Source organism: Prionailurus viverrinus, chromosome A1 (assembly GCF_022837055.1).
Source record: "Prionailurus viverrinus isolate Anna chromosome A1, UM_Priviv_1.0, whole genome shotgun sequence".
In the NCBI taxonomy this organism is placed as follows: Eukaryota; Metazoa; Chordata; class Mammalia; order Carnivora; family Felidae; genus Prionailurus; species Prionailurus viverrinus.
In genome coordinates this window covers 150,161,491-150,233,579 of record NC_062561.1, presented here as the reverse complement: position 1 = coordinate 150,233,579, position 72,089 = coordinate 150,161,491, and the positions used below count along the sequence as shown (strand labels likewise).

Here is a 72,089-nt window from a genome sequence, read left to right as displayed (position 1 = left end):
TGTAGAAAATAAATGGGACCAAAAGAGTGACTAGGAGGAAGGAAGGTAACATTTAAGCTGAACTGAGGCATATGAAAATGTGGGGGGAAATGTAGGGAAAACAGGGAGTGCAAAGCCCCAAGGCAGGAAAAAGGCCACAATAAAACCTGGGGTAGTAATAGGAAATGACATTGGGGAGGAGCGTTTATGGTAAAAATTTTGAATTTGAGTTTAATACTACTGATAAAGGAAGCCATGGAAGAATTAGATGCTAGAACGTGACCTAATCAAAGCTTTAAAACCTGAGAAGCTATGTGGGGAATAGACTGTAGGGAAGCAAGAGTGGAAATAGGCAAGGCAGAAGGATTAGGAAGGTGCTATAGACCAGGGCTTCCACAGTGAGCCAATGGTGAGAAAAAATTAGAGCTAAAACTATGTTTATGGGAAAGCAAACAAAAGAGTTGTTAATAGATTGGATGTGGGGTATGAGGAAAAAAGATGAGCAAGGATGCCTAGTTATCGATGTGGCCAAATACATGGTTTTATCCACAGTGATAAATTAATATATAGCCATGTTGGTAATTTGCAACACTTCCGCTGCATTTGTGGTTGGATTTCAGTGGAGATGTCAAGGTTGAAAATGGAGATTTGGGACACCTCAGCTTATAGATGACACTTAAAACCATGGGACTGGATAAAATCTTAAATGCTCCCACATTCACCTTTTTATTATCTAGCTGCAGAAGAATTGGATCAGGTACATTGAGTAATTCTTATTAAATTACTTGCTATGGTATTTTGAAGTTCTTTGTGCTGATTTAATGAACTGATACAGATGATGAGAGAAGCTATGAAGTGTGCTTCTGAAAATACATGGTTTTAGTTGTAGCTTAATTTAAGACTTCACTGTTGATATTTTATAACCATGCAGTATTTCCCAGGCATATCTTCAACTAATGTTTTCTTTCTCAGACTGAAAGGGAAGACACAAGTTTTATCATCTAAATTTATTTTGATTGTATCCCATTACCGTTTAGTTTCTGATCTATCCTAAGCCAATTGATTCCAATTAAGAACAAAGTTTTCTTTAATTTTAAATCCATTTAATTAATTGTTTTAATTCCAAACCTAACAGAATTGCAGGAAAACTCTTGGTTTAAAGTTTATCTTTAATGAAGAAAACAGAAGATTGTAGGAACTGGAAACATAAGCTTCTATTGTTAGCAGTAAGTTCTTTCTCTGTTATAATAGAATTTTCAAGTTGCACCCTTATTTCCCCCTTTTTGCTAGGATTCTAAGATAAACATTTAACTATGTTTTACATAAATGGAACAAAAGACAGAGGCTTAATTCCCTAATATATAAAAGGTCTTTATATATCAATAAGTAAATAAATAATGATGCATATCCCAACGACAACAAAAACTATGCATAGAATTAAGGCGCCTGGTTGGCTCAGTCGGTAAGTGTCCAACTTTGGCTCAGGTCATGATCTCACGGTTCGTGGGTTTGTGGGTTCAAGCCCCGCATCGGGCTCTGTGCTGACAGCTCAGAGCGTGGAGCCTGCTTTGGATTCTATGTCTCCTTCTCTCTCTGCTCCTCCCATGATCATGCTCTGTCTCATTCTCTCTCAAAAATAAATACTAAAAAAATTAAAAAAAAAAAGAATTAGGAAGGTCACAGAAAAAAGATGCTTAACCTCAATTTAGGCCCACTGTACTAGAATTTTTTCCCCAAATGTTTCTTATTTTAGAATAATAAATTCTAATTTTGAGAAATCTGCCACATAATTCTGTAACCACTGATCATACATTTCACTTTCCTGGGCTCCCTAAACTATTTCTCTGAGTCTATGTTGTCCTCCTAATTCACCTCTGGATTTAATCCTAATCAGCAGAATCACTTTAGACCTAAACTGAAGGAAAGTAAGGCAGTGGAAGCAGGAAGTATTGCTAGTCTTAATTATCAGTCACCAGTTCTGAATTTTGGCTTTTGTTGATACATCTGCTAAATCTTCTTTTTGATAACTAATATTTTTCTACTTTCTAATTAATCTACTTTTTGAAATTTGTTTTCTATAGCTATTCTTAGAGTCCCCTTTGTATCTCTCTATATATTGAAATGCCTAAACTTTTCTTGAAGTTTCCTAAAGGGAAAACCAATTTTAAGATTACCACTGAACATTAATTAATACGTAAAATTTTCCTTGAAAGGTGGAATAGAAATATTTTTGAAAATTCATACCAAGGAAAAAATTCCTGAAATGACATTTTAGAGTTGAAAATTGGCAGTTACATTTAATACAGATATTGCTTCTAATGGGTAACAGGAAAATCTTCCTTAGGTCCTAAAACATTTCTTCAAAGAATTTCTTAAATTGCCCTTAAATATCCAGAAGCTAGGCATCAGAAGCTCAAAACTAAAAACTAATTAATTTTTTCTTCAAAAGGGAAAGAAAAGATGGATCATAGTGAGCCTGGCAGTCAGGCCAAGTCCAGTTGGAAGAAGGAAGTGAGGCAGTATCTTGGTAGAAGGCAAGGAGTTAAATGAAGCAATTCCTTCTCTCTCCTCTTAACAAAGACACTTACTTAATTTTTTTTTTTTTTTTTTTTAGTTAAATTCTCCTTTGGTACCATTCAACTCTATCATAGTATCAGATCCAGTTTTGGTTATTTGTAACTTTTAAAAAATATATATTTATTTAAATTCAAGTTAGTTAACGTACAGGGTAATATTGGTTTCAGGAGTAGAACCCAGTGATTCATCACTTACATGTAATACCCAGTGCTCATCCCAACAAGTGCCCTCCTTAATGCCCATCACCCATTTTCCCCACCCACCCCCACCGTCCCTCCAGCAACCCTCAGTTTGTTCTCTCCATTTAAGAGTCTCTTATGGTTTGCCTCCCTCTCTGCTTGTATTTTATTTTTCCTTCCCTTCTCCTATGTTCATCTGTGTTGTTTCTTAAATTTCACATATGAGTGAAATCATATGATATTTGTCTTTCTCTGACTGACTTATTATCCAAAGGATACAAAAATGCTTATTTGAAGGGGCACATACACCCCAATGTTTATAGCAGCACTACCAACAATAGCCAAATTATGGCAAAGCCAAAATATCCATCGACTGATGAATGAAAAAAGATGTGCTATATATACATACAATGGAATACGACTTGGTGATCAAAAAGAATGAAATCTTTCCATTTGCAACAACGTGGATAGAACCAGAGTGCGATTACGCTAAGCTATTTCTAACTTTTTACTTATGTGGTGACTCACATATATCATTATTGGCTTACTATCAGGATTTAACACTCTAGAATAGACAGAGCAACCAATGGGCAAAAACATGTGGTAATAACAAAAGGTTTTAACAACAGCTGCTGCAATGTTAGGTCCAAGGATGGTTCTCATGTGAACAACAACAGTAAAATCTGTCAGACCACATACTGCTCTTCTTTTACACCAGAGTCACCAACCTCTAACACAGCTGCTCAACCATTACCTCAGACCTACTTACTGATGGTGACGTAGCCCGGACTGGCATCAGGATTCTGAACTGGCCACCTCACATGCAGTAGAGGCAGCTGGATTCCACAGTCCTTAGGTGGGTGCTACACCTTTAAAGCAGAAGCCACCTTTCCATCAAGCCAACATTTACCTAACTGAGAAATCCAGACACTGGCAGCTAGTCTGCAACTCTTGGAGATGTTGTTTTCCTAAAAGGAGATGGAGACAGTTTGGCTTTCAAAGACCTACCCTATGTCTCTTCCCCTGAAACCCAGAGCCCAGACTAAGTGCCAAATTGGGTTCCCTGCTGGGCAGCAAACATTTTCGCCATTAAGCTCTCAATCTCAAATTTCAATCTGTCCCTTAGTCTTTATGTTTCATGTTTGTTTGTTTGTTTGTTTTTCCTTTCAGGGTCATAAATTAGTGACAAAATTAGTTTGGTTGATAATTATAGTTTAAAAAATAGACTTTGCAAACTAGGGGTTGAAAAAGCATATCTTGACATAACAAACTTAAAAGCAACAAAAGCAGTTCTTTTAGTTTGAAAAGAAATTATTTTTGGAGTTAAGAAACTGTATTAAATTGAATCTTTCCCAACCCACTCTCAGATAATAACCCATCAGAAACAGCATTAGAAAAAAAATATAAAAGAATGTTGATGGAGTATGTGGGCTAAGAAGACTTGGGTAAAATGTATCCATTTGATGCAAAACAGAAATAACTGTTAATTTGAACTATTTTTTTTTAATCAAAAGCCAACTCTTCCATCAAAGTGCACTCTACAGCAAGGATGCAGAAATGGACTTCTTTGAAATACTTGAGAAATTAAAGAGACAACTCTGATTTTAATCAAAGCATGAAACTTTTTCTTATAACTTATAGATATCATGCACTTCTGTACCCCAAATTTATATTCTTAGAAAGATACTCATTGAGGAAGGTGGTCTAAGATAGTGACATTGGAAGACCCTGAACTCACCTCCTCCCACAGACACACTGAATCTATACCTACGTGTAGGAGTTTCTCCTGCAGAAGAACTGAAGGTTGACTGAACATTTCCTGTACAACAAATGATAGAGGGAGCACACAGAGAAGGGACATAATGGAGATAGAGACATAATAATGGAAATCCCCTCCCAGACATACAACCTGACACCTTTCAGTAAGAAGGGATATCACTGAGGGGCTTGCATAAGACTCATACACTCTGGGGAACAAGGAAAAAACAGCACTATAAAGGACAACTAAAATATAAGTGAAGGAAATGCATTTACTAACCATAGATCATCTGCTGAATGGGTGGGGAACTGCTGGAACTCTTTCCAGGGTTGGAGGCACTGGAGAGTGCCATTTTTTAAATTTCCCCTTCCACCTTGGTGGGATACATAGGAACAGGGTCCAGGGGCTCTAGCCACCCTTTTAAGACTGTTATCAGCGCACGCTAGGCCTCTGACTGACACCAGCTCCAGCCATCCCACCAAGGTGGTCCTGGCTTGGCTAGCTCCAGTCCCCCACTGCCCATACACAAGGCAGCACTGGCATGGTATGCCCCATGAGAACCACCCCCCCAGCCTATGCCCACTCCAGCTCCAGCCATGCTACCAGGGTGACCCTGACACAGAACACCCTGGAATCCCCCAGATCAAGCCCGTGTGAGCTCCAGCCATCTGCTAGGGAGATCCTGGTGTGGAGTACCACAGGAACCCTTGGCCCACACCCACTCCAGTTCCAACAATCCTGCCAAGATGGTCCTGGCACAGCACATCTTAGGACCCCCAGATCATGCCTGCACTGGATCCAACTGATCAGCCAAGGCAACCATAGTGAATGGTACCGGGGGACCCTCTAGCCCATGCACACTTTAGCTCCAGCCATCCCTCCAGGGCAGGCCCAGTGTGGAACACACTGGGACTCTCCCAGCCTGCACTTGCTCCAGCTCCAGCCGGTCCTTCAGGGCAGTTCTAAAGAGGAAAAAAAAAGTTTTTACACCATGGCAACAATACAAAAAAGAAATTTAGCTCATTTCCTCAAGGAAACTTCTTAGAAAGAACATATTAATTTGATTATGTGAATTTAAACATAGTCTAAGTGTTTTAGTGTATAACCTGTAGGGATAGTGTGTGTGTGTGTGTGTGTGTGTGTAAGCATCCCACTAATCCTAGGACATGTTTTTTGAAGATCAAAACAATGTCTAACACATGGCCAGAAGAAGGTATTTATTGCATGAAAAAAAGTTATAATTATATGACAACTTAAATATTTGGCTAATTGTTAAAAATATATTTTTTAAATCTAAGGTCATGGGCATCTTTTCACATTCTGTAGTATAATCTATACAAAACAAGTCTTAAAAATCTCAGTGTTTATAGACACTTAAAAAACCATGCAGTCCCCAAACTCCCATATTTTGATCCATTCCACAAAATGTCTCACTAAGGTTGTCCAGATTCCGCTTCAACAAGTCCAGTGAAAATTCAAAATATGGATGCCTATATCCAGCAATACGGTGCTTACTTCACTTTCAGTCTCTGAAAATATAGTCAATTCTCATTATTTGTGGATTCAGTACTTTGAAATTTGACTATGCACAAAAATTTATTTGTAACCTCAAAATCAATACTCATAGCTTTTTCACAGCCATGCATGCCACAAAGTGGCAAACATTTCTTAATTATAGGACATGCTCCTTCCCAGCTGAGGAGCAAAATGACACTCTGCCTTGTTTGAAATTTCATTCTGTAAACAAATGTTCTTTTGGGGATCTATTTAGTGCCATGTTTGAGGTTTTTTTTTCTGCATTTTTGTGGGGTTTTTTGTTAGTGATTTTGTTTAAAATAGCCTCCAAACGTAATGCCATGTGTGTGTGTGGGGGGGGGGGGTGAGTTTCTGTATTTCTGTGTGTTTTTTTTTTGTTGTTGTTGATGATTTGCTTAAAATAGCCCCCTAGCTTAATGAAGTGCTGTCTGGTATTCATAAGCACAGGAAGACTGTATTGTTCCTTACAGGAGAAAATACAACTGTTAGGTAAGCTTTGTTTAGGCAAGAGTTAGAGTGCTGCTGGCTATGAGTTCAATGTTAATGACTTAACAATATATATTAAATAAGGTAGCTTTAAACAGAAACACACATAAAACAAAGTTATGTATTGATTATTTGGCTAAAAGTTGTAAGCAAGGGCTTATAGGAACCTAATCCTGTATTTCTCACGGTAGCAAAGATTCAATATTCAATATTCAGATTTTGTGGCAACGTTATAGAACATAACTATTGTGAATCATGAGAATTGGCTGCACAAACAAGCCCAATACAGGAATGAGTACTGAACTTTCCTTTCCTTTATGTATCTTAGTAGTCTCAAATGACAATTTTGAACTTCACATCTTTCTCACTGTAGAAGGAATGTATTTTATGGTATCATTTTTAATTTCTAATGACAAAAAGGTAAATAATTACAAATCATATTAACTATGATTATTATGCCTATCAACAAGACTTCCATTGTGGTTTTTTTCTGTCAAGAATTCTCTTTTGCAAAAATAGCCATAAATTATAGTCCAATGAAGTGAATTTCAAATCATCCCCCCATAGAAGTGACCAAGAAATAGCAAAACCATATTAACCCTGGGTAGAAAATGAATAGTGACATGATAAAGAATTGTGATAGGAAGAAAACTTAAATCTTCCAGGAAATTCATAATTCCTAATGTTTTTCTAGCATTAGAATTCCATGGCAGTTCTTCAGAAATAACCTTGGCAACTTTCAGTATTTCAAATGTGTGAGCAGGTCTTGATGGAGAATGAAAAGGTAAGTTAAGGTGTTGGTGGTATAGAAGTCAGAGTTGCATCAAGGAGGAAAATTAAAACTTTTGGATTAGCCTTCACTTAGACTAATAGTCTATTTTCTTCTTTGCCATGAGCCTATGGAATAGTCAGAAGAGAAGCAAAGATACAGCAGAGATATTTACCATGCATTAAATTTTCACACTTCCTAACATCTCCCAGCCTCCTTGTAGTGAAGCAAGGTTATGTAACTAGTTCTGGCCAATGATATTTGAACAGAAGTGACATTCTCTTCTGGTAGAAGCCTAGAAGTAGGTCTGCTCCCCTCCACTTCCTTCATACTCTTTTCCCCTGCTACAGCAGACCCGAGAGGGCAGCATCTCTGTTATTCTGGGTCACTGAAGAAGAAGCAGACCTCTCCCACCCAACTTGATGAGTAATCATCATGAGGAATAAATGTTTTGTTAAACAGTTTTGACTTTGGGATTACTTTATTACATTATTGTTGTTTTCAAAGTTCCTCTTTATTTATTTTATCCTAAATGTACAAGTGAAGTATTCTGGGTAAGAACAATTTTTTTTGTAAATTCCTCACATTAAATGCTAATTCACTGGGCCATACTTGCCCTACTCCTTACCTTTAGAGTAGTACAATGAAAGGCATGCCAGTTGTCTTACGTGAGGGGACAAACATCCATAGGAGAGATGAGAAAAATTTATTTTTCTCTGCTTATAAAAAGGAAGAAGGCAACTATCTTCCTCCCCTTTTGTAAATAAATCTCTCCAGGAGCCAGATAGCCCTTGTATGTCTCAACTTGTAAGAACATCTACCTAGAGCAGTCTTTAAGGTTTGGAGCTTCATCCCTTTCTGACATGTGAATCCCTACTGAGAGAGCCCTCCAGTTTACTAGACACTGGGTTTTAAAGTAGGGACCTAGTCAGTGCTCTAATCAGTTGGTCTTCTTGGAAGATAGGAGAAGTTTTATTATCCTTTCAAATTAGAAAAATTAACTAGACAAATGACTACAGAACTAATTTTCATGGTATGTGAAGATGGTTTCTACATTCTAAAAGAAGTGAAAACAAACATTCTCTGATTTTATCATTTTTAAATTTCTGTGGTCCAAGAGCTAAAGGAGGCAGCACATTGAGAACTCCAGGGAAGTTTTATGTCCCCACACTTATCATGGTCTAGCCTCACCTGAATAATAAAAGAGTTAAAAGTTAGACAAATTTAGGGGTACCTGGGTGGCTCAGTCAGTTAAGCATCCAACTCTTGATTTCAGCTTTGGTCATGATCCTGGGGTCATGGGATGGAGTGCCAAGTCAAGCTCCACACTGAGCATGGAGCCTGCTTGAGATTCTCAGTCTCTCTCTCTCTCTCTCTCTCTCTCTCTCTCTTTTTTCTCTTTCTCTCTCTCCTCCTCCACCACCTCCTCCTCCTCTGTCCCTCTCCCCAGCTCGTGCTCACTCTCTCTCTCTCAATTAAAAAAAAGCATTAGACTAATTTGGCTAAAGAACAGTTTATATAAATGAAAATAGAAAAGATGAGCCTGAAAAGGAAGACTGCATATATACTTTTGAGAACTAAGAATGCCAGTCAAGGATTTGGTATTATATTCATCCAAAAGCATTATGATGACTTTCAAGGCCTTGTTATCCAAAGATATCTGTACATCCATCTGGATATTTCTAACAATTATCCAATATATTCAAATGTGAGGGAGACTCAAAGCAGTAGTAAGTCTATAGGAAAAAGAAAAAAAAAAGGAACTTCCTTTGAATAAATTCTGAAAAAGCCATAGTCTTTAGAAGAAGCTGGGGACTCTGACTCTTTGAAATCTTACTCGAATTTAGTATAGTAACTTAAAGTAACTTAACCAATGGACCTGGCCCAGAATGTGCCTTAAGGGGACAACCATTTCCCCAAGCTTGGCTTCTACTGTCACCTCCACCCTACTTTTTTCTCATGATGATCTCTATCAGGTGTCTGACTATAAATTGGACTTGGTATCAAAAGGACCAAGAGAAACTTCAAATTTTTCCTTTAAAGGTTGAAATAAAATGTTCAAGCTGAGGTTATGTTATTATTCTATTAAGTGAAGTTAAATGGAGATCTAAATATCAGTTTTAAAATATTTCTCAATGTAAATTCTAATCCAAATTTCAAAAGGGATGTGAGATTTTCTTGAGGGATGGGGGCTTTACAAATATAAATCTTTGGTATATCATGTGTCAAAGATTCCTCCTTCTGTAAATAGAAAGTCTAGTGGAACCCAACATAAAATAACATGAACTTTATCCATAGCTTTAATCTTTTCTTCTTGAATTTAGCTCATCAACACAGAGCCACAGGAGTCTGCCTTTGAAAATCTAACATTCTGCCTTGAGATTAGAGTTGCTGATGAAAAAAAGGAAGTTTCTCTCTCATCAAATCCATATCCTCAAAATATTGAGGTAAAAAGGGAAGTGATCTAAGACGGTAGTGGAGAAAGAGCCTGAACTCACCTCCTCCCCAGGAACACACCAAATCTACAGCTACATATGGAATAATTCCTGCTGAAAAAGAAGCCAAAACTAGTTGACTAGCTCCTTCCACAACAAGGGATAAAAGAATCACAATGGGATGAATAGGAGAGGCAGAGGCATTTTCTCACCAAAAACTTGACCCCCCAGTGCAGCAAACCACAACAGGGAGGGATCTCACAGTCCTAGCGCTTTTTTCTGTGGAATGAGAGGTTTGTCCCCCACATCAGGCAATCCAATCTTTGGGACCTGCCCTGGAGAGATGAGGCTCTAAAAACATCTGGCTTTAGAAACCAACAGGGCCTATATCCAGGGGACCCAGGGGGCTGTGGGAATCTGAGAGATTCCTTTTGAGTGGCCTTTACAAGTGGACTCACTCATCCTGGGATCCAGCACAAAGGCAGGAGTTTGGATTATATGTAGAGGAGATTCATTTGCTACCCTTAGGTCATTTGCTAAGGAGCTTTATTTAGGGACAGAGGTGTGACAAGTGCCATTTTTGCATTCTTCCTCCACCTTACTGGCTCAGGCAAGCACACATGGACACAGCCACAGTAAAGCCATGAGTGGGCCTTGCCACCAGTGCCCTGTGCCCTTTCTAGGCCTTGCTAAAACCATGGAAGTGACCTAAGTACTCTTCTTTTCAATCATTAAACTGGGTGTGATCAGTCCATAGTGCTCTTCCCCTGCCTCTCTACAACTGTGGACATGCCTTACTCTCAACATTCTCTTGCAGCCTTGCTAGAGCTGGCAGATAAGCTGTCCACAAGGGAACACCCTTTGATCTCCTGGCTTTGGTGGACAGAGATGTTTGCATCTGGAACAAGTGGAAAGATAGTTCTGGGCAGGTGACCATACCCAGGGCAGTACACAGACAGCACAGTGAAACACATCCCCAGTCTGTCTGTAATAAAGGCCCATTTGCTTATTCTGTAACTTCAACCTGAGGGGCAGGCTTTAGATATGTCACATATCTATAGGCATAGAGACACTCCAGGAACATAGGCTGGGAGAGATGCCCTCCCTTGGCCTCACCACACCTCACTAATATATCCCAGAAAGAAACATGTATACTTGTCTGAAGCCCCAAGTTTTGCAACTGTCACCGAGGGACACCTCAAGATCTCCGGGTCTGGAGGTCAGCAAGTTTACAATTGTTAACCCACAAGACTGTATATATTTGCAGACTTTAAAAGCTGCTGCCTGAGAAGCTGGATCCAGTCACCCAGATGGGATACTTTGAAGGAAATCAAAGATACTTTGAAAGAATTCAAAGGAATGCATATAAAGAAAGCTCACTGAAATTGGGAGAAAAATGGATCAACACAGTGAGAATATCAACAAAGAGATAGGAAATGTAAGAGAGTACCAAACAGAAGTCACAGAGATTAAGGATACAATAATTGGACTGAAAAGTACACTACAAGGGTTCAACAGCAGACTGGAAAAGCAGAACAGATCATCATCTAGAAAGTAAAGTAATGGAACTTACCCATTGAAAAGACCATCAAAAAGAATTTTAAAAATGAAGATAAGGTACCTCTAGACAACATTAAGCAGAATAATAGTTGTATTATAGAGGTTGAGAAAGAGAGGAGAGAGAAAAAAAATGGCTGAAAACTTATTCAAAGAAGCAATGGCTGAAAACTTCCCTAATGTAGAGTAGGAAACACAACCAGATCTTAGAAGCCCAGAGAGCTGCAAATAAGATGAATCCAAGGAGTCATGAGAAGACATATTATAATTAAAATGTCACAAGTTAAAAATAAAGAGAGCATCTCAAGAGCAGCAAGAGAAAAAACAAATTGTTATGTACAAAGGAAACATCATGAGGCTCTGAGCAGATTTCTCAGCTGAAATTTCTCAAGCCAGAAAGGAATGGCATGACAATTCAAAGTGCTTAAAGGGAAAACCTTTCAACCAAGAATACTCTACTAAGCAAGTCTCATTCAGATTTGAAATAGATAAAGAGTTTTCCAGACAAGTAAAAGCTAAAAGAGTTCATCACTATTAAACTGGCCTTACAAGAAATATTAAAGGGACTTCTTTAAGCTGAAAAAAAAGGCACTAATTAATAACAAGAAAGCATAAGAAAGTAAAAATCTCACTGGAAAAGGTACATGTATTGTAAAGGTAATGGATTAATCAATTATAAAGTGAATATGAAGTTTAAAAGACTGAAGTAGTAAAAATAACTATAATTAGAATAAGCAGTAAAAGATGTAAAATATGTAACACATAAAACATGTTAAGGGGGATAAAAAAGTGGGGTTTTAGAATCTGTTGAAATTTAACTTGCTACAACTTAAGATGGACGGCTATGCACATATGTTCTTATATGTGAACCACAAAACAAAAACTTACAGTAGATACCCAAAAGATAAGGATAAAGAAATCTAAACACAGCACTAAGAAAATCATCAAACCACAAGAGAGCAGAAGAAGAAAGGAACAAAGGGGAACTACAAAAACAACCAGAAAATAATTAATGAGATGGCAATATATACATGCCATAATAAAAACAATAAATAATTTTAAAAAATAAAAACAATAAATAATTATTTTAAGTGTAAATAAACTTTCCAATCAAAAGACATAGAAGGCTGAATGGATTAAAAAAAAGACCCATCTATATACTGTCTATAATAGACTTAGTTCACATTTAAAAACACATATAGACTGACAGTGAAGGGAGAGAAAAAGATATATTCCATGCAAGTGGAAATAAAAAGAAAAAAGCTGGTGTTATCATATCAGACAAAACAGACTTTAAAACAAAGACTTTAATAAGACAAAGAAAGGCATTACATGGTGTTAAAAAGGTTAATCCAACAAGAGGATATGTATGACATAATATAACATTTGTAAATGTTTATGCACCCAACATACAAGCACCTAAATACATAAAGCATATTAACATTTCTAAAGGGAGAAATAAAGAGCAATACAATAATAGTAATGGAGTTTAATACTCAATTTACATCAATGGATAGATCATCTAGATAGAAAATCAATAAGGAAACATCAGCCTTAAACAACACATAAGACTAGGTGGACTTAATAGATATATGTAGAATATTCCATCCCAAAGCACTAGATATAATACACATTCTTTGCAAGTGTATATGCAACATCCTCCAGGATAGATCACATGGTCATTCACAAAACAAGATTCAATAAATTTAAGAACACTGAAATCATATTAAGTATCTTTTCTGACAACAATGGTATATAACTAGAAATCAATTACAAGAAGAAAACTGGAACAATCACAAATATGTGGCAATTACACAACACCTACTGAGCAACCAAGAGTCAATAAAGAAATAATAGGAAATTATGGGAAATAATAAGGATCAGAGCATAAATAAATGAAATAGAAACTAAAAAAAAATAGACAAGATCAATGAAACTAAAGAGCTGGTGTTTTGAAAAGATAAACAAAATTGAAAAACATTTTGCTAGGCTATACAAGGGGAAAAAAATAAGGCTCAAATAAATAAAATCAGAAATGAGAGGTGCCTGGATGGCTGAGTCAGTTAAACATCTGACTCTTGATTTTAGCTTAGGTCATGATCTCACAGTTCGTGAGATCAAGCCCCTCATCCAGCTCTGTGCTGACAGTGTGGAGCCTGCTTGGGATTCTCTCTCTCCCTCTCTCTTTGCTTCTCTCTCCCTCTTTCTCCCTCTCTCTCTGACCTTCAAAAATAAATAAACATTAAAAAATGAAATCAGAAATGAAAATGAGTAAGTCACAAATGATATGACAAAAATACAAAGGATCATGAGACTACTGTGAACAATTATATACTAACAAATGAAAAAACATAGAAGAAATTCCTAGAAACATACTATTTTTCCAAGACTGAATCATTAAGAAATAAACAATCTGAATATACAGATTACTACTAAGGACATTGAATCAATATTCAAAAACCTCCCAAGAATCAAAAGTCTAGGACCAGATAGATTCACTGATGAATTCTATCAAATATTTCAAAGATTTAATACCTATCCTTTTCTAACTCTCCCAAAACACTGAAGAGGAGAGAATTCTGCTAACTTCATTTTATGGGGCCAACATAACCCTGATACTAAAACCAGAGAAGGACACTACACACACACACACACACACACACACACGCACGCACACACACAGGCCTATATTCATACAACATAGATGCAAAAAGTCAACAAAATACAAGCAAACCAAATTCAATAATACATTAAAAGGATTATACACCATGATCAAGCAGAGTTTATTCCAGGGATGCAAATATACTTCAACATTTGGAGATAAATCATTGTGATATACCACATTAACAAACTGAAAGATAAAAATCATATGACCTTAGTAGATGCAGAAAAGGCATTTAACAAAATTCAACATCCATTTATAATAAAACTCTCAAACAAAATACTATAGAGGAAACTTGCCTCAGCATAATAAGGCCATACTGAGAAACTCTTGGGTAACATCATACTCAGGAGTGGAATGCTGAAAGCTTTTCCTTTAAGATCAGGAGCAAAAGAAGGATGACCACTTTTACCATTTTGATTCACCATACTGTTAGAAGCCAGAGCAATAAGGTAAGAAAAGGAAATAAAAGGCATCCAAATTGGAAAGGAAGAAGTAAAAGTGTCACTATTTGCAAATGGCATGATACTATATATAGAAAGCCCTAAAGACTTCAAACAATATATATAATATATATATATATATATATATGTGTGTGTGTGTGTGTGTGTGTGTGTGTGTGTATGTATATTAGAACTAATAAATAAATTCAGTAAAGTTGCAGGATTCAAAACCAATATACAGAAATCTGTTGTCTATTGATCCACTAATAGTAAACTATCAGAAAGAAATTATGAAAACAATCCTGTTTACGACTGCATCCAATAAAATGCCTAGGAACAAATTTAACCAAGGAGGTGAATGACCTAAAATGAACACTCTACCATTGATTAAAAATTGAAGAAGACACAAAATAAATGGAAAGATATTCTATATTTATACACTGGAAGAATTACCATACTTAAAATGTCCATACTACCCAAATCAATCTATGGATTAAATGCAATCCCTGTCAAAATTCCATGGTATTTTTTACAGAACTAGATCAAATAATTCTAAAATTTTTATGGAACTGCAAAAGACATGAAATAGTTAATGCAATCCTGAGAAAGAAGAACAAAGTTGGAGACATCATGCTCCCTGATTTCAAACTATCATACAAAGCTATACTAATCAAAATAGTATTACATTGCATTAAAGCAGACACACAGATCAGTGGAACAGAATAAAGAACCCAGGGGGAGAAAAAAATACGTATATGGCCAATTAATTTACAACAAAGTAGCCAAAACTATGCAATGGGGAAAGGACAGTCTTTTCAAATGGTTCTGAGAAAACTGGACAACCATATAAAAAAAAAATGAAACTAAGCCATGATCTTATACCATACACAAAAATCAACACAAAATGAATTAAAGGCATGACTATAAGAACTGAAACCATTATACTCCTAGAAGAAAACTTTGGTAGTAAGCTCCTGGACATAGCCTTTTAATTTTTGGATTTGAGTCTAAGCGGAGGCAACAAAAGCAAAAATAAACAAGTGGGAATACGTGAAACTAAAAAGCAGCAGAAAGAGCAAAGGAAACCATCAACAAAATAAAAAGGCAACCTACTGAATAAGAGAAAAGATTTCCAAATCATATATCTGATAAAAGGCTAATACCCAAAACACATAAAGAATTCAAACAACTTAATAGCAGCAAGCAAACAAGCAATCTGATTTAAAAATGGGTAGAGGATCTAAACAGACATTTTTTTTTCCCAAAGATATACAGATGGTCAACAAGCACATGTAGAGAAAGGCAAATCAAAACCACAATGAGATATTACCTCACATCAGTTAGAATGGTTATTATCAAAAAGACAAGAAATCACAAGTATTAGAGAGGAAGTGGAGCAAAGGAAATCCTTGTACACTGTTGGTTAATGTAAATTGCTGCAGCTACCATGATAAACAGCATGAAAGTTCTTAAAAAAATTAAAAGTAAAACTATCATATGATTCAGCTTTGTTACTTTTCAGTATTTACCAGAATGAAACGAGAACACTAACTTGAAAAGATATATGCACCCCTATGTTAATCGCAGCACTATTTACAATAGCCAAGATTCTGAAAGAACCTAAGTGTCCATCAATGGATGAGTGGATAAAGAAGATATCACACACACCCATACACACACACACACACACACACACACACACACAGGAATACTATTTAGCCATGTAAAAGAAGAAAATTTTGCCATTTGTGACAACATGGTTGGACCTTGAGAGTATTATGCTAAGTGAATTAAGTCAGAGAAAGGCAAATACTGTATGATTTCACTTTTCAATGGAATCTAATAAAAACAGCAAATAAAGAAAACAAAATTTATAGAGACAGAGAACAGATTGGTTTGGTTATCAGAGGGGAAAGAAATTGGGGGGTGAAAGAAAGGGTGAAGAGGTAAATTGTATGGTGATGGATGGTAACTAGACTTACTGTGGTGATCACAAATATCAAATATGTATACAAATATCAAATTATTATATCACATAACTGAAATTAATATAATGTTATATACCAATTTTACCCCAGTAAAAAATAGAGGTAAATAAATCATGACTGTATTTGTTACATTAGTTGTTCATATGACTATGGCGTTCACATGGTATTTGTTTTTAGTTGTAATTCACCTGTAATTTAGTTTGACATCTGGGAGTCAATATCTGAAGCATTCCTAGTTATAATTCTCTAGCTCTTAATACCGTATAATTAAAGTGTTTATAGGCATTGTGAATTTAATTGACATGTAAAAATATGTTTATAGATGATAAGCACATAATTTTCATATCAAACATCGAAAGTAAGTGTGAAACTTTTTTCCTTGTAATTCTTTTGACAGAGCCTCTTTCAATGGTTTAACTTATTTTTTTCTCATAATTATGTTATTGAGTAGTTTTGGCTCAAAATTAAAGAATTTATTTTAGCCTTGATAAGGATCCAAATGCTACATGACATGTTGAAAACTGAATTAAAGACAAACTTAAATAATTTAGAAGACAAAAACAGAGAGATGAGTAAGAGTTGGAGGGTATAGGGACACAAAAAATTAATTACAAAAGAAACACTTATTTTGGAGGGGAAAATAAGTGCTTCTACAGCATTCTTCCACTCCTCCCCAACCCTGTTTAGTGACTTAGAGTTTCTGTGGCATGAACTAGACATGAATTTAAATGTCCGTTGGTCTGTCACTTTATAGGTACATGTCCTTGGACACACTTGCATTCTCTCTTAGCCACAGTTTTTTAATATGTAAAAAAATCTTCTCTGTCTCACTCCTTAACCATTAACTTGCTAGGAAATCTTTGTTAAATTCCACGGCTCTACCTTCAAATATATCCTTGTTGCTCCAAATCCTCATTATACCTTATCTGATTATTGTAATATGCTTCTCCTTTGTCTCCTGCTTCCAATCTCGCTCTTTCTGTCCTTAATGCAGAAGCCACCGTGAACCTTTGAAAATTTAGGTCAGATTGTATCATTCTGCTCCTCTAAACATTCCAGTGACTCCCCTTCTCATTCAGAGTAAAAGCCAAGGTTCTTACAAAGGCTTACAAGATCTGACCTGCTCTGCTCCGCAGTGACCTCTAACTAGGCTCTCTCACTGCTATGCTCCTGCCACTCTGACTTTTTTTTGCTATTCTTTGAATCCAACAGGCACCTGCCTTAAGAATACTCTTCCCCCAGATACCTCATGTTTTTGCTTAAATATTAACTCATCAGTGAGGCTTTCTTTGACCATTTTAAAATTACCACTTACCCCTCCCTGCTCTACTCACTATCACTCTTTCTCACTTTAATTTTTCCAATGGCACTCCACCTTCTAACATACTATATCATTTGCTTATTATGCTTATTGCTTAGCATCTTTCTTCCCCCTTTAGGATGTAAACTTAACAAAGGAGGGATTTTGCTGCTTTGTTCACTGATGTATATCAAGCTCCTAGAACAGTGTGCTGAAGCTGGTAGGTGCTCAATGAGTATTTGTTAAATGAATGAATGAATAAGTGTCTATGCCAATAAGTGTTGTTTTGAAGATTAAATGGTTTGATAGTCCTTCTATATTCTTGCTGAGATATTTCTAAACTTTTCTGTTTATAAATGCCATCAGTTATCCCCATATTCTCAACTGGATAAGAAATAAACATTAAAAAGAAACACCATGTAACAACAGTTTTAAAAAGATTACAATGAGCTATACATTTTTTATTCATTAATATATTTGCTTGCTTTGAGGCCTAGAGCCCTATGCCACTGACACATTCATAGTGTTATTAGATGTAGCTTAGCTAATCCTACGGCTAGGCTAATAGAACATCCTGAAAAGATTAAGCTACTGTGGAAACAGTAAATACATACACACACACACACACACACACACACAGTCAAAAACAATAATCAGTTTTAAAATCAAGTGAAGGAAGACCAACAATAACACTAAGAGGTGACAAAAATATCCTGAGATCTAATTAATGTTTCCACTGCAGTTAACACAGTACCAGCTTAGTTAACTGCATGATGAGCAGGAAAAAAAAAAAAAGGACTATCAATACCTCATTGCGCTGTGGTGAAACATGCATCATATAATGTGTGAAGCACCTATTCCTCAACAAACAGTTGATTTTGAATATCAAAACCAGGGGTACTGCACTTTATAGTGTGGTGTCAAACTCTTCCATGTTTTTAAATTTGATTTTCTCAGGTGATAACAAGCAAAGCACACTTTTTACATTAAGTTAATCTCTCCAATAAATTTCCCTCTTGAGAAGGTCTGCGTAGATTATTATGCATAGGCCAATATTTTGTCATTCTCATTTATAACTCAGTCTTCTGTGATTCTCTGATTCACACAAATAAAGAGACAAAATTGAATGTTTAAACCTAATGTCTAGTCTCTGAACCCAGACAGTCATCATGTCGGTGTAGACCCCTCGTGAAACACAGTCTGAAACGGCCCCCTAATTGTCTCTACCATATACTAAGTGTAATTACAATCTTTCAGTAAGTTTCAGGACATAGTCTCTCTTCTCTAGGAAACTCTCAATATACTGATGAGATAAAAAATTGATTAATTTTCTTACTCTCTTGAAATGATTGTTATATATGTGTGTGTATAGGCTAAAAGTCTGAAGTAACTGCCTAAATTATCCTTGAGGGCAACTCAAAGATATATTTAAATGGATATATATTGAGTTCTATGAACATAGAAATTAAATGAAACCTTGAACAAATGTTGCCAAAAATTGTTTCTAAATCTGCCAACTCTTGCTTCCATCCTTTTAACAGTCATTTTTGTGACTCATAGGCTACATTTTAACAGCTAAATTTTAGCCTTTTTAAATTCTCTTAACATGTTATTTTGGTTTGCTGCTTGGGAAGTTTTTCACGTTTTCAAATTGATGATTGATTTTGATGGGGTTTTGGGGTAATGAGGGGTTTGGAGCCGATGGCCAAAAAAGAATTCTTGAAGACGTCTTTGGTGCAAAAAGGTGATTTTATTAAAGCATGGAGACAGAACCCATAGGGAGAAAGAAATACACTGGGGTTGTGACAGGTAACTGATTATATGCCCCCAGGTTGGGAGGGGATTAGGGAGAGCATAAGTCCCTAAAGAATTTTGGAAGCAAGGTTTCCAGGACTTTTGAGGGGCTAGCTTTTGTTGGGAAAATGGCATTTATTACTGTTTAGTAAAAACTCAGTCATGAGACCCTTCAGATGTATATAAGGGGGCCATAAACTTGGGGTATGATTACCAGCATATATCCTGGGGGAGTTGAGATAAAGGAAGTTTCCAAAAGGAATTTTTATATGTTAAAGTAGGTTTACAGGATTGGGGAGGGGGTGGTCAGGATAATGTTAAGCCAAGGTTCCCTTTTGCCCCTAGCAAAGTGTCAACATCGAGGCAGCTGAGCTCCTAGAGGGAGGTCACTCTGCCTGTTTCAAGGACTTGTCAATGGGCTATAGGCAGTAAGGGAATTTAGTTTTTCATTTGCCTTTGTTTTCCATACCACCATGGCAAGCACTTAAACCCCTTTCCTTGGTTTTTGGGTAGGCAGGAGTATCCAAGGAATATCACACATATTCTACCTGGGGGGTGGGGCGGGCGCTATTAGCCTGTACTTCGCCCTCAGCTTGCCTTATGCTTTGTCCTCAATTTGACTCCAGAGTGTTGAGGTCCGAAGTTTTGTCTTAGTGAAGAATATTCTTAACAATGTGATATTTTGGAGTCTATCATGATTACTTACAAACTTTACAAAAGAGGTTGTCATAGCAACCAGAGCTTAGTAGCTCAGTGTTCCAGATTTTCAGATTTGTTTTTCATACTTAAGTAATATCATCCCTCTGCAGTGCTTTAGACCACTTGTAAAATAAATGAAATGTTTACCAGGAGCATTAAAGAGAAATGCTTAAGGAATTTCCTATAAATAAATGTTTCTGTGCAATTTGCAAATGTATGTCTCTATATAAATGTATGTGTGTATATGTGTTTTATCTATAATACGTATGTAAATATATGCTTTGTGTGACCCATCCTCTTCCCCACATATCTATGACCTCAAATTCTGCTCACCCTTCAAGACTCAAACTCCACAAAATTGTCTCAGATACACCAGGTATTCAGCTTTCCCATTCTCTCACAGCCCTTTTGAACCTCTGGTCCTACACTTATCCTATCCTAATTGTACTCAATTAAACTATGTAAGCATCTATCTTTTTTAATTTTTTTAATCTTTATTTATTTTTGAGTGTGAGAGGGAGACAGAGTGCAAGCAGGCAAAGAGCAGAGAGAAAGGGAGACAGAGAATCCCAGGGGTCTCCAGGCTCTGAGCTGTCAGCACACAGCCTGATGTGGGGCTTAAACTCGTGAACCACAAGATCACAACCTTAGCTGAAGTCAGACATTTAATTGACTGAGCCACCCAGGCACCCCTGTAAGCATCTATCATCTTTATCTCTGGGTTTCTGCACTCCTGAAAGATGGGAAATACCATCTTACTTCTTGCTATGTTTCTCTCAAAGACCACTACAGCAACTTAAAATGTAGGAATTAAATAGATATTGAGCAAAATATATGTCTTTGTCAAGCAACTCTTTGGGCAGGGCACATAGAGTTCTGCTTGATGGAGTACCGAGATTCTATGTACATATGCAAAAAGCACTGCCTTCAACTTTAGAGTTCACATTCATCTTATTAAATATTAAAATGAGCTCTCTGTAGAGTACTACCTCTTACTGTCACTTGATTAACTGCACTATAAAGTTATTTTATAATGCCAGAGAAAGTGCTAAGTATTCAAGACATCAAAAGACTTTACCACGGGTCTTAGAATGTAGAGGCCTTAAGATCTTAAAACCAGAATTAAATTAACTGTAGAGATAGAGAAGCCAAAATACTTTTCACATTGGCTGGCCTCGTGAAGAATTTTCTATTTTCATTCTTTTTCGAGCCACAATGTAAAGATCCAGTTTTTGTATTTTGTACAATATAATAGAATTGCTAAATAATCTAATAAAGTGCATAGATAGTACAAATCTATTATGGAAACAAGAAAATTAGGGGGCACAAGAAACATTATTTTCCTGCATTTCATATCCAAGTATCTCTTATAGTGAATATTCTGTCCTTCCATTTTTAATGTTCTAACTCTGACTGACTCTCATATTCCTATTCTCACATTACTGCTTCCTGGTTATTCTTCTTTCCCCATTTCTTTTCTTACTAGGCTGTCAGGAAGGTAGTTACAAATTAATATTAGTCTTGTCACCTGCAGGTTCAGAATTGTAAAGTATTGTGGCCCACCATCAATCCTAGACTTTCAGTTGTCACATCAACCCTCCCCACCTATCCTGCACGACCATGACCTTTCCTCTACCACAAGTATCTGTCTAGTCTCATCTTAGGGTACTCAGTTAGGCGAGGGGCTCTTCACACTTGCAGAAGTCTTACTTATTTTCATATCTTCAACTATGTTCATATTTTTCTGTATACTTGGAACGTTCTTCAGTTTAATTCACTTCCACAAACATTAACTGAGTACCTAATGTTTACCAGAGACTGTGCTATGTCCTAGGGACACAAAAATGTAAATATGGAGCAGTTGCCTTTAAGGATAGTTCATTCTTTTAATCTCTCTTTGTCAATCCTTTGGTCTTTCCTGTACATGCTACTTACAATACTTCTGAGAAAAAAATTTCTGATTTAACTGACCTGATGCTGCTCATTCTTTTACTCCATATATTCTCTTACTCCATATTCCATATTTCTTCTTCAGTTGTGTTATGTCATCTGTAACTTCTTAGGCCAGATTTTTATCTGGGAAATGCTTTGAAAATTCTAGAACTTGTAATAATATTCATGTGGGATCCAAGGAATTTAACAAAAATCCCCTACCCCTGAACAAGCAGAGCAAGACTAACTCCAGTTTGTGCTACACCCATCATCTCATGTATAACCCCCCCTACTTATTGCTTAAGACACTCCCCCACCCTAGTCAAGCCGCTGAGCACACCCTTACTGGAAACAGGCTCATATAGGAATGCGGAACCCCTAACGGCCAAAGAATGTAAACCCTGTCTTTTGCCCGCCAAACTTGCGTGCCAATTCTGACCAGAATGATAGGCTAGTTCAAACAGTTACTATAGGCTAAATTGTAATTCATGTGGCCACCTGCGTGTGGACTGACATGAATGTGCAACTTTCTGTGTGTGTTACAATCTCATTGGCCACTGGCCCCTATAAAACTGCTATGCCTTTTAACCTAGGGGTCCAAGTCCCTGTTCCTCTGTGTCGGGTATACTTGGGCCCAAGCTCGAGCTTGCAAGTAAACCCTCGTACGTTTGCATCTGTATTGGCTCCTTGGTGGTCTCTCGGATTGGAAATCGGGGGCATTACATTCATATTTCCTAAATTATTTAATAGGTCACTTAATAGGTATATTTAAAGCATCTTTATGCTCTGAAACTTTTACATATAAAAATTTTATACCCTGCGGAGTTCTGGAAGAGACTAATCTATAGTGAAAATAATCAGCAGAGTTGTTGCTTCTGAGATAATGGGGACAGTGATTGACAGGGAGGGGGCACAACAAATGGAACTTTCTGTGCTTAAAGTTTGCATTACACAGGAGTATATATTCATCTAAATTCATAAAGTAGCCACTAAGATTTTGTCCTTTTTGTTGTATATAAATTTTGCTTTTTTATGTCTTTGTTTTGTATTTATTTCTTAGCTGTTTTATGCCTTTCCTTCATAGGGTGAAGTCCTGAACAAAGGAGGTTCTGTCCTCTTGGAACTTGGGGGCTAGCACAGTGGTACACAGAAGCATTCTGATGAAGCTCGCTGAAGCCTCTCTTTTTGGGTTCTTATACAGGCTTCATTACACAGGTATGATTGATTAACTCATTAGCTAGAGTGATTGATTCAACCTCTAGCCCTCTCCTCTCTCAGAAAAGCAGGGAATAGGACTGAAAATTCCAACCCTCTCATTTAAGGTTGTTTCTCCTGGCAACCAGATTGCATTCTTAGGTGCTTTCCAAAAGTCACCTTCTTTAACATAAACCCAGTTGTGATGGAAAGGGATTTGTTATGAATAACAACACACCCATTTCACCTATATGGCCCCAGCATTTTCTGGAACTGAGGGCAAGAGACCAAATATTATAACAAAAGATGCTCCATTGCTCTTATCAGGAAAGTCTAAGGGTTTGGGGAGCTGTGAGCCAGGAACTGTGGATGAAGACCAAATATGTAGAAGGAACATACTGTGGCTATCTGAATGACCAAATATTTATAATTTACTTTCTCTGATGATCAGAAAGGATTTTTTTGGAGGACATGCGGCGGGGGGGGGGGGGGGGGGGGGTGGTGGTGGTGGGGAATTAGATTTAGAAGGTGTCTTAGTCCCTTTTAAGCTACTATAACAGAGTACCATAGACCCGGTGGTTTATAAATAATAGAGACTTATTTCTCACAGTTTCGTTGGCTAGGAAGTCCAAGATCAAGGTGCTGGTAGATAGTGTCTGGTGAAGGCCTGTTTACAGATGGCTGTTTTGCTGTGTCCTCACATGGCAGAAAGGGGCAAGAGAGCTCTTTGGGTCCTCTTTTAAAAGGGCAATAACCTCATTCAGGAATGCTCCAATATCATGATCTAATCACATCCCATAGGTCCCACCTGAAAATACCATCACTGGAGATTAAGTTTCAACACAAATTTTGGGGGGGGGGGGGACACACACATTCAGTCTATAGCTGGAAGTACCTTTTTTTTTTTTTTTTTCTGTGGTAACAGAAATATTTATAATTCCCTTTCTAAAATCCACAGAATTTTTTCAGACAATTCACATTAAATCCCATAAGGGAAAAAATTGCACGCCAGATTCTTGCTATAAACTCATCCTACAGATGAGGAGAACAAAAGCAAAAGAAATGTAGATAAAATTAAATTTTCTTACAACTTGCAGCCCACTGATAAACACCTGAGACAAGGAGAGTGACATTCCTCAGGAACTCACAACTGCCTTAACATTAATGCTTTGCTAGAGGCAAAAAACAACCTTAGCTTGACAACAGCCAAATCTCTAGGATCCGGTAAATCTTCTTTAACATATGAAAAGCCCTTTAGAAACTTCCTTTATCTCTACCTCTCCATTTAAGAGTATATAATCAATCACTCCTCACAATCACAGTACAGCTCTTTGTACCCATGGTTCCTGTCCCTGTGCTTTAATAAAAATTTCCTTTCTTGCACGCAAAATGTCTCAAGAATTCGTTCTTGACCATTCGCTCCTGGCCCACAACACATCACTACTGTGTGCATGAGAAAGTATTTTTTGTACTGTAAATGAGAGCAATGTCCCCCAAAGCTCAGGCTGTTAGGGTAAAAACATTTGAGAATTCTAGATTATCTTATTTTTTTAATTGGTAATAAAATAATGATACCCAGGTTAAACAGTTTCAGTTCTGCTACACTGCATGCATACAACGCACTTAATTTGTAGTGGTGGGAAAATCTATGGTTTCCATTACATATATGGAGGGAAGAAACTCCATGAGTGTTCCTGTAGCTGAAAAGGGAAACTATGACCATTGAACCATCAGAAATTGCCATCTTCTAGATCAAAATCTGGAAAAATTGGTAATTTTATATCGTTCAACTTAATGTATACTGTCTGGGGAACATGTGATGGGTTTTGGTAGTTAGCATGAGAGTTTGAGCATGGATAGAGATTTCTCACTAAGTTTATGGATAGTGAGAAAAGCTCTTAGAAGGTAAGGTATGGGAAATTTTTTTGATAATATTAATTAGAACAAATCAGGGTTAAGATATTTAACAGATCATCTTCTGTTACTAGGCATCAGGAGACAGTTTCCTAGACTGGCTCCTCATATACTTGGAAATGCTATTAAATCCAATTAGTATTCATCCTACCTCCATATATCTAAATATATCTGTTAAAAGCTTAATATTTACCAAGCATAGTATAAGTTTTGAAATCCACCAAAGAAAACACACAAAGCTTATTCTAAAGGATATAGAGCTCTATTAAGATACTGAATAATTACTCAACAGTTATCAGGTATCTGCCTTTTGTCATATCTGATAAATTCGGGATAGGGCAGTAAATTTTAGTAGGAATAATCTGAAAAATTCAAATTTGAGATGACTTTGCAAGGAATACTACGTAGAGTTGTACTGTTTTCCAATGTACAAAGTAGAATGAAGACGACTAGACAAGGGAGCAAAAGTGCTCTGGTATGATGCTGTGTCCATCTAGAAGAGATTCAATTTTCTAATTTTTACATAGGTGTCCAATGGGTAAGTGAGGTCCAACAAAATGAGAGATAAGGTGGAAATGCCTAGTTGGTAGTTACTCAAAACTGCATCTCAAAAAATTATTTTAAAAGCCAAAAGCTATTTACCTCCATCATTCTGGCCCCAGTCCACATTCGGGGATGGAGAAGAGATTTTTACTTATTATTTCAGTTTTTGAGTGGTACCCATATTTGTAATTGTAGACACAATTCATTTTAAATTAGAAGAGTCCTTAGAAAGTCATCGAGTTGACATGGAATTCTACAATGGGACAGAGATATAGGGAAGTAATCTTTTTCAAGATCCTATGGAGTATACAAGTATGTCATTGAGGGCAGGCCAAGTTTTTCTGTAGTAATAATCCTAATCCCAGAGTTTTAAAATAATGAAAATTTCTTGCTCAATCTATACATTGGACAAGTGGCTGTACTCACTAGTCTCTCAGGGATCCAGGCTGTACCTGGATGGAGGCTGTATTCCTGCAGTACAAGGAAGGGGTACACTGTCTTCTGTAAGCTTCCATGAAGAAGTAACACATCACTTCTGATCATATTTTCATTTGTTAAAGCAAAGGAGACAGAGTTCGATCCTGGCATGCACATAGAAGAACTGGCAGACTTGTGAAAACCCTAATGCCTATTATACCAGGTTAGGAAAAGACCCAAACAGCTTGTACCCATATTCAAATATGAGTTCAAGAAGTCTGTCCAAAGTCAAGTATAAATTATTTGAATTATATGTTCACTAAAAAATCTTCACGGTATCAATGTTAAATACATAGAAAGTGGCTATCTTCCTTTTGATCTGTAACATGTTAATAGCTGGAAGAACAAAATATTATTTCATAATGGATACATTTTTTAAAAAATTTTGATACAGAGTATAAATCATGTAAAATATTCCACTATCTACTATATAAAAATTATTTATTTTCTATTCAAAAGAAGAAAAAAAATAACCCACAACACTATTTCTCCTCTCTTCCATAACAGTTTATTCTGGTTACAATCTAAAGACCTTCATTTATTGGATACACTAAAATAAAAGGCTTATTACATTTTGACATTTGATTTCCTCTTTTCAGTACACAGATCTTCCTTGACTTATGACGTGGTTACATCTTGCTAAACCCAATCTAAGTAGAAAGTATCATTTAGTTGAAAATGCATTTAATAAACCTAACTTGCGAAAATAGCTTAGCCTAGCCTACCTTAAACAAGGTACGCTTGCATTAGCCTACATTGGGCAGAATCATTTAGCACAAAGCCTTTTTTTCTAATAAATAAATAAAATGAATATTTCAGGTAGTTTATTGAAAACTGTATTGAAAGTGAAAAACAGAGTATTTGTTAACCCTGTTGTTTACCCTGGTGATCCTGTGGCTGACAGGAAATAGTGGCTCTCTGCTGCTGTGCAGCATCACAGGAGAGGATCCACTGCTTATTGCTAGCCTGGGAAAAGATCAAAATTCAAAACTCAAGTATTCTAGTTTCTACTGAATTTATATCAGCTTTCACCTTTACAGTTTGAACACCTTAAGTCAAACCATCATAAGTTGAGAGCCGTCTATACTACACAGACTAGCTGCAGCAGGCACTGTCTTTCACACACCAAAAGCCACTTTCTTTTCCCTTTCCAGTAGAAAACAGATTTGTTTCAGTGCCCACTCTTCCCATAGAAGACCTGGGAGAAATCTTAATTGCTCAAATCTAATCACTGTGGTACCAGCCATTCCCCTTGCTAGTGTTGTATTTAGAAATGAATATATGACCCTTGTGACCAATGAGGAGTGGATTTCTAGGCAATCTTTCTTCACACTTAAAAATAAGTTCAAACAGGGGTGCCTCGGTGGCTCCATGGGTTAAACAACTGACTCTTGATTTCGCCTCAGGTCATGATCTTATGGTTCAGTTCGTGGAATCCAGCCACATTCTGGGCTCAGCACTGACAGCATGGAGCCTGCTTGGGATTCTTTCTCTCTCTCTCTGCCCCTGCCCTGCTTGTGCTCGCTCTCTCCCACTTGAAATTAAAAACTTGAAACAGTAATTTTTCTTGCTGGATATTGTCAAATCTGTGTGGGATGCTTGGAACTATGGCAGCCATCATATGACAAAGCAAGACGTTACGAACAACAGGTTGAGTAAGATAGAAGGCCTTTAAGTCCACTGGGCTCTATTCCTTGTTAGGTAAAACTATGCATTCCCTAATTCTTTACATCAGTGTTTCTCAAAATACTAGTCTCAAACAAGATCCACAGCTATTGCCTTTTCATCAAAGTTTGTCTACAAAAACTATCAGATGGAGTAAACAGTATGGGCAGTGACGTGGCTCAGTTACATTTTGGCACAAACTCCTTCCATTGAGTCTGCAGTAACTGGATTACTTCAATATACATTTGGTTGGAGAAACCAATTCAGTGAGTCTTTGGGGAAAAACTTTTTTATCTAGAAAACATGGAGACATACACTATTTTGGCATGCAGATTAGGCCTGGGATTTGCTTTTTAAGTAGTTTTATCATTCTTGGTTTCTACTCAATAAATGTTCATTGACCACTCACTAAATTATACATGCAGGATACATGAATAAATAAGTCTCCCTGGTCTCAGAAATATACCCTGGTATGAGAGACAGGGAAGGAAATCAGTAATTACACTACATGCTGAGCTGATTGGAAAGCTGTTTACAAAGTGTTGGAGACTTATGTGTAATGTGTTTGGGATATTGGGGAGGAATCATCAGGATAAAGCTTTACAGAAAATGTGGCACCTGAGCTAACAAGATTTGGAGGAGGTACATAAAACTGGAGCTATATAGCTAGGATGATAATGAAACTGTAGGGAAATGACTGAATGACATACCAAGGAGCTGGCATTTTACTGATGGTGACAGCTTACTATAAGATCAGACTTCGGGTGCCTGGGTGGCTCAGTCGGTTAAGCGGCCGACTTCAGTTCAGGTCACGATCTCGCGGTCCGTGAGTTCGAGCCCTGCGTCGGGCTCTGGGCTGACGGCTCAGAGCCTGGAGGCTGCTTCGGATTCTGTGTCTCCCTCTCTCTCTGCCCCTCCCCCGTTCATGCTCTGTCTCTCTCTGTCTCAAAAATAAATAAAACGTTAAAAAAAAATTTAAAAAAAGATCAGACTTGCATTTTACTAACATGCTCTCAGGCATTTTTGGACACGGTAAGATTAAACTATCAGCTGGATACTTAGAACTGTAGCTGGAGTAACTGAAAATACCAACCCACAACTGTAGAAAGGCTGTGGGATCAACTAGAACAACTTAAATAACGTGTTTCCTCTACCTCACCTGTTTTTCAGTTAAACAGTCCACATTAGGCACTTAAAGAAATTTGCCTAAATAAGACCTAATTCCATTTCTAATCTTTGAAACTAAATACATGTAACAGGAAGTGAGGCAGTCTCTTGAAGACAATATACGATCAAGCCTGGTTTTGAATCCAAGCATCTTAAGTCCTAAACCTGTATTAACTGCGTTTGTTCTGCCTCTGTAGCAAAAAAAATTTTTTTTTTTTTCCTGCTTTGGGTGGCCAAAGCTTAATTATGGAAACAATAATAGTTTTCTTAAAAGCAAATGGCTGGGTTTTGGCCCCTTGCAACATCCCTAATCAGGTATTCTGTAGTCAAGGAAGCATCCCTGTGGGGTAGTTTACTTTGCCTAGCTTAGTTTCAGACGTGCATGTATGAGTCCTTCCAGTTTAAGTTTTCCAAAAGAATCTGGATTTTTATGAGAATCTTGTAGTTTTAAGTGTTGGCTTGAATTTTGAAAAGACAGTTTAGGGGAAAAAAGAAGAAAAAAACCAAAAACATTCTGTGGTGGTTTTTCAAAAAAAGCCAAGCCAGTACTTTAAAATATGGTAGATGGAAGCATATTCTTATATGAAATGGTCATGGTTATGTGTCAACTTGACTGAGCCATGTGTCCAGGTATTTGGTCAAACATTATTCTGGATATGTGTGGTGTTTTTTGGAGATTAACATTTAAATTGAATAAGTTTCATTAAAGCTTGATTATTCTCCATAATGTGGGTTAGCCTCATCCAATCAGTAGGAGACCTTAAAAAAAAAAGACAGGGGTACCTGGGTGGCTCAGTTGGTTGATCATCTGACTTTGGCTTAGGTCGTGATCTCACAGTTCTTGAGTGTAAGCCCTGCATCAGGCTTGTTGCTATCAGTGCAGAGCCTGCTTCACATCTTGTGGGGCTCCAATTTACAACCCTAAGATCAAGAGTCTCATGCCCTGAGCTAGCCAGGTACCCCCTGGAAGAGGAAATTCTGCCAAGATACATTTGGACTGGAAAAGCAACTTTTCTCTGGATCTCCAGCCTTCAGCGATACCCACCAGAGTTTGGACCTGTCAAGGCTCCACAATCACATGACCCAGTTTCTTAAAACAAATCTTTCTACATACATATCGCATTTGGTGTTTTCTGAGTATACTACTACTCAGTATAGCTGCTGAATGAAGCCTTTTTATGATGGGGCAATCTGTGCTCCTCTCCCAGGATGGGCAAAGTAGGTTTTTCCCTCATTCATGTAAAATCCTCAAATACTGTAACTTAGGAAGACAAATATAATAAATCAGATGTTATCTACCTAGACTCTGCTGTCCAATCAATAGTAAGTAAAGTCTGATTTATATTTTACATCAGAAAAAAATCATTTAGGACTTGCCAGAAATTAAAATGTTTTTATATAGTTATTGAATCTCAAAATACACGATATACACTATTCCTAGATCCTCCAAAAAAATGAAGACAGCTAAATTTGTAATTTAATGGCACAGATCTGAACCAAGAATTTGAAATCATTTTATGAACCTTAAACTTCCTACTTTCCCAAAGATAGAAAGCCGTAATGTTACAAAAACGCAGGAAGACATCTGATTCATATCAAAAACAAAAACAAAAAAACAAAAGGACAATCACATGCAAGTACAGAGAATAAGCCAGGCAAAGTCATAAAGATTTAATTGTATCTATATTTAAATGGTTGTTATGTAGCTATTGAAGAGTGTAACAATAGGCCCTGTCACATAAACTGAGAAGTGTGTTTTTAGAGCTCCAGCAAATTAGTAGTTTAACATTAGGGGTATATAGGAACTCTAATGTTATGGTGAGGCAGCTCTTTTGTTCCATGAAGAAATGTAGAACCACCCACAGCAATTTTTTAAGAATCCACAGAGACTTTCTTGTAATTATTCTAGTTTTTAAACACTGCTTTAAAAACTATAGCCCCCCAACCTGGGTGGCTCAGTTGGTTAGGCGACCGCCTTCGGCTCAGGTCATGATCTCAGTTTTTGAGTTCGAGCCCCGCATTGGGCTCTGTGCTGACAGCTCCCAGCCTGGAGCCTACATCAGATTCTGTGTCTTGCCCTCTCTTTACCCCTCCCCTGCTCATGCTCTGTGTCTCTCTCTCAATAATAAATAAACGTTAAAAAAAAAAAAAAAACCCAAAAACAAAAAAACAAACATAGCCCCCCAATCACCAAAAAGTCTAGAGCTCAAATACACCACTAGTTTACAACCTCTATTTTATGGCATTCTAATACAAGTGGTATTCCAAAAGTGACCAAACTAGGATTAAAACATTCTGCAACTACCTTTTTCCTGCCCCAGTTCAAAGCTCTAGGAACTACGTCATTGTATTTTAAGTAGCTAACAGCATTTTACCATCCATAACATAAATTTGATTCACGGATACAATTACTCTTCAGAGGCATCTTTTAGTCCATGTCTACTAAAGTTCAAGAATAAACTTGGGAGTATTTCTATGTTTTATCTTGCATGCTATTACATTTCATTTCAAATATTCTACTTTTATTCAGTCTAAACAAAACTAGTGTTGGTCAATAGCAAATTTATCAAGGCAAAAAATTTAGTTTTAGATCACAAGTCTGGAGGGAAAAAAGCTCTTGGACTTCACTCTATACACTCACTATTGGTTTTCCTCATGATTAAGTAATTGTCACTCATGAAGAAAAACAACTTTACTGCTTCAAGTAAAGACTAAATGTACACTTCTTCCTCTTTTTCAATTAAAAAAAATTATTCTGGGACAACAAAGTCAAGTTTGCATTTTATATAACATAAATTACCAACAAGGTCCTGACCTAGTAATCAAAAATTAAATCTCAAAATTTAAAACCAAGAAATAGGCTAAATTTACACATATTTTGAGCAAACAAATACTAGAACATTTCCTAAATAAAAAGTCAGCACAATTATTACATTCCAGGTTTCAGAGAAGAGGCATTAAGGATTCATGCCATAAGTTTATTTACAAACATATTGAGTATGTTGAATTCAAGAATTGGATCCATTTTTCAAAGAGACTGCACCTCTTAAAATGCTCCTTTCACACCTGCAAATAAAAAAAATATATATTGGTATTTAAAACGTCCCACCTATTAAAACAGAAACCATGTACTTTCATACACATATTGTCTGTCCATCAGTTTGGTACATCAGAAAGCGTTTACAGTATCATGACTTCATTCATACTGATTTGCTTCATCATATGCACCAAAATCTTTCCATTATGCATCACTTGGATAAAGAACTTCCCTTGTATATTATGAAGAATAGAGTCTTTTCTTTCCAAAGGATAGTTTTGGAATTTATTCCAATCATTCCACAGATCTTCCCAAAATGTTGCTTTGAGGCAAATTCTGATTACAATTATGCTAAATAAATCTTTTCTTCTCACACAAAGAATCTGTTAATCTTCTAGCACATAAGACTGATTGGGGTATGCACAAACATATGTTGCCCTAACGTTAATTAGTCTATCAGAACTCTACCTGGTTAAGTGTGTGAACTGAAACAAGACTGGCTAAAAATCCTGGTTCACTATCACCAGTTAATGGATATGAGGCAACTTAACATCTTTGTGTCTTAGGCCAGGTGAAGTCACCCAACCTCACAGGCTTGCTAGGTGTAACTAGATGACATTAATGTAAAGTGTGCCTGACAAACAGTAGTATCCAATATACACTGGCTTTCAGGCAAAGAAACGTTTGTTTATTGGTTCACCAACGTGTCTCCACCAAGGCCACATCTACACTAACTTCAGAAATCAGCCCTACACACTGTGTGGGTGTGATGGGGGGTATAAAGAAAAACAATGTTTTAAGATTAGAAATCCATTAATTACCTGTTTAATGGATTAATTAAAACATCCTTATTTCTTAAGCAGCTGGTGTCTTACTATAAAAAAAGGTGCAGCAAATCCAGATCCAAAGTACATAGTCATCATAACAAGTAACCGCCACTTGTTTTCCACTGAAAATGGCAAATTCTGTTGGGGAAAAAAGAGAACAACCAACAAAAATGAAACTGAATCATCTGATTTTATAGATTATAGACATACACAGGGGATGTTAGGTATTTTTTTTTTTTTACATAATCAGGTTATGTATGCCATATATAATATCCTATTTCAAACATTACGTTTTACATCCTATGACCTTCATGTAGGACAACACTCTAAGGTTTAAAAAAAAAAAAAAAAGCACTGGCTTTACTGAGCACAGGCAGTGGTCTTAACTCCGGTGTATCACACTGGTTAAGTTTTCCTTTTTACTTTAGAAAAGCCGAAAAATTTATTCTTCAGGGGACCTGTTTTAGAAAAAGAATGCACTGTTCTGGTTTGCTATTTGTTAGAAACTAGTCACCTTGTAAAGGCACACGGCAAAGTTAACTGAATTACGAAGACTGACTTTTTCATAATCAAGCGGCGCTACCATCGAAAACCCTTCTTCCGCCCTTTCCTACTAGGCCTCGATCACTGGAGGTTGTTACTGCTAACTACTCGACTTAAGCTATTGATACTTGACGCTAAATCCAACTTCAACTAAAGAGATTTAATACTTCTAATTTAGTTAACTAGCTTGGACTCGACCCACAACCACAGGCCCTCACATCCTCCTTTGTTTCCGACGACCTTCACTCCGAGTCCGGTGACCTCTAGTTCGGCTTTAAGCCACAAATATCTGCAGCATTGGCCTCAGGGACCCTCCAGATCTCGGAGGGCGCGGCGAGGAGCGCTAGGGCCAAGTGGGGCCTAAGGCTCTTCCTATTCATTCCTTTACCCGCCGACGGCGTGCAACGGGGGTCCTGCGCTTTGCCCCTGGTTCCTGGGGGAAGTTGAACTCTACCCGACGCCCCAGCTCACCTCTCCTGCTTACCGTCTCCCTCTCCACGGTCCTTGGGAGGCCTTGGAGTTCAGCAAATCGCAGCTAAGTGCCCCCTCCCCCAACGAAACGGGGCCCCTAACACACTAACCTTCCCTGGGCCCTCCTCATAGTGGCTTCTACGGACCACAGAGGTTGTGAACCTCCGGATGCTCTGTCCCAACATAGCGCTGTTGGAAGTTCTGCGAAAAGCGCAGAGCCCCTAGACGATAGAAACGACAGCACCAAACCAAGTCCTCTTCTTTTCACGACCTTGTTCTCCGGTGTGTAAGACCCGGAAGGGAAGATGGGAAACGGGGAGCGGCCACAGAAAATGAGACAAGATGGTGGGGTCTGAGGATTGTGGGAATTGTAGTTCAGAACGCGGCATCGCCTTGTCGGCTCTGAAGGACTATGGGAAACGTAGTCCCACGGTAGAGCCGGATTGCTTGTGGGGGTCGGGTAGAGAGGTACTGGCTGTGTGTGTTCGGGAGGCCAGGAGGGTAAGAGCCCAAGGCGTTTCTACGTGCAATTTAGTCAAACCTGATTTCTTGTCGAGTTCTGATCAGGATTTTGGGGGCCGGATTCCAGAACAGTTGTACTGAATTGAGTGACGCAGTCTCACCGAGTTTATGGAACACAAAAATAAACCTTTACCACTTGTTTTGGGGGGATTTTTTTGTTTGTTTTCTTTTAATGCTAGGAGCCTGTGATTTGCAGTACTCTGCCAGCGCTGAGAGAGGTGTATACCGTGATCTTATACGAGGAAACAAAGCATTAACTGAAGTAACCAAACACTATGTAGTACAAAATATGTCGGAGAGAAAATTGAGAGGAATTGCTAAGGGAAGGATTCCTGAAAAATATAGGTTATTAAATAGAACAGAATTAGAGACAGGGCAGAGCAAACTCAAGGCCGATGTATGGCATGTTCAGAGAGTGAAAGAGAAAAGCAGTTTCTTATATCTGGAGTTAGCCTGGCCTGAGGATTGGTGTTCTGCTGAACATAAACAATTTCACAGAACATCAGCATCAGACGAAGTTACTCTGTGTCAGCGATGGATCAAGGAAAGAGTAAGATCACTCCATTTTCATATCTGAAGATAGACAAAACATAACATCGTCCAAGTAACAAAAATGACCAAACATCACCATATCCAGTTTAACATGATGAGTTCTGTCTCTTCACCAATTACCACCTTAACCTTGGATTAGTCTTTCTTTTTGCTAAGTGAGATTTGGTAAGATAGACATAGTCACAGAAAACAAGCCCAAATCTTGTTAAGTCTTGACATCTTTTTACTGAGATGCCCATAGCTCTTCATGGTATTTGGTTTCCCTTGATGCAGTGAGTAATAACCCAGCTTGTTCAATTGTAAGTGTGTTTCTGGTGGTCTTTGACTAGTGGGATTGGGAAGTGATATATAAGGCTGGGAGAGTGGTATTAGGTTAAATGGTGAAGAGCCCTGCTAACCTAAGCTTTATGTTATTCATCTGTGGGAGAGCATATATTGCCCTAGATGGCTCATTAATACAGCAGCAGTAAATAAAGTCTTGCTTTGAAAACTGGGTATAAAATATATACATTAACATATACTTTACTTATCTTCTGTAAGAGGAAAGTGATGCTTCCCCATCTCCAACCGCCCCCTGCCCCTGCAAAAAAAACTCCACTTTAAAAAATTAATAAGGGGGCGCCTGGGTGGCGCAGTTGGTTAAGCGTCCGACTTCAGCCAGGTCACGATCTTGCAGTCCGTGAGTTCGAGCCCCGCGTCAGGCTCTGGGCTGATGGCTCAGAGCCTGGAGCCTGTTTCCGATTCTGTGTCTCTCTCTCTCTCTGCCCTTCCCCCGTTCATTCTCTGTCTCTCTCTGTCCCAAAAATAAATAAACGTTGAAAAAAAAAATTAAAAAAATAAATAAATAAAAATAAAAAATTAATAAGTTTATTTCTACAAGTAACTTCTGATTAAGTAGAGACGCATGTAATGCATTATAACTGGTGTTCTCCTCCTAATAGAGGATGTAAGACATTAAAAATTTTTAAATGTCCTGTTCAGGGCTTTTATATATTAAAGGATTCTTATCTGACTATAATTGGGAAATGTTTTCACATTTAGTATTTCTGAATTGTCCCTTTCAGTCTAATGAATGTAATATCCCCTGTATATTTGGTTCACTGTTAGTTCTAATTCGTACTGTTTGAGTCTCCCCTGCATATCTGGCTTTCGTCTAACTCCAAAGGGAACTCCGGGATAGATTCTAGCAAATGGCCTCAGAACTGTCAGCCTCCTCATGGGTCCTGTGCCAAAATAGATAGCTGCAAATCCTTTCATCAAGATATAGAGCCTGCCTTCTCATCCCAAATCTGGGTGGACTCTGACTATTTTGACCAAGAGAATTTGTTATAAGTGACACTGTACCAGTGTCCTGCCCAGGTCTTATGATATTGACAGCGTCCTTTCCTGTCTTTTGGAACACTTGCCCTGGGAACTCTGAACATTCGTGTAAGAAGTTTGACTACTTTTATGGAGAGGCCTCCTGGAGAGTCCCCAGAAGTCGACCAAAAGTAGGTAAAAGGGGTCAGCTCAGGTGTCAGGCATGGGAGTGAGTTATCCTGGATCCTCCAGCTCAGTCCAGCTGCCTGCTGAAATTCATCAGTGAGTGTCCCCGGTCAATGCGATTTGAGGAAGAGTTGCCCAGTAGAGCTCTGCCCAAAATGCTGATCTACAAATTTGTGAGATAAAATAAAATGATTGTTCTTCCAAGCCATTAAATTTGTGATAGTTTGGAGGTACCTGGGTGGCTCAGTCAGTTAAACTTCTGACTCTTGATTTTGGCTCAGGTCATGATCTCACCATTTGTGGGATTGAGCCCCATGTCAGGCTCTATGCTGACAGTGCAGAGTCTGCTTAGGCTTTTCTCTCTCTCCCCATCTCTCTCTGCCTTTCCCCTGCTCATGCCTGTGTGCGTGCTCTCTCTCTCACTCTCAAAATAAATAAATATTAGAAAAATTTAAATTTGTTAAGTTAAATTTAAATTTAAATAGTTTGTTAAGCAATAGTGAATTACCAGGACAGACACCTAGAAGTAACACAGCCATTTTATTTAAGGAAATCACCTGCCATTGGAAGAACACACTTTCTTATCATCAATCTATATTTAGGAATCAGTTATGTTACATAAAACATTTATCTTTCCTTAATACATACCTTTCTGTCAGATGATGCTTCTATGATAATTCTCTAGGGGTAACGGAAATGACTGTGCTGAACATATCAAAACATGGAACATCTGGGAAGCAGAGTGGCTCCATTTGATGGTGATACAGCAGCTGGCATAATTCAGGGAGTGCTAAATACCCTCAGAAAGTCATGGTGCAGCTTTTTGATGCTCTTGGTAACTAGAAGGTAAATGGAATGGGATTGAAAGTTGGTGAGATCACTTATTCCTTGCATGATTACTCACCTTTTTGTTAATGGCTAGATATTACCCACAGAATACATTCTTGATAGTTATTTAAAAATATTTTCTAAAGAATGTTTTTGTCATAAAGCCAAACTGAACTCTAGGGAAAATTTCTTATTAGTTTCCATATCATTTTTCTTCATTGCTAATTAGTGACCAATTAATAAATTAGTTAAATAGCTAAGATACTCTGAGTTTTGGGGTTTTAAGCTAATCTCAATCTCTTAAAATTCGCTATGGAGGGAAGGAAAAGTTTTAAGAAATTTGTTAATCTTCTTTTTTGAATAGGCATTGTGTGTGGTAAATTAAAGATGGCCACAATTTCTTTGTAACTCTTACCTTTGAGAGGTGGGTTCTAACTCCCCCCACTCTTGACCTTAGAGACCTGCTTGACCAATAGAATGCAATAGAGTAATATTCAGATATTTCTGAAGCTGACTTATCAAAAGCTTTGAAGTTTCCATTCAGGCAACTTGGAATGTTTTCTTGAGAGGAGACAGCCACCATGTAAGAAGTCTAGCTACCCTGAGTGTACCAGGACTGTAAGGGAACCCAAGCGAACCCTTTGGAGAAGCCTCATGGGGGGAGGGGGAGGAAATGAGGGGGAAAAATAGGCCAGATCAGCTTCCAGCTCTTCCTGCCATATCCTAGCCTGGACACCAGATATATGAGTAAAGAAGCCTTCAGGTGACTCCAGCCACAGTTATGATTTGCCTATGATTTTATGAGCTATGTTAAACAAGAACTGCCCAGCTGAGCCCATCAACCTCCAGAACTATAAGAGAAAAAAATAAAATATTGTTTTAAGCTGCTAAGTTTGGGGTAGTTTGTTATATAGGAGTACAAAACCTGGAACAGGTATCATGCACTATTTATTGGTCTAACAATCTAAATTTAGTCATTATAGTTGGCAAGAAATATGTGAATTATCTTAGAGAAAACTTTTGATTCAGTATGATACTCTTTTGCTATAAAATGAATTTCAAGAGAAATGAGACATTTCACATATTGGTACAAAATAGAAAACATCTTTAGGGACATGAAGTTTACTCCAAAGTTATATTTTAAAAATAAAATCCAATTATTTTAAGTACTGAGTAGGGTGTATATCATAGAGTGAGCAGTGTACTTTCTAGACCCAGAGGAGTCTTTGGAGACTGAAGTTACATTATATAGAACAGTATTTCTAAAAATTAAAGTACAATATTTGTCATTTCTCTCAACAGCTACTATATAAGATTTTTAAGAACTAGGTTAGAGTTTATTTAGAAAGGGATTCTTTAGTAAAGAAATTATGTTTCTATCCTACATTGAAAAACTCAAGTTAACATGTTTCTTTTGGTCTTAAATTTTTAGAATATCTCATACTACAGAATTAAAATCAGAACTCTGTGTTAACTTGTATTTGAAATTTTACATTTGTAGGGGAAAATAACACCTGGTTTTAGGAAAAGACAAAATGTAATTCCACTGTAGCAATCAGGGTTGGAAAATATTCTGCCAGCCTTTTGAATGATTTAGTGATGGCCAACTGGAAGAAAAAGTTATGCCAAAAAAATGCTTACTTGATCAAGCTGTGCATTTTACTCTTCCTCTTGTTTCATTACTTTTGAATACCATTATTTCCTTAAAAGCATTTCATGTTTCTTATTCCAATGTTATTTCTTAATCTCAAATGTAGGTTTAAGGACGATTCACTTTTTTGACAGATCAACTCCTAATATAATTATTTGTCATTCAGTGTTGGCAGGTAGAGGTAGATACATTTGTATAAGATGAATACAGAAACTAACACTTCTCAATTTGAAAGTCATTGATTCTAACTATATTTATGTTCCATCTCCATCTTGACTTAACTTGCAGTGGTATTTATCATTGTTTTGAACAGGTTTCTTTAAATTTACCATGGCGTTTCCCCGTTGTCTCCATAACTGGGATACTAAGTGATTAAATGGTTTATTTATTTAGTTTAGAGAAACACATAATTTAAGTGAGGAAGGGAATTTTGAAAATCAATTTGATGCATCATTCTAAAGGAAATGCTTTTTTTTGTTAGAGTAGAAGAAAAACAGGAAATAAATGGGAATAGAATGAACTTTGGTGCATTACATGTGATGATTGTGAAGGATTGTGCCAATAAGGATCCCATCTTTTTTTTTTTTTTTCAGATTTATTTATTTTTGAGAGAGGGAGAAAGCACGAGTGGAGGAGGGGCAGAGAGAGAGGAAGAGAGAGAGAATCCAAAGCAGACACACCACTGACAGCACAGAGCCCTATGTGGGGCTTGAACCCACTAACCGTGAGATCATGACCTGAGCTGAAGTTGGGTACTTAACCAACTGAGCCACCTAGGTGCCCCCCAACCTTTTTTTTTTTTTAAGATTTATGGAAATCTTTATTTATAACCAGGTCCATTACTGCTGGTCAATGCATGTTAAGCTGCTGCTATATTTTGACCAGAAATTAGATCAAAGTCACCCCTTTTTCTCTGGACCATGGATTGGCAACTATATGGTTAACACAGCCCATCAAGATGTGCTTGTTTATGCTATAACAGTTTCTGTATTTGGCTTTTCACTTTGAACTAACAATTAAGAAAAATGGGAATTTCTTGAGAATATTTATGCAGTTTGAGAAAATTATTACTGAACTCACCAAACATTATTTTAATCATTTCAACTAATTATAAAATTATTCCATAGGGTAGGTTAGGTTTAATTTGCAGTTCTCTCCATATCTGTCAATTAAACTAGACCCTCACTGAACAGCATGCTAAAACTGCTTCATCGAACGTGAGTTGTGCTCAGCATCTTCTTACCACTTTGTACTAAGAGATTTTATAAATATCAGACTTATGAATCTTATTGCTGGGTTTACTGTGGAGGTTGTTTCTCTCCCCACCCCCTCCTTGTAGGATGTGTTTCAATACATTTCACATTGTCATTTTTAAGGCCCCATAGGACAAATTTTTCTCTGGTCTGAAAACTAGAATAAACATGCCTCTCCTGGGTAGCTGATTTGCTTCTGCCTTATGAGCACTGTGAATAACAAACTTGATTGTAATTTCCTCCTTGTACTGGTTCCTAGAATGTTAGAACCAAAAGTGTGACCTATCTTTAGTGGAGACGATGGATCTATTTCGCGTATCTCACTCCCGGCTCCATCTACTTTTCTAAATTTATTTACCTTTGTTTCACATTCCTCCCCAATTTTAAATTTATTTTATCTTGTTATATGGTATGTGTCTTTTTGTTCTGTACCTCAGATGTTTTCTGGAACAATATTAGCATGTAAATAAACTAAAACATCATAAATTTTTTCTCACATAGCGAGTTGTTGCAGTATTACTTACTTTATCAGTTTTCTCTTTTTTGCTTTATGGAGCCTGGGCTAAGTAAGGTAATTAAAGCTAGCTAATATACCAAATGATCCCCCGATTTTAATGGCTTAATACAGCGAAGATTTATTTCTCACTATGTCACAGTCGGAATCAGATGTTCAGCATGCCATCTTCCACATGGTGATTCAAGTGTCATCATCCTCTTGTGCCTCCACTCAGTCCTCTGGGTTGACCCTGCTTGCCACCATGCTAAGAAAGAGAAAGTAGTGACTCACACAGGGTTGTGAGGGACCAGCTCAAGCGTGCACCACTTGTGCCAAATTCTATTATCTGAATCAGTCATATACTACCATCCAGATGCAGGGAGTCTGAGGAATTGAGACTTTTGTGTGTCCTAGAGGAAATTGGAAACGGTTTGGTTGAACAGATAGCATCTCCTCTACAGAGACCTAGTTTCTTCCTGAAATCTTATACAGTGCCTCTATAAGAATTCAATTTCCACTTGTTATATATACTCTCAGAACTTTGCTAAAGTGGTTCTGAATTGTCATAATTCTTGTATAATTTCTTGGTCTTGCACATTTCCCCAGAGTTGCACACTCCAGGCAATGTATTATAACCTGGAATCAGACTGACATGGATTCAAATGCACAATCTACCGTAACTATTTAGCTTTGGGCAAGTTGCATGACCTTCCCGTATCTTTCAAATGGGGACAATAATGTTCCTTACTTTATAGGGTTACTGGAAGGGTTAATGGACCTATTTGCTGCTTCGAAGTGTTATATTATCAAATTCCCCATAACAACTCCCTTTTGGGATCCCCCTCCATATGTCACTTTTTAATTAATTTTCTGTCTTTCTCAGTGGATTGACCATTGAAGTATGTAGTTCTGAAATATAAAGAAGTCTAATGCTCTACTTGCATGTAAGCTCTCAGGGCACCAAGTTTTGTTTTCTTCTGATCACCCATGTGTCTATGTCTCCATAGAGACACTCCTTGAAATGTTTGCTGAAACCAATGAACAAATTATGTAGCAGTTTTTGAATTTAAATACAAATACTATATTTTGAGGGTGAGATTATGATTTAGTTTTTAAAATCCACTTTATTGAGCCACTAATTATGTGCAATAAAACATTATCTATTTAGAGTGTACTGTTCAATGAATTTGACAACTGTATACACTTGTTAACCAATGCCATAATTAAGATATAGAATATTTAAATCACCCATAATTTCCTTTTAGCAATAAAATATTACTTTCAAAAGGATTGATTTGTTAATTGCCTCTGAGCACCTTAAACTTGGATGCCTGGGTATTCTTAATTAAAGCCAAATTGTGTTCTATTGCAAAGTTTTTCAACAGGGGACCATTTACAGTCTGGGCTAGATAATTCTTTGTTGAAGTAATGTCCTAAACATTATAGAATGCTTGGCTACAATTCGGGCATCTACCCACTAGATGCTAGTAGCACTTCCCAAGTTATGACAACCAAATTTGTCTCCAGATGTTACCAAATGTCCTCTCTGTTGACAACAGTTGTTCTGGATTGAAAACCACTGCCCTATTCCATCTCTTCACAGCAACTTGAGTCAACATACACCTAGTCTGAGCCAATGCTTCTGCACTTGCTGGGATCCATCTGGATAACTGCAATGACTCACCCTTCTCAACAAGGGAAGGGCCAACTGCCTTAGTGTCCTGCAGTCTGCTGGCAGAGTGCCCGCTTCCTTTTCCATCATCAGTGTTTGCTATCCACTGCCTGTAGTGTTGAACATTTATAAGCTTCCATTGATCCTCCCCTCTGTTCCACAATGCATCAAGGCCAGATGGGAAGTGATATTAAAACTTGCTTCTGTTTTATTCCTATCTTATGAATCTGTGTTCTCTGGTAGCCACTCATTTAGAAGGTAATGAACCTATCCTTAGTTCCACCTTTAAAATAGACAATTAGTTTTTAATTACGTGAACACGTGTGCTTAGCGCTGTATCTGGCAATAGCAATGCGCAATACATAGCAGCTATTATTATAACTTCCACACCGCTGTTTGTGCTGCTGTTATTTTTCCCTCTTGTCTTCATGTTGAGATCAATCCTACCCTCCTCATAGTTACTGCACTTTCTCTGCTTGTATCATCAGCTTTTGTATTAAGGCCACAAAATTTGTGCTCACATGCCCCAAAGATACCTTCTCAAGCTGCCTAGGCCACCACGGCACCCCTACCCTCCTGGCCTCTTGAGTCACTGGTCACACATTTCTCAGCTTTTCATGCAAGATTTTAAAAAATGAGTTCCTTAGGAAATTCCATCACCATTTGACTGGAAAGGAACTTCTTTTCTGACTGATGGCACTAGAAAGACCATCCTATGAAGGAAAAACCCCAGACATTCTATTTCTTACAGTCTCCTAGTTTTCTTACTGAGCTTGTCTGGAAAAGCTATGGAGCTCAGTACTAGTACTGAGCACTTTGTGACTAACAAAGGAAAACACAGCATTGGATTAAAAACATGTTCTACAGGGGTGCCTGGGTGGCTCAATCAGTTAAGCCTCTGACTTTGGCTCAGGTCATGGTCTCCTGGTTCTTGGGTTCCAGCCCCAAGTCGGGCTCTGTGCTGACAGCTCAGAGACTGGAGCCTGCTTCAGATTCTGTGTTTCCCTCTCTCTCTGCCCCTCCCCAGCTCATATTCTCTCTCTCTCTCTCTCTCTCAAAAATAAATAAACATTAAAAAAATATACATACAGTTTATTAAAGATAAAGAGCTTAATTGTTAAGAAGAGAATATAAACTTAAAATGTGAGACAAAACACCTCCCTTACCAGATTAGCTCAGAATATTGTTCATTTTATTGTGAGAACCCGAACCACACAAGAAACCTTGAGTGTGAGGACTATCAGAGAAGTGTAAGTTGTTATTATTATATTCTGTATTATTTGCATATGTATAGGTTATAATAAACTTTTCCAAGTTTATATTTAAATTTACATATTTATATATAAATTTTACATATATCTATTTATATCTATATAAATAAATTATATATACATTCATTATATATATAAATTATATTTAAATTTATATATTCCAAGTCATTGCTGAAGAAGTCTGAATTTGGTATTCTTATAGCACAGCCATCAGCATTAATAAGACTTTGACGCTTAGTATCCAGGGATGCAAGATCCCAAATCCCTAATTACTCAACCTGTTGTGTCACCTGTATTTTCCAAAGTCTTTTCAGGAACTCAAAAGCTGAAATTGGAGGTTCCTCCCGCCCCGGCTTTTTCTTTGCATTCCTGCTGTAGAAATTCTATCCTGAAGGGAGGAAATGGTAGGAGAGGGTAGAGCTAAAGGTAATTTATGGTTAATAAAAAACAGGTGATGAATTAAAAGTTATTTTCCGAGGACACAGGTTTTTACTATCTGAAGTAAAATAACTGATTTGAATTATATCCACCTCTCAGAGCAGTCTTGTGCATATATTGGGAAGTTAGACAAAACCTGACTACAGGGAAATAAAAAAAATCCCAGTACTTTCTGATCATTCTCAAAAGGAAAGCAAAGTCTTTGATTCTAAAATTAGAGACAAAGGCTTAGATACACATTAAGAACAGAAGTAAGAATTTGACTTAAATTCACAATCCAAGACCTTTCCAGAAGACAACATTTCTAGGGAAGGTTGTGTGTGTGGCAGGGATTGATTCCTGGAAGCAGGAAAGAATTAGAGATTGGTAGAGCAACATGCAAGATGAAAAATGATAATATATACATAACTGCATAATTTTGTTCAGGATAAGATTTCTCTCTCTCTCTCATGTGAGTCATGGAAACTTGGTGGAAAATATACAGATTCGATGTGATTACTTTGCAACTTTAAATAACTTGGAATTCCAGGAAAGGAATGACAGATACAGGAGTTAAAGATTAAGGGTACCAAATTAATGTATATCAGGAAAATAATATGCTGGACTCCAAAGTTTAAATCATAAAGATTAAAGAGGTCTGACAAGGTGGTTTAATAATGATAATGGAGAAAATGTTCTCCATTTGGTATCTCTTAGATACCAAACTGGTCATCTTTTTGAAAGCGATGCCCTAAACCTGCTATACTTAACCTGACTTTTCTCAATGCTGCCATCATTGGAGGATTTTAATACAGCCCCTTGCCCTGCCCCATGAAGTCATAATAGCGCCACAGACAGTCTGTGTAAAACCAAATGTGTTATGTTGGTGAAACTCCAGCCTGTACCACAAATCTACTCTTCCTCCCAATTTTCTTTTCATGGGTGTCATTTCCACTCTCTGGTCATCCCACTCTAGAATATGAGAATTGTATTTGAACTTTTTTTTTTTCTCTCTCTTTTCAAGGTACTCATCATTTAATGGAGAAGGATGGAAAGAAAACAAAAAGCATAGAATGTTTTAAATATCTAGAAAGAGGAGGGGTCTAGACACAAGGCTGAATACTCTTCCTCATGCACACAGAGCTGCTCAGTGTTGCAGTGCTGACCATTTTAAGTGGGTATCTCAGGGCAGACAATAGCTGTTTATTTCTGAGTCCAAGTGAAAGGATGAAAGGAAAATATTCCCTCTATATTGCTCTAAGAAAATTAAAAACTTTACACTTGATTTCCTAGCTTCTCATCTCAAGGTCACACCTGTTTGTGTATGAGCACAGTACCTACATTAAACACGGCCCTTAAGTAGAAAAATGGCGTCCTTAGTATTTCTGTTTTTGATTTCTACTCCAGTTCATGCCACGCTGTGACTCTTCTCTTCTGCACATTCCTTTCCAAGGCTCAAGAAACATACTCTTTCTGGGAAACATAGCCTTTTATCAGATCTAAAATTAGTATCTTTTTAATATATAAGAGTTAGCATTATATTGGAGTGCTAATGCTCTCTGAAGACTTTCCAAAGTAGTAAGAATCAAAGTTTAAGTAAAAGAAATGATGCTTTTACAGATAATTTCAGACAACATGAAGGAAGAAGATTCTCTGTGTTTGTTCTGTTTAATTAGGACAGACTGTTCTGGACAAAATTTAAAATATTCAGGTGATTTCTGTACCATGTACATTTTACAAAGTCATGGAAGTTTCTAGACAAAAAGTTTCTTTCCTGGGCATATGTGCAACTATAAAATTTATATATTATATTTTAGATTACATCTTTTTTAGTTATTTGAAATTAGCATATTCAATAATAATTTTTAAACAACAGTTTCACTTCTTCCATATTGACTAGAAAGGTATGGTCAAATTGAAAATACAAGAAAACATGATACATTTTTTTATTTTTTCACAAAATTTTATTGTTTCTGGCAATAAATCATTTTTATCCCTTTCAAACATATTACTGTGTAAATATAATTTTACACAGTGATTTAAGGCTTCCATGCTAAAATTTTACAATTTTAGCTTTTTTTTGTACAAGTGATTCTCTTTGTGCATGTATTACACATAATGTTACATATAGTAGTCTAATGGCATGTGACCTTATTAATGAGGCAATTAAAATTATAAATAATGTAAGGAAAATTTGGGTAGGCCAGAAAAAACAAATGTAAAAAATTCACAATCAATTTTTCAAGAAAATGCTATCTCATGTCTTTAATAATGTGTAGTATATTTAGATTTGCTTATAGTATTCAATATGATTTTAAGGAAATAGTGGAAAACTTTTCAAATATCAAAAAGTAACAACAATGAAATAAAGTATTTAGGTCAAATCTTTTCCTTGTGAAATATATAGATAACTGAGTCGAGGAAACAGACTGTGGCACAAGCCTTAATGCTCCATTTCACTTCACTTTGGTGCCTGCAGCAATGAGCATATTATAAATTTTCAAAACATAATTTACAAAATAATGAACAAAAATTAAATCTAAAATTTATTTTGAAAGGGGAAGTGATCAAACAATAAGAAACAGTTGATACAATAGTTTTAGATAGTTACTAATTACTAGCTAATTGTAAAATGGGAGTATATAGAAGGTTGTTAGCATTACCTAAAAGTTTGTAACAGTGTATAGTTTTTCTCTGAATAACAGTTGGTCTGTAGAAGACCAAAACTACAGTTTCTAAGTTCATTGATTTTCAGTTGATAAGAAAAAAAGGATGATGTTGCTTAATCTTGTTTGCTCCTTCTTGGGTTTTATTGGCAAAATCTGTAATGTGTTTTGTGTACTTAAAAATAAGATAGGCTGACAGGTGCTTCAGTAGTGAAACAAAAAGAACAGAGTACGAAATTTTATTATCTAATTTAGTCTCCTATTTTGTTTACTTAAAGCAAACATTTCATTACTCAAGTATGTGTAACTTTTGTTTTTAAAGGGAAAATGGATTAAGTAATTAAAATATGAATGGACTACAGAAAAAATTACCAAATTGTGTAATTTAAAAAATCAATTCCATTATATTTATAAATGTGTACTGTTTTTAGGCACACAGGAGGAACAGAGAGGTGATTTCACTGCTTCTTTGAAGTTTATTCTTTTGCAGCCAGAAGGTAGAAGAGGATGTTTTGGAACATTTTTACTAATCAATGTCAATACGTTTAGCCATTTGAAATAAAATGCTTATTTTATATGGTATAGTACACAGAACATGTCAGAACTAATAAACGTAAAAGAAGGAAGGGAAATGGCTAACATTACCAATTTTCATGCTTCGCATATGGTTGCCTAAACCATGTCCCTTGCATCCACTGCTTGGTGAAAGTTTCCTTATCCTAAAGAAATACTGTGGTATCCTGAGAGAGCCTTCCCTGGTCCTCTCAGTCTCTATACCAAGTCACTCATTTCATTCCAGATGAGCTTGTTTATTAATATATTCAAAACATTTTAACTCATGTAATGTTGGTACAATGCTACATATTGGGTAGAGCGCTCAATTACCAGGAATACAGACCTCGGCCCTAAGGTAGGTTAGAGTCTAGTAGGGGACACAAAATATAGATGATTATAACAATGTTCAATAAGCGATAAAGTAAACATAACATCCTTCCAGTGTCACTGAAATAAAGAACACCGAGCTCAGGCAATGGGTGAGATGAAAGGAATGATCCTAGTTGGAAAGATTTTGACACAATCAAGATTAACATTTTCAATACAAAAAACAGTTCTAAATCAATCCTTTAATAAAGTACCTATTTTTGTCTCTATAAATGTTCTTTACTAGTTGGTTAACTATTTTGCTAATTCACTCATTGAATCATTCACTCATTAAATTTGACAGTTATTTCTGGAATGAGGCACAACGTTTTGTTATATCAGACATAGGCCTGAGCTGTTTTAAAACAAACGTTAAGTATAAGTAAGGGAGTGAAGTATACTTGCTGTCTTTAAAGTTAGTGTAGCAACTTTGTATCTTAAATTGATGATTGAGCTATATTTATATACAATTTGATTAGTTTCCTGGAAAAAAATCTGTAATTTATATATCTCAAAGTAGTTCATAAGTATACCAGAGGTAATTTTCCAAACAGACATTTTAGAATGCCTGCAATTAGAGTTACAAGTGACTATCTGCATTTTCTTGTCTTAATGGCAATAAACTGCTCATTATTTAAAAAAAAAAAAGTGTGTCAACCGTTCCTGTTTAGAATACTGCCTTTTCTCTAGAAGTTGATAAAACACTCTACTTTCCACTGACAGTGCAGGAAATGTGAGGGAAGATGCCAACCTTCAAAGACTGACATAAGAATCCACACTGAATTTTGATGGATTTGTTTTAATATTATTATCCTTAAAATTGTAATTTTCACAGGTAAAATGCTTTACTTTTATATTTGTCCATCAAAGGTTTATGTCCATTCATATTATTATTATTTTAATATTTTATTTTTAAGTAATCTCTACACCCAACATGGGGCTTGAACTCACAACCCTGAGATCAAGAGTTGCATGCTCTATAAACTAAGTGAACCAGGCGTCCCTGCATTCATATTATTAATACAAATGGAGACATGGTATGTCACCAGTTCATCCAATTTCTTTTATCCATAATATTATAAGATAAAAGAGTAACATAAGTAAATTTGTCTTACTATACCCATGCCTTATATTTACAGAATAAAATAGTAAGGATGAAACAGAAATATCAAATTGTTTAACGGGAGTCTTAGCTTTTTCTTTCTGAATCTATTTAGAATAGGGTTTAGTCAATGCTTTTGGTCAAGTATTTTCTATAGCCACATTAAATAAGAGAAACTGATACACATCATTTTTGTCTTTTTAAAAATTATTTTTAATGTTTATTTATTCTTAGAGAGAGAGAGAGAGTGCAGGAGAGGCAGAGAGAGAGGGAGATACAGAATCTGAAGCAGGCTCTGGTCTCTGAGCTGTCAGCACAAAGCCAGACGTAGGGCTCAAACTCACAGACTGCGAAATCATGACCTGAGATGAGGTTGGACACTTAACCAACTGAGCCACCCAGGTGCTCTTTTTCTTTCTTTTTTAAGATGACTTTTAAGAACTTTGAAATGCATGTAGGTGAGAAAATAGAAATGAAAAGATTTTCAGCTAGGCTTTCCTGAATAAGTTATTCTGCTAAAAATGGTTTCACTTTTCTGTTAGGCCATTAAACTTTTTTATGACAGTATCAACACTGGCTATTCCTTGGTCATTTCAGACATGTGAGAAGTCAAGGGTAACTGATGCAGAGCTTGTATATTAGTGGTAACTATTCTTAAAACAAAACAAAACAAAACAAAACAACAACAACAACAACAACAACAAAAAACCAGCAACAGGGGCTCCTGGGTGGCTCACTCAGTTGAGGGTTGGACTTGGGCTCAGGTCATGATCTCATGGTTTGTGATCTCAAGCCCCATGTCGGGTTTTGTGCTGACAGTGTGGAGTCTGCTTCTCTGTTTCCCTCTCTCTCTGCCCCATCCCAGAGCTCGTGCTCTCTTTCTCTCTCTCAGTAATAAATAGACATTAAAAAGTTTTCAAAAAGTTTTTAAAAAGTAGCCTGGGTGGTTCAGTCAGTTAAGCGGCTGACTTCTGCTCAGATCACAGTCTCATGGTTTGTGAATTTGAGCCCTGCATAGGGCTCTTCACTGACAGTCTGGGGCCTGCTTGGGATTCTGTGTCTCCTTCCGTCTCTGCCTCTCCTTCGCTCATGCTCTGTCTCTCGGTCTCTCTCTCTCAAAAATAAATAAACATTAAAAATAATAATTACAGGGGCGCCTGGGTGGCGCAGTTGGTTAAGCGTCCGACTTCAGCCAGGTCACGATCTCGCGGTCCGTGAGTTCGAGCCCCGCGTCAGGCTCTGGGCTGATGGCTCAGAGCCTGGAGCCTGTTTCCGATTCTGTGTCTCCCTCTCTCTCTGCCCCTCCCCCGTTCATGCTCTGTCTCTCTCTGTCCCAAAAATAAATAAACGTTGAAAAAAAAATTTTTTTAAATAATAATAATAATTACAAAACAGTTGGTGTTAATAAAAATATCACTGTGAAATTGAGAAAAAAAAGTTTCCATTGTTCAAAGAAAACCGACCTTTCCAGATCACTGATTGCTTAAAATTACCCTGCTAGTAAGTGGCAGAGTCTGCAGGAGTTTTGAACCCAGTTTAACTCCAGAGCCTGGGCTTTTACATAAAAACCTATGGAACTTGCAATTCTCTACGGAGAGAAGTGTCAGTACTCCTTTCATTGTTTTAGTGTAATAATTTCACTTTATCCCTTTATCCACCCTTTGGTGCTGATTCAAGGACTCCACTGCTTTTCCTTTCACATTCCGGTATAATTTTATGTCAGAAACTTGTGGGTATTAGGAATACAATTCTTTTGCCCAGAAATCTGAGAAAATTTGGTCGCTGGACACTCCATTAGGCTAACACCAATTGCCTCTCACTTTAATATGTTATTTATAGAGTAAAGATCAATACCCTTGGGTATTATTAGCACTCCACTGATACATGAATGAGAAGTGGCAGGAGTCCACAGTCTGGCAGAGTTCTACAATGACCAGTCTCTAATGTCTGTCATTTAGAGTTCTTAGTGAAGATCCACCTCTTACAGCTAGGTACCTCACATTCATCAGCCTTAGGGTGCAGGGAGGGGTGGGGGTTGGGTCACCACTCCAGTTACTCAACTGCCTTTTTTTTTTATTTAAAAACAAATTTTTTTTAACGTTTATTTATTTTTGAGACAGAGAGAGACAGAGCATGAACGGGGGAGGGGCAGAGAGAGAGGGAGACACAGAATCGGAAACAGGCTCCAGGCTCTGAGCCATCAGCCCAGAACCCGACGCGGGGCTGGAACTCACGCACCGCGAGATAGTGACCTGAGCTGAAATCGGCCGCTTAACCGACTGAGCCATCCAGGCGCCCCTCAACCGCCTTTTTGATCACAATCTTGTCCATTGGGCCAAAGTTTTTCGATGAAGAAATGTTCCGTGAGCTACAGATTTTATCTAAAAATGTTTTCTCCTCAAAAAACAGAAACCTGCCTTTCTTGTTCTTCCTGGTTTTGTCCTATTGGGGTACCAGGGATCAATCAGCATTCAAATATTTTCTATTACCTTGCTTCCTAGGGAATTCCTCCTTTGATTCAGTATTTCAGTGTTACAACTGCCCTCTTTCTCTGCTTCAGTCCATAAATTCCTTCAAATCTTTGTCTTCACACAGTTTCTCTACTTCCTCCTGTCACATGTGTTGCATCTCACTCCAGTCTGGCTTCATCTCTACCACTCCACTGAATCTGATCTTTCTTGTCAGCATCACCAGTGTCCTACACTTTGTTTATTCCTCTGTTCATTTTTCTCTAGTCATTTATCATTTTATTTGAAAGTAGTTCAAGATCAATGGCTCAGTTGGTTAAGCAGCCAGCTCCTGGTTTCAGCCTTAGGTCATGATCTTGCAGTACATGAGATGGAGCCCCATATTGGGCTCTGTGCTGACAGCATGGATCTTACTTGGGATTGTCTCCTTCCTCTCTCTCTGCCCCTCCCCCCACTTGCATACACACTCTCTCTCAAAATAAACTTTTTTTTTTTTCAAAAAGAAAATAGTACAAGATACATTTTATCATTCCCTTTGTCCCAAGATCTTTTTTTTTTTTTTTTTTTTTTTGGGTCTTAAAAATAATGTTACTTGCTATTGAGTGAAGAATGACTTGGATAGGGCAAAAATGAATTCTGGGAGACCAGTGGGAAGGCTGTTAGTGATAGCAAAATTTGATGACATATAATAGTAGATTGGACTGGGATACTCTCAATGGAGATAAAGATAAATGAATAAGAGAACAATACTTAGAAGGGAAAAATGGAAACTGACAAATTTTGGTTTAGTTTTGGATATATTGAAATTGAGGCACTCTTGAGACACCCAAATAGAGAAATTGAGTAAACATTGCCCATAGTGGATATGGACCTCAGAGAAGAATTCTGAGGTAAAACTAACTTGGAGCATCATCAATTTAGAGTTGATTTGAGGCCATGGGCTTAGAGGTGATCACTTAAGGTCAGAAGAGTAAATTGAAAGAGAGGTCTTAGAAAGAAGCATGCTATAGCCTGTAATGTATTCTAGCTCTTCATTCACTTAAAAGAAGGGCTATAGAGTTAAGTCTAGGTATATAGGAAGTGACAAGATAATAACCCTTGGAGTTGTTCTTTTTATTCTTTATCCCATGTGATACATTTTTCTTTCAGTCTGTGATGAGACTTAATGTAGCTGAAGGCACACAAGCAGTAGATTTTGTCACACCTGTCACTCTACTTTTAATAATACATTTCAGTCCTAGTGAAGTCTTGTATGATGTATAAAGTCAATATACAGTATAGTAGTGCTATATTTGATTATGATGATGAAGTTTCATATAAATATCTTTTTCCTCTTTTAAGAGAAAAGTTTTGCTACAGCTATGAAATTCATTGAGTGCTTTGCTGTTGCTTGGGAATATCACATCCATTCTTTTTATTTAGTTGCCTTTAAAATACTTTAGTTATAATAGTTGAGGTTGCAATATTCTGTTTTTATGCGGACAAAAGAAGTGTGTAAAAAAAGCAAATAAACAAGAAGTATCTTAATAACCTTAAATGTAAGAAACTACTTAATTACCCTGAAATTATTCTTCTGCTTGAGTGTCATCTTTCACTAACATACATTAATAACTTTTGTGAACAAAAGGAAAGTAAGCTATTGAATTTAAGTCTTTGATATTTAAGTACAAAAAAGAAAGGGGTCGCTATTGGTCCTTTGAAGTCAGTTTATATTTTCAAAGCATTCTCAACAACCAGATTTTCCAACTTAGTTTTTTGAGTAAATGATAAATAAATTACAAGGTAATCGATGATGAAAGATCTTTACTTTGGAGTTCATTGTGGTGAAATTCAAAATGCTATACTATATCTGGACAATATTTTATTTATGATAGATATAGTCTGGAATGAAGAATTTCCCTGGAAATCTAAAAATATATTGGGAAATCTAATTTTTAAAAATGTGGTAGAAATTCATTTATTTCCTACCGTCAATAAATCTGTATTCAGCTAAAGTTAGTTTATTCAACATGTGTAAATTTCAAAACGTCTATTCCTATTCCTATTTCAAAATGTCCAGCTTTCCTATTATTGATAAAACACTTGTATAACCCAAATTTAAATTTTATAAAAACATAAAAGACAAATGCTATTGTTTTCCAAATGATTTATTACATTTTTTCTTCTAATGACTTACTTTTTTCAGATTATCTCTTTAATGAATAATACTTAAACCTGAACTACCACACTGAAAAATTTGTTGTTACTGCAAACTCCATGACTCTAGTACCATGTTGAATTGGTCTCCAACCCCACCTCCACCCTTGTTCCTACTCAGGAAATTGCTTAGGGACTGGGCAGTTCAAGAATCATTTTGCTGGGGCACCTGGGTGGCTCAGTTGGTTGACCATACGACTTCAGCTCAGGTCATGGTATCAGGGTTCAGTTCGTGAGTTCAAGCCCCACTTTGGACTTGCTACTGTCAGCATAGAGTCCGTTTCAGGTCTTCTGTCCCCTTCTCTCTGCCCTTCTCCATTTGCACTCTCTCAAAAATTAACATTAAAAAAATTTTTAGAAAGAATGATTTTGCTGACATAGGTTCCTGAGGATAATTTTCCCCCTGAACACCTCAAATCTTTATTTTCTGAGTATGTTCTCTTCCTAGAAATGTATACTCCTACAGCAAATATGTATTTATTTCAGATGTGTTACAAAAATAGACTAAAAATCAAACTTATTTAGTTTATTGTACGGTATTTTTTTTTCCTTTTGGTTTTATCTGAGATTATTTTCTCATTAATCTTGAGCTCAGAGATATTTGGTTATAGTAGAAACTAACTTTGACACTTTAGTGGAAGGTTTACTTCCTTCAGGATAGAACTAGATGAACATGGTAATTTAGTTGAACTGAGGCAGAAATCATGGCATTGTTATTCAAAAATGACTACCTGAAATCAATAAAAAAAAAAAATCCCTCTCAGTCTGAGTTTCTAAACTCTATATGTCCCGGCTAGATTACAGTTTTGTTTATCTTTGTAAACTACACTTCTCCCTACCCCCCACAAGCATTCCCATGTCCCTGTTTCTCTTAATTCATACTCCATTGTCTACACAAACAATTTATGCAACAATTAAATATAGTGGTCTTATTCATTTTGCAGTATTTTTAACTAGTTAGAAATTGGGAGATCTTGACTTCTAAACAAAGAGTTTAGGAATGGTGTTGTACATTAACATTCACTACTTCAAAGAATTTCTGATGGAAGTAGCTTTTATTCTTAAGCCTGAATCTTTTGTAAAATATAAGAAATGAGAAACTCAAAAAGGTAACTGTATGGACAAATCTATGTGTCCAGTTTTCCATTTATAACTAGGGGGAAATTCATGTCTTTATTAATGGAATATTCCAAATATACAGGAGACAGAGTATAGCAAAATGAACAGGGTGAATTAATGATGTCTGCTAGTGCCTTTTCTTTCTCTAAGAATTTCCTTCCAGCGTTTGCACATTCTTATAATTGCTTATTTACGTTTTATTACTGATTTTCAGATTCTTCATAGATTTCATGTAACAATTCTTTGTCACTCAAAGTAATAGCAAATGTATTCTCCTAGTCTGTGATTTTCTTTCATTTTTTTTTAAATTTATTTTGAAATAATTGTAGTTTCACAGGAAGTTGCAAAAATAATATAGAGAGGTCTCATGTACCCTTTACTTAATTTCCTGACATAACTGTAATACAATATCAAAACCTGGGAAGTGACAATGGTACAATGTTATGTGTGGTTTGATACCATTTATGAGCTATGTAGATTTGTGTAACCACTGTCACAAACAAGAAGCAGAACTAGTCTGTTCACACAAATATCTCCATCATGCCATCTCTTTATAGTCACACCTCCCTCTTCTTCTCCATCATCCCATAACCGTGACAACTACTAATCTATTAATCATCCGTATAATTTTCATATGTTGAGAAAGTTATAAAAATAACAACCTACAATATGAGACTTTTTGAGATTAATTTTTGTCACTCAACATAATCTTGTACATACACCACCATGTGTTCTGCAAATAGAGGCAGTTTCATTTCTTCCTCTCCCATCTGTTTGCCTTGTATTTTTTTCTTACTTTGCCACTGGCTTGAATTTCTCATACTATGTTTAGTGGCAATGGTGAGAGTAGCTATCATGCCTTTTTTCTGATCTTAGGGAGTAAGTATTGTCTTCATTATTATGTATGATTCTAGCAGCGAATTAATTTGTACCTGTTCTTTTTACTTGAAGTTCTCCTCCCATCCCAGGTTTCTGAAACTTCTTTTTTTTTTTTTTTAAGTCACAAATGGATATTTCAATTTGTCAACTGTGTTTTCTGCATAGTTGATATGATCATGTGAGTTTCTTCTTCAGTTTGTTAATGCAGTGAATTACATTATTTGATTTCCAAATATTGAGCCAGACTTGTACCTTGTCCATTTGATTATGGTGCATAATTCTTTTTATATACTGTTAAATTCTGTTTTTACATGGGTACGTGCATGTGTGTGGGCATGTGTGTTGTTTTTGTCTGGGTTTGGTGTCAGGATAATACTAACTTCATAAAAGGTAAGGTGAGAGTGTAGATTATTGATTTGAAAATTTACTATTTCTAATGCAAATGTACAGTGATATAAAATTCTCTCTTAGCCTTGCTTTAGCTGGGTGCCACAAATTTTTATTTTTAACACATAACATTAATTATTAAATATAAATTACATTTATCAACATTTTGATCAATTTCTATGTTCTCCTTAGTTTATTATGTTAATGTCTCTGACTCTGTCTTTTATTGATTTTCTTTTCTTATTGGTGAAGTACCTATTTAAAAGTTATCTGAGTGCTTACTATCTTGTAGATGCAGGAAAGGAGTAATTTAGGAATGTAAGCAAACCAAAACCATAGAGCAAATAACCCATGAACATCTATTTAAGTTTTTTTAAGTGTAAGTTTGATAGTCAATAATTTTATTTGAAGGTTTAAATAACAGTCTTGTGCCTTTTTTTAGATACATGTGATTACTTTTTAAATATCTTTAATGTCTTCATAATGCATAATTTGGGAAATGTGTCATTTTGCATAATTATAGTTTTGTCATGCTATCACTTCAGATAAAAAAATGGGGAATGGACTTAATTATAGTCATTGTCTCTGAAAAACTGCATCATTGACATTCAAATTGTAAGTAAAAATTCATTAGATTTATTGAGCCTTGTTCCTACTTAACCATATTGTCAAGCCTGCACATAGATGATCTCAGCTTAATGAATTAGAAAAACATCAGGACTGGTGAAAAGAAAAAAAAAAGTATAAAAGGAATGATGTTTTTAGAATTGGTCCAACTCCTTTCTGAATCAGATAAGCAATTTTCTTTTATGTTCACAAACAGCAGGGCTTATATTGCTTTTGTCCTTATCCAAAATAATAGGTACTAGATTTTCATCTTTGCTAACTTTTATTGTGCTGTGTTTATGCCAAAACGAGATAGGAAGCAAGTAGTTCACTTAGTCTAAATATATTTATGGTTTTTTTTAAACTAAATTTTTGTGTTTAGATGCCACATCAGTTTCTTCAATTAAATTCAACAAGTGTTTACCTTCTTATTATGTATAAAAAAACTCTGAAAGACACTGTCTGGGGTATAAAGACACAACCCTACCCCCCAGCCATTTTTAGTCATCTCGAATATTTCTAGTTGCTCAAGAAAAAAGGAAATAAACCTGGCTTCTTGGTTACCATATACAATTTAAGCAGTGACAAGAAATTACATTGATTCTGAAGGAGGGATAATCAGTATTCCATAGTTTTTCCTAAATGGAAATTAGCCTACCTGCCAACAAAATATTTTTCTGCTACTCGGCTACTAGGTGAGAATGATACAATGGTTTCTAGAATGATTGTTCACAGGACAAAGATTCTTACATTCTTTTGATAGGCAATAACTGTAAACAGATGGTGCTCTGTGCGGACAGATTGTTTCTTACAAATGTCAATTAAGCCTTCAGGCTCCATGCTTTCCCATGTATGAAGCCAACTCTTATAAAGGAGATGACTTTCACACTTCAGAATGCTGACTGATCGGTAAATGCATACATTTTAGAATATCTTGCAATGATTACGTGTTTAACCTTGTCTCAAGCAGTGTAAGAGCATTCATATAGATTTGCCATAGGAGCCTAAACAAAAACAATAAAGAATAATGTTTCAGAGTGGTTGTCTTTTATTTTGTTTATGGTTCTTACTTCTTTTGAGGTAAGACAAGACTGCAAAACAAATGTCATTCCCAAAATACGTTACCTGCGTTGGTAAGAAAAATCAGACATTTTCAAAAAAATAAGATTGACATTCAATGTTTTGCCCAATATTTTGTGTAGTATACTGTGGTACTGAGCCTGGAATATAACGTGAGGCTTGGCTTTTCAACTGAAACCTGAAAATCATTTCTTTAAAAGAAACTCATCTACAGATCACTTAAAAATCAGAATGCTGCACACCATAGTTCACAGATGAGAGCTTCTATTTTTACGTGACATAATACCTTTACCTTTACCAGGCAGACCTAATTTTATGGTCATGACAACCTTTAAAATGCACATACTTGTGTGTGCTCACACACACACACACACGCACACACACATTCACAAAAAATACAGTTCCCCTGACACTTTCATCAGCTTAAGAGATATATATCGGGGATTTCACATGGCAGATGTTTGAGAAAAGAAATTCTAACTGGAGAAAAAATGATGGATATAGTCTCAGGTTATTCTGATCATGTAAATTGTTTAACTCAGTTAATTCTGAATCTAATCTTAAGCATGAGGTCTGTGAAAGGGAACAGTTTGTTGGAAGGATGTCTTAGAGAATCATTCTAAAATATCCAGTTTATATAGTCTATAGAAACTGGGGACATGTTGGAGATTAAACAGACTAGACTAACCTATTGAATCATATTAGGCTATCTACTCTTAACCAATTACCTCCATAATTTCAGTGGCTTCACAAATAAACACTTTCTTCCTGCTTGTATCATACTCCAGTGTGGTCAGTGGGAGACTTTACTTCATATCATCATTCAGAGATCTAGGCTCCTTCCATCAACTCCTAGGACCTCAGTGTCTTCAGTATCATTTTTGGGACAGGACTAAAAGAGCACTTTTCTTCTGCCCACATTGTCTTAGAACGGATCTACATGGTCCCAGCTAATCTCAGAGAATGTAGAATAGGTAGTCTGGAAGAAATTGGGAATGTAGGGAGAGATATGTTGAAGGTGGAGAGGCCATTTAAAAGGTCCAGCATAGCACAGTTGGTTTTGCCCTAGTTAGGGCTAGGGCAAAAACTCTCAACTCCTATTTCTACACACAACATTTAAAAGTGACCACATTTTGGGGCACTTGGTTGGCTAGCTCAGTTGGTGGAGTATGTGACTCTTAATCTCAAGGTTGTAAATTCAAGTTGGGCATAGAGATTACTTAAAAATAAAATCTTAGGGGCGCCTGGGTGGCTCAGTCGGTTGAGCATCCGATTTCAGCTCAGGTCACGATCTCGCGGTCCATGAGTTCAAGCCCCGCTTTGGGCTCTAGGCTGATGGCTCAGAGCCTGGAGACTGCTTCAGATTCTGTGTCTCCCTCTCTCTCTGGCCCTCCCCCGCTCATGCTCTGTCTCTCTCTGTCTCAAAGATAAATAACGTTAAAAAAAATCTTAAAAAAAAAATAAAAATAAAATCTTTAAAAAAATAAATAAAAGGGACCACATTTCTAATACAGCATTACTGTGAAATATTGTTTAAAATAGGGTTTGTGAAAATTATAAAGTAAGGCACTTTTTGTATTAGTGACAATATATATATTTGTAGCCTAAGTTTACCTCTATTAACCTCAGAAGATAATGACAGAGAAGAGAAAAGGCTAAAAATAATAAGCAGTCACTAGGGACACAAATGAAATTTTCAATAAGAACCATCTGTCAAGCCAGGGGGCTTTGAGTACAGAAAATAAATAATAGAGCTATGCCATGTACAGGTGTGGAGATGAGAATCCTTGCCCCTGCAGGGCAGTCCAATAGCTGGGATGGATAGTCTATTTTAATTTTATCACAACTACATGCATTTAAAAGAATGAAAACACTGAACAAGAAACAGGTTTACAGACGGCTTTTATCTCCCAGTGGGGTGAGGAGCACTGCAGTGTGGAATTATTTGCCTACCAGCTCAAGAAGTTGTTTGGTTCAGTCCTACCACTGATACCAGTTTCCATCCTTGGAAAAGTCTAAGAAAGCCTTAAACCAGATTTGAGGTTCTTTACTACCCACACAACTAACTTTGCCTTTGTCTAATGTTGTAGACACAAAGATAATTATGTGAGGTCTTCCACTCTTGCCTTTTATCTAAGAACCTAAGAACTGGAGGTGGTTATTGACAGTAGTATTGTCTGAAATTATTCACTTAGTTATTTATTCACTGTGTGATTTGGACATAAACGTTTACTGTAAGAAATAGAAAGCTCATACAACAGAGTAGCTGAAGGAACAAACGTCAGTAAAATTTTCATTAAATATTTAAGTCTAAAATATCAGAGTAGTCCTTACTTTGCTTGGAAGCTGCCTTAATAGTCCAGAATTTCTGGGAAACTCCCACCAACTCTCTCAATCTGCATTAGTGAAATGGATGGTTTGCAAAAACTTGCCAGTAAGCTTCTGTGAAACTCCGATCTGTGCATGCAGCTGACTGCACTTAACTAAAGGAATCTGGATTCTCCTCTTCTGCTCTCAAAATCTTGTGCCAGAGCCTCCCTTTGGAAAATTCTAACCTAGAACCAAATAGTGACGTGGATTTTGTGAAATGTACACCCTGACTTCTCTCTGAGACACAGAAAAAAAAGATCTTAGAAGGGGGCAAGTAGCGATGCCAGATTGACCACAGGTGACACAGCATTCTGGCTCTTAGATCCACTCATTTCCAACTGGGCTTCTGATATGCTCTGAAGTTTGCCCTTTGCATTGTTGATCTAATCCATGGATCTCTGGGTTACTGAAGAAATCGTACAACAGTTCCCAACTCACAGATAAAGGAAATTCTCTGGACATGAAGAGAAATGTGAAAGCTGAGTTTTGGGAAATTCTAAGTTTGGAATGACAGTCTTCATGAAAGGGAAAAAAAAATATATATATGGTAGTAACTCAAAGGAGGTAGTAGGTTACTTGGCTAAACTCTGGTTTTATGCATGAGGCAGAATAAGTATCCAGGTTGGTTCTCTTTCTATAGCACCAACATACTTGCTGAGTGCCTACCATGTAATCAATTTAATACATACTTGCTGAGTGCCTACCATGTAATATTACTTTTCAAGAGTTAGAAATACAGTGGAGAATCTGTAAACATAGCTCCTATATTCAAAGTGCAGAAGACAGGCACTATGGTAATTATGAACGGAAAGACCAATTATTCTTTATATAGTATTTTGTTTGTTTGTTTTCTCTACTAGATTGTGAACTACTTTAAGGCAGTAACACCATTTACCCATACATGATGGGCCTGGAGAGATTTTCGCATTCCTCCTGATATCCTGGGCACCAACTGCATAATAGATTCCTATGATATGCTGAATTAAGTTATTCTACTTGACCTTTCCCTAACACACATCTCAATCTTTATTGTTGTTGTTGTTGTTGTTGCTGTTGTTTCAGAACAAACTTTCAACCCACAGTTATCTTAGGATTCCTTTCCTTAAAAAAATTTTAACAGCTTCTTAATAAAATATGTCCCATCTGGTTTTATTAACTTCATGTAAAGAGCATAGTGCTTTGCATTTATTAAGTCTAATGGCTCCTGTTTGTTAATTTATTGGAATGATGTTTTATTTCCTTTTCACACAATTCTAAAGCTGTTATGTATTATTTTCCTTCTTCCTCTCTCAACATTGAGAACATTTGTATTTTATGTGATTTTATTCATGGTTCACATTGCTATCTGTGGACTCTGTTAATGTAACATCAATAATATGAATTCCAATTGACTTTCATTCCCTGACAGCAATGCTAGAGTGACTCTAAGGAAATAAGAAGCAGTATAATAAAAGGAACAAGAGAGTTGAGGGGCCCCTTGCTGGCACAGTTGGTTGAGTGTGCAACTCTTGATCTCAGGGTTGTGAGTTCAAGCCCCACATTGGGTGCAGAGATTACTTAAAATAATAAAATCTTTTTAAAAAGCAAAAACAAAAAAAAAACCCCAAAAAAAACCAAAAAAAAAACCCACCACAAGCAAAAGAATAAGAGAGCAGAAAATAAAAATTTCCTCTGAAAAGCATGACAATAATCCATTTTTTTGGCCTTTTTATACAAGTGAAAATAATTTATACATAATTAAACACATTAAAATATATATTTATACTTGGTAAAAATAAGCAGTAATTTTTCTAATGTAGTGTTTTTGTTTGCTTGAACTGTTTTCACTAAGGGGAAATAAATATTCAGCCCTCCTTGTACATGTTCATGTATGGCAGTTATATTTTGGCAATTTCACTGTTGAATATCACAGGTATTAATGCGAAACGGTTTCAGTATATATATTGCTTAAACGATATTGTTATATAAAAGAGCCAAAGATGGTCATCGTGTACCCCTAGGTTATTTATTTCTTTACTACAGGTTGAGATACGTTGGCTCAAAACTGTACTAGTAGGAAACTTACATTTTTACACATCCAATTATTTTTATAATAGTCAAAACAAATAGAGTTTTAGCCATTTAGAGCCTGTCTTCTTTTCATACTTGGATAAATTTAATCTACTTCGGCTGGTCATTGGTAGGATAGGGCCTTGTGGTTATAAGATCTCAAGCTGCTATGGGCCTTTGGAGTCCTCTGACCCAGACACTCTCAACCATGCTGTTGAGTAGCATATATAACTAACATATTAGTTTCCTCCGTCATATCTGTCTCCCACAAGTGTTCCCTTGTCCTCCTTGTCATATGCCTCTGGATAATCTCATGCTGTGAGGGACTTCTCTCTTATGCAACTCTGTCCAAGTACAGCCCAATAAGCCTTGTGTGTGCTACATTGTATCTTTTTTCTTATCAGTCCCCAAATCCTTCCATCCCTTACAGTATTTATAACTACAATACTTACAGTTAAATATAAAGATTGTGCAGCCAACTCAGTCATCCTGGTAACTTTATTTTATATTAATTTTTATTATTTTTTAATTCTATAATTTTTAAATTTGCATCCAAGTTAGTTAGCATATAGTGCAATAATATCCCCTGCATATAATACCCAGTGCTCATCCCAAAAAGTGTCTTCCTTAATGCCCCTCACCCATTCAGCCAATCCCCCCACCCACAACGCCTCCAGCAACCCTAAGTTTGTTCTCTATATGTAAGAGTCTCTTATGTTTTGTACGCCTCCCTGTTTTTATATCATTTTTGCTTCCCTTCCCTTATGTTCATCTGTTTTGTACCTTAAATTCCACATATGCGTGAAGTCATATGGTATTTGTCTTTCTCTGACTAATTTTGCTTAGCATAATATCCTCCAGTTCCACTCATGTAATTGCAAATGGAAAGATTTCATTGTTTTTGATTGCTGAGTAATATTCCATTGTATATGTGTGTGTATATATATATATATATATATATATATATATATATCACATCTTCTTTATCCATTCATCCATAGATGGACATTTGGGCTTTTTCCATACTTGGGCTATTGTCAATAGCACTGCTATAAACATTGGGGTGCATGAGCCCCTTTGAAACAGTACACCTATATCCCTTGGATAAATACCTAATAGTGCAATTGCTGGGTTGTAGGGTATTTCTATTTTTAATTTTTTGAGGAACCTCCATACTGTTTTCCAGAGTGGCTGCACCAGTTTGCATTCCCACCAGCAGTGGAAAAGGATTCCTGTTTCTCCACATCTTCACCAACATCTGTTGTTGCCTGAGTCGTTAATTTTAGCCATTCTGACAGGTGTGAGGTGGTATCTCATTGTGGTTTTGATTTGCATTTCCCTCATGATGAGTGATATTGAGCATTTTTTCATGGATCTGTTCGCCATCTGGATGTCTTCTTTGGAAAAGTATCTATTCATCCTTTTGCCCATTTCTTCACAGGGTTATTTGTTTTTTGGGTGTTGAGTTTGATAAGTTCTTTATAGATTTTGGATACTAACACTTTATCTGACATGTCACTTGCAAATATCTTCTCCCATTCTGTCGGTTGCCTTTTAGTTTTGCTGATTGTTTCCTTCACTGTGCAGAAGCTTTTTATTTTGATGAGGTCCCAGCAGTTCATTTTTGCTTTTGTTTCCATTGCCTCCAGAGACGTGTTGAGTAAGAAGCTGCTGCGGCTGAGGTCAAAGGTTTTTGCCTATTTTCTCCTCTAGGATTTTGATGGCTTCCTGTCTTATGTTTAGGTCTTTCATCCATTTTGAGTTTATTTTTGTGTATAGTATAAGAAAGTGATCCAGGTTCATTTTTCTGCATGTGGTTGTTTGGTTTTCCCAACACCACTTGCTGAACAGACTGTCTTTATTCCATTGGATAGTCTTTCCTGCTTTGTCAAAGATTAGTTGGCCATATGTTTGTGGGTCCATTTCTGAGTTCTCAATTCTGTTCCAGTGATATGAATGTCTGTTTTTGTGCCAGTGCCATATTGTCTTGATAATTATAGTTTTGCAATACTGCTTGAAGTCCAGGACTGTGATGCCTCCTGCTTTGGTTTTCTTTTTCAAGATTGCTTTGGCTATTCGGGGTCTTTTCTGGTTCCATACAAATTTTAGGATTGGATGTTCTAGCTCTGTGAAGACTGCTGGTGCTATTTTGGTAGGTATTACATTGAATATGTAGATTGCTTTGGGTAGTATTGACATTTAAAAAATACTTGTTCTTCCAATCCAGGAGCATGGAATATTTTTCCATTTTTTTTTTGTTTTCTTCAATTTCTTTCATAACCTTTCTATAGTTTTCAGTGTATAGATTTTTCACCTCTTTGGTTAGATTTATTCCTAGGTGTTTTAAGGTTTGTGGTGCAATTGTAGATGGGATCGGTTCCTTGATTTCTCTTCCTGCTGCTTCATTATTAGTGTATAGAAATGCAACCGATTTCTGTGCATTGATTTTATATCCTGTGACTTTGTTGAATTCATGGATCAGTTCTAGCAGTATTTTGGAGGAATCTTTTGGGTTTCCATAGAATATCATGTTGTCTGTGAAGAATGCAAGTTTGGACACCTTTTATTTCTTTGTGCTGTCTGATTGCTGAGGCTAGGACTTCCAATACTATGTTGAATAACAGTGGCGAGAGTGGACATCCCTGTCGTGTTCCTGACCTTACAGGGAAACCTCTCAGGTTTTCCCCACTGAAGATGATATTAGCAGTGGGGTTTTCATATATGGCTTTTATGATCTTGAGGTATGATCCTTCTCTCCCTACTTTCTTTAGGGTTTTTATCAAGAAAGAATGCTGTATTTTGTCAAATGCTTTCTCTGCATCCTTTGAGAGGATCATTGTCCTTTCTTTTAGTAATCTGATAATTTTATTTTAATAGAAATTAGAGTTAAAATCCCTGTTATTAAAACAAATACACAGTGTTTTTTCAAATTCAATGATTTATAATCAGCTTTGTACTGAAGAATAAATACAGAAGAATCCTTTTCATATGACATGATCCATAATTGCTTGAGTAACCAAAAGCTTGACTCTTTTATTAAAATAATACACACATAATTAAACATTTTAGCTTAAAGCATGTAAATGTACTTTATTCACTCATATTTATATATAGAGTTGAGACATCTTCTTGAGTACATTTCTACTGATTGTAGTTCATTTTGTATTTCTTATGCCACAGTATTAAAACATCATCATTAATTTTCAGTTTCTGTTTCATTCTAGTGGAGTGAGAAATGGAACACTTATGAGGAAATCCATGGGTAGAATCCTTCTGGATGTTTATAAGTTTTATTCTCAACCTTCTATAGTTGCCTTAGCTACAACTAATTAATATAAAATCAATTTCATTGTGTGGTGTCCTTTCACTGACTCTTCCCAAATACTATAATTTGTCTTAGATATAATGACTCTGGATTTTCAAACTCCTGCTCCATTGGTCTGTACAATATTTAAATAAATTACTCAATAAGTAATTATACCTGGATAAAAAGATTTGGAAATTATCATAGCTGACTCACAGTTTGTTAATTTAAATGGTAGAATTTGGTAATTTAAATAGTCAAAGTAAAATTAGAGATAACCTGTTGCCTTAGCAGTAATACTTGTCAATAAGCATTCAGTTAGCAGGTTTGATACAGTGAATTGAGATTAGCCTTTTAGTTATGAACACCATCAAAGACTGAATTATATCTCTTTAAAATTCATAATTTGAAGCTATAACCCTTAACGTCTGTTTGGAGATAGAGCCTTTGAAAGAAGTATTTGAATTTAAAGTTAAATGAGATCATAAAGTGGGGGAGAGAAATCCAATAGGGCTGGTGTCACTAAAAGAAAAGGAAGAGATGGAGTGCTTGGCTGGCTCAGTTGGTAGAGCATGTGACTCTAGACCTCAGAGTTGTGAGTTGGAGCCTCACATTGTGTGTAGAGATTATTGTAAAAGAGAGGGAGAGAGAGAGAGAGAGAGAGAGAGAGAGAGAGAGAGAGAGAGACACTAGGAGTTCATGTACATTGGCAGCTGTCTGTAAGTCAGAAAAAGAGGCTCACTAGGAACCAATTCTGCTGGCACCTTGATCTTGGACTTCCAGGCCCCAGAACTGTGACAAAATAACTTTCTGTTGTTTAAGGCATTCAAATGGTGGTATTTTGTTATGGCTGCCTTAGAAGACAAATACAGACACTGAGAATAAATATGAATTACATGGGAATGGAGGTTCTTGTTAATTAGTTGAGTTCAAATAAGAGAGTTTCTATTGCATTAGTAAATATCTTAATATGGTTTACTGATTGTCAGTGCTCACAGCCACCCCTTTTTAGGCATGACATTTTCATTCTTGGATTTTTATTCTTGTCTTTCAGAATGTCTTCAAATCATATGGTCAGGAAATATATCTGGGAAATATTATCTGTTACCTGCTCATTTGCATATCCAATATTTTTCTGCTGCCTTCACACAAGAATTGACAGTCTTCCTGGAAATAGAATTCATGGATAACTTCTTCAAAGTTTGATAAATATTGTCTCACAGTCCCCTGGCATTTAGTGTTGCGGAGCAATCTGGGCCAATTTTATCTTATTTCTCTGTACGTTATTATTTTTTTCCCCAGATGGCTGTAGGATTCTTTCTTTACCTTTTAACTGTGACAATTCCACTAGCTATGTTTTGATATTGGGTTTTTTTTTATTGATTTCTTAAAATATAGCAGTTACTCTCAGATTTCAGAATGTTTTATTAAATGGAAAAAGTATCTCATTCTTTAGATTATTAATTTTCTTCCATCCATTATCATGTGCTTTGATTAAAATTGATGATTTGTTTTCCTTATAGCTTATTTTTTCTAATTTTAATTATTTTATTCATTATTTTTATGTTTTAGAAGGATTTCTCATATTTTTCAATATCATTAATTTGATTTTCTGTAGTATCTAATATGCTTTCCACTTCCTTATATGTAAAATTCAGAAACCATAATTTAGAAATCAATAAAATGTGTGCAGTTCTTCTTTTTTGTAACTTTCCATGTTATTGGTAATTTATTCTTGACTTAAATGTGCAGTGCCTCTGTGTGAACAAAAGGAAATTGTCTAAAATTTTTTGTTGTTTTTGTGGTTTATTTACTTCAAAAAAAAAGCAACTCAAAATCTTTACAGAAGTAAAGACTGCATTCTTTGAAACTCAGAATTTCTCCATAGTCTGTGATGTGTCTGTTTTCACTTATTCCTACAGGGAACAATATATCCCAGCTCTGCCACTCACTTGCTGAGTCATCTTTGACAAATTATATTAACTCTTTGTGCCTAAATGCCCTTATCTAGAAAACAGGATTGGTAATGATAGTGTTCATCTTACAGAATTAATTTAAAAAGTTAAGTTTATCAATATATTTTTTATTAATCTTCCTAGCTAAGGAGAGTGCTGGGCATACAGTAGAGATTCAATGACCACTACACTTGAAATGAAAGAACGAGTTGGTTTCCAGGAGAAAACCTTATTCTCTCTATCCATTGCTCGTTCTAACTTGCTCTGGAGGGGTAGTTCTTTTCCACCAGGGCAGGTCCTGTGACTGTTCTGGTCACTCCATGATAGTTAAAACAATTCTCTGGAAATTTTAATCACAAAATCTCATTGTCAGATTTAAGATGTTTATAAATGCATTGAGAGTTATAGCTTCTCCCTTCTACCTTTCGAGCCCGCTTCAGGCTTGATGTCCACAGTGGGTAAGGTAGTATTGTTAGCCTCTTTTGTATGTTCTGAGCTTTGTGGCCTTCCTCTTCCCTCCTTGCTCAGGGACTCATTTCTGATCCTGCCAGCTTGGGACTATGAAAGGTGAGTGAGGAGAACAAACATGCAGGAAAGAAAAGATCTGAGCCAACTAGTTGATTCTAGCATGACTTGCTATTGGAGATTTCTCAGCATACAAATATTCAAAGTATTCAGTATTCAGTTGCTGTGGTCATCAAAACAGCAATGATGTGTGAAAAATGCAGGGGTGTCAGAGGGTAGTGATCTCACTAAGGCGGAGAGGCTATAAATGCCCAACAAAAGCAGAGTATTAAACGGACACTATAAGAGTTTTGAGAATAGTTTAGGTACCCTCAGGGACTTCTATGTTTATTTTGGGAGACTGTGAAATAGCTATATATTTACACCCATTCAGCTGACCCAGATCCCCCAAGTGAGTCGTTAATATTACTATTACTTATTTTGTTCCATGTAGCTAATAAGGCTCTTCAGAAACATGGGTTATATGTGTATTTCAATAACTTCTGAATAATACACAGAGTAGACAAGGGTATGCTAAAAAGTCAAATACCACCACAATTCAGGTTGAATCAGATTCTAGCTAATTTCAGGTTAGATGTTTTAGGAAGTTGTATTAATTTTCAGAATTTCAAGCTACTGCTTAGTAATTTTGGTGTTACTGAAGGAGGTAAGTATTACTATAAATTCCAGGTTTTCCTAATTTTCAAAATATGATCGCCTAAGAAATTGCTTAGTGGTTGCTAAAATTTTAAATTCTAAACACAAACACAAATGTTTCTCTGCACTTCTTTTTTTATTTAAAAAAATTTTTTAATGTTTATTTATTTTTGACAGAGGAGAGAGACAGACAGACAGACAGACAGAACATGAGTGGGGCAGAGGCAGAGAGAGAGGGAGACAGAGAATCTGAAGCAGACTCCAGGCTCCAAGCTGTCAGCACAGAGCCCCACACGGGGCTCAAATTCCAGACCGCGAGATCATGACCTGAGCCAAAGTTGGACACTCAACCGACTGAGCCACCCAGGCGCCCCTCTCTGCACTTCTTAAGAAGCATAACATCATTTTTAAAAACTACTAAGGAAGGTATTTGTATTCTTCTAAATTATTTTTTTCAGGATTTGGAAATTATATATCATATTGTTACAATAAGAAATTTTACTAAATTTAAGAAGGTCATAGTACGTAGGTCAATTCTTCTGGCATTTAAACTAATTATTTGGTTTTTAAAATCTCTGTTATTTCTCCACATGGGTTGCTCTCTTCTGACATAATACTCATCAAAATCATACCAATCAGCTAAAGACAGATTTATATTCTCTTGATGATAAATTTCCCTTGACTGTATTAGCCAGAAATACATTTTCCTTCTTAGTTTCAGTAATGTGATTGGAGTCTCCAATTTTGTGAGACATTTTATTTTGAAATGTTTATTACAGACTGCTTTGGTAGTATAGATGTTTCCATATGTATCTTAGCCCTATATTACCATATGTGAGCATGTTCTAGTTTCCACAGTGTCTCTTAGCATTGGGCATTGTGGACAGCTACAATATCAGCAACACTATTCAAGACTAAACATTAAAAGTCTGCAAGTAAAAGTTTAGATTTTTTCATTTATTAGGAGAAAGGCAATGAAATAGGGAAATAAACAAAGGACAGGAATTAGAATTTCGTAGAAGGATAAAAATCCAAATGACCATTAATCATATATAAAAGGATACCAAACCCACTGAGAGCTTTGAGGAATAAGACTGAAAGTAACAATGAGAGATTACTTCCCACTCATCATGCAGGCAAAACTGAAACAGATCAACAGAACCACCTCTGGCAGTGATGGACAAAATGGTACTTTCTGACTGATCTTGCTGTGGGAAAGGTGAGCTTGAATGCCTTCTTGACAACATATCAAGAATAAAAAAAAATACACATACCTTTTGACCCAGCAATTCCACTTCTGGAAATGTATCCTACAGAAAAAAAGAACAAAAATTCTTAAAGATTGATTATTACAGTATCTCTGTAGTGGAAAAAACTGGAAATAAAGTAATGCTCATTAATAGGGAAATGACTAAATAATTTTAATATATCACTTGAAATTATCCCGCCATAGTTCTATGACATTGGCTTGGAAAATAATGTCAAAATTACATGAAGGAAATCTCCCTAGGGCCAGACCTGAGGCTATAAAGATTACCCCTAGCCATTCCGCATTACTGAGCTCTCTCACCTTCCCCTAACCTCTTCTAGCATTTGTCGGTATCATCCAGGGTTTGGTGACTAGTAGCTGTTTTAATGTATATGTCTTGTGTCCTTCAGCTCTGATGTTTTATGTTTTCACTTTACAATGTTCAGGCTTACTCTGTGCATAGTAGGCAGACAGGACATCTTTTCTGATAGATCAGTTGTTTTCCTGAGTGAAGGCTGTTAATAAATGATGGGCTCCTAGGCCTTAGTGTTTGTTAGTAAAACCATTTCCTATTCATGTCCATTGTGCACTCAGGGATATAGCTATTCTATTCAATTATTCAATCATTTTGCTAAAAACTTGGAGAGTCTATTTGTTACAGATCATAATAAAAATGTAAAGCCATTGCCATTAATAAATAACATAACATACGTGTCTGTTTTCCAGCAGCAAGCAGTCTTTAACTGAGTATTCATGTTGTTCAAGATTAAGTAAATCACCACAGACAAGGAAAATTACTCCATAGCTTATGTGATCAGATCAAAACAACAGTCATTTTCTCCACCAGTGATTCCTATTAAATGAATTGTATGCTAACAGTTTCCAATAATGAGTTGGGTTTAATAAATTATGTACTCTTCATAACTTTTTAATGTACATTCTTCCAAGACTGGCCTGTCCCCAGAAGGGAATTTATCAAACGGCTTCTGCACATCAGAAATAAAAGCAAAATGAATGAAATTGGAGTGGCTGAAGCATAACTAGTGGTAATGGGATTGGTTTTGCTTCACTTTCTCTGTCACCCACCAGACATGAAAAATCTCCCATGGGTGGTTCAGTGTTATCTTTTCTTCCTGTTTTCCCCATATGTATCAGATGCTGGTTACAGACAACAACAGGATAGTGTTGGTGATTGATCTGTGTACTGCTCTGTTGCACCAAAAACTATTTCTAAAATATAGTATGTAAAATGAGGCTGCTGAGAACATCCAAACACACACACACACACACACACACACACACACACATACACACACACATCTCTAAAGATATACAGAAGAGACTAGAGCTTAGTCAACAATTCTTTTTAATCTTTAATCTTCATAGGATAGCAAAGAAACATTAAAGCAGACACAAATCAAAAGTGATATTAAAGATACTTTTTAGATTTTGACAAACCACCCAGAGAAAGTAAATTCCAATAGCTGGGACTCACTTAACAAATAAACATACCATTCACTTTTGCATTCTAAACCAAATGTTGAAAGCCACCTGTTTTTATTACTCATTTTATCAAATGCCCAGTCTGATTGAACAGACTTCTTTCTATTAAAAAATAAACTTGATCTTTGGGAAGATGCCATATATTAATCCCACCTATTTTGTATCATTCCCCAGCATGTAAAGAGAATATCCCTAGTTTTATTGGAGTAGGAAGAAGGATTTTTTATATACTATACATGAGTGGCAAATATATCTTTCAAAGCATCATACTCTTTTTTTAAGTAAGCTCTACTGCCCAACGTCGGGACTGAACTCATGACGACAAGATCAAGAGTCACATGCTCCATTGACTGAGCCAGACAGGAGGGCCTTCAAAGCAAGATACTCTTAGGGTAGAATCTTTTTTGGTGGAATAGGGGATATAGCAGGTTATTTTTTTGCTTACTACCCCACATGATTAAGCCAACACTGACTTAAAAAAATGTTACCATATCAGAACTGTTAAAGCAAAATTAGAGACAACACTACGTGTATGCCAGACCCATTTCTTCTTCCTCGTGAGCACATGGCTTGACTGCATTTCCCAGCTGAATTGGTGGGATTACATGACAGAGGTCCAAGTATTGGAATGTGTCTTTGTTTCCCATTACCTCTTTCTTTCCGTAATATGTTCCTGCATGTAAAAGAGGTAGAACCACATGGGGCTATGGTAGGCTGCACGGAGCACCGGCTTCTGCTGACTGAAATTTGACTATAAGGTGAGCAAGAAATGGATTTCTATTTTGTCTTAAGCCACTGAGATCTTGGATGTTTGTTATTGCAGCTAGCTTTTCTGAGTAATATATTGTGTAGCATATATTATGTTTCAGATGTAACCCAAAGCCCAACTTAAAATGACCTAAGCAATAAGGATATTTACAATATCACAAAACAGGAAGTCTAGAGTTGATTACATTTCAGTGTGATAAATTCAGTGACTCAGTCAAATAATGAA

The 72,089-nt window shown here is 36.5% G+C and overlaps 1 protein-coding gene and 1 non-coding gene across 2 annotated transcripts; both read right to left on the bottom strand.

The window, feature by feature from the left end:
• Positions 1–31,996: 31,996 nt before the first annotated feature.
• On the bottom strand, positions 31,997–34,285 carry LOC125174036 (cytochrome c oxidase subunit 7C, mitochondrial). The gene is made up of 3 exons (XM_047873765.1): positions 34,044–34,285; positions 32,914–33,057; positions 31,997–32,121 (listed from the first exon to the last, which is right to left on the bottom strand). The coding sequence occupies exons 1-2, from the start codon at positions 34,116–34,118 to the stop codon at positions 32,941–32,943; spliced, it is 192 nt and encodes a 63-aa protein (XP_047729721.1). The 5' UTR covers positions 34,119–34,285; the 3' UTR covers positions 31,997–32,121; positions 32,914–32,940.
• LOC125147498 (small nucleolar RNA Z39) lies at positions 32,221–32,283 on the bottom strand. Its single transcript, XR_007145217.1, has one exon. It is a non-coding gene; the product is annotated as a small nucleolar RNA Z39 (small nucleolar RNA).
• Positions 34,286–72,089: the final 37,804 nt, after the last annotated feature.

What these genes read in the sequence shown, in the direction of transcription:
- LOC125174036 (XM_047873765.1), bottom strand. Translation starts at nt 34,118, where the DNA reads ATGTTGGGACAGAGCATCCGGAGGTTCACAACCTCTGTGGTCCGTAGA. An exon ending in ATGAGGAGGGCCCAGGGAAG is followed by an intron (nt 33,058 to 34,043) that starts GTTAGTGTGTTA and finishes TTTCCCCAACAG; the next exon opens with AATTTGCCATTTTCAGTGGA.